The sequence below is a fragment of the Cajanus cajan genome, chromosome 1, assembly GCF_000230855.2.
Source record: "Cajanus cajan strain Asha chromosome 1, NIPB_CcT2T_4, whole genome shotgun sequence".
Classification (NCBI taxonomy): Eukaryota; Viridiplantae; Streptophyta; class Magnoliopsida; order Fabales; family Fabaceae; genus Cajanus; species Cajanus cajan.
In genome coordinates this window covers 85,201,252-85,273,340 of record NC_138517.1, presented here as the reverse complement: position 1 = coordinate 85,273,340, position 72,089 = coordinate 85,201,252, and the positions used below count along the sequence as shown (strand labels likewise).

General features: G+C 32.2%; 6 protein-coding genes across 8 annotated transcripts; 3 read left to right on the top strand and 3 right to left on the bottom strand.

Annotated features, from left to right (window-relative positions):
• The first annotated feature begins 808 nt into the window (after positions 1-808).
• On the top strand, positions 809-3,508 carry LOC145955926 (uncharacterized). The gene has a single exon (XM_083071438.1). The coding sequence runs from the start codon at positions 809-811 to the stop codon at positions 3,506-3,508; it is 2,700 nt and encodes an 899-aa protein (XP_082927564.1).
• A 6,563-nt stretch (positions 3,509-10,071) lies between these two features.
• Positions 10,072-10,398, top strand: LOC109804416 (protein S40-1). Its single transcript, XM_020366237.3, has one exon. The coding sequence runs from the start codon at positions 10,072-10,074 to the stop codon at positions 10,396-10,398; it is 327 nt and encodes a 108-aa protein (XP_020221826.1).
• Positions 10,399-33,728: 23,330 nt separating this feature from the next.
• Positions 33,729-38,147, top strand: LOC109803632 (DNA-binding bromodomain-containing protein). 2 transcript variants are annotated; one of them, XM_020365301.3, is made up of 11 exons: positions 33,729-33,886; positions 34,535-35,390; positions 35,591-35,651; positions 35,722-35,868; positions 35,947-36,011; positions 36,112-36,169; positions 36,257-36,337; positions 36,443-36,564; positions 36,674-36,740; positions 37,412-37,533; positions 37,619-38,147. In XM_020365301.3, exons 2-11 carry the CDS (start codon positions 34,668-34,670, stop codon positions 37,868-37,870), a joined length of 1,698 nt encoding a protein of 565 aa, XP_020220890.1. In that variant the 5' UTR covers positions 33,729-33,886; positions 34,535-34,667; the 3' UTR covers positions 37,871-38,147. The 2 variants fall into 2 exon arrangements, with proteins under 2 accessions (XP_020220890.1, XP_082921916.1); XM_083065790.1 differs by having other exon boundaries at positions 35,947-36,023.
• Positions 38,148-39,662: 1,515 nt separating this feature from the next.
• Positions 39,663-41,781, bottom strand: LOC109803542 (eukaryotic translation initiation factor 4E-1). The gene is made up of 5 exons (XM_020365159.2): positions 41,404-41,781; positions 41,101-41,266; positions 40,587-40,712; positions 39,999-40,064; positions 39,663-39,910 (listed from the first exon to the last, which is right to left on the bottom strand). Exons 1-5 carry the CDS (start codon positions 41,688-41,690, stop codon positions 39,860-39,862), a joined length of 696 nt encoding a protein of 231 aa, XP_020220748.1. The 5' UTR covers positions 41,691-41,781; the 3' UTR covers positions 39,663-39,859.
• A 1,032-nt stretch (positions 41,782-42,813) lies between these two features.
• Positions 42,814-49,177, bottom strand: SHM3 (serine hydroxymethyltransferase 3). Of its 2 annotated transcripts, none has more exons than XM_020365113.2 (12): positions 49,017-49,177; positions 46,466-46,691; positions 45,778-45,973; positions 45,038-45,212; positions 44,834-44,951; positions 44,631-44,743; positions 44,396-44,518; positions 44,110-44,214; positions 43,894-43,980; positions 43,707-43,814; positions 43,406-43,478; positions 42,814-43,301 (listed from the first exon to the last, which is right to left on the bottom strand). In XM_020365113.2, exons 2-12 carry the CDS (start codon positions 46,668-46,670, stop codon positions 43,027-43,029), a joined length of 1,578 nt encoding a protein of 525 aa, XP_020220702.1. In that variant the 5' UTR covers positions 46,671-46,691; positions 49,017-49,177; the 3' UTR covers positions 42,814-43,026. The 2 variants fall into 2 exon arrangements, with proteins under 2 accessions (XP_020220702.1, XP_020220703.1); XM_020365114.3 differs by lacking the exon at positions 49,017-49,177 and adding an exon at positions 46,827-47,004.
• A 6,788-nt stretch (positions 49,178-55,965) lies between these two features.
• LOC109793472 (PITH domain protein (DUF1000)) lies at positions 55,966-60,697 on the bottom strand. The gene is made up of 9 exons (XM_083065785.1): positions 60,483-60,697; positions 60,187-60,267; positions 60,049-60,098; positions 58,970-59,047; positions 58,021-58,078; positions 57,887-57,936; positions 57,533-57,641; positions 57,393-57,454; positions 55,966-56,339 (listed from the first exon to the last, which is right to left on the bottom strand). Exons 1-9 carry the CDS (start codon positions 60,564-60,566, stop codon positions 56,297-56,299), a joined length of 615 nt encoding a protein of 204 aa, XP_082921911.1. The 5' UTR covers positions 60,567-60,697; the 3' UTR covers positions 55,966-56,296.
• Positions 60,698-72,089: the final 11,392 nt, after the last annotated feature.

Here is a 72,089-nt window from a genome sequence, read left to right as displayed (position 1 = left end):
AGAGAGTCTGAGATGTTTCATGGACCGGTTCAACAGGATTGCCATGGAGATCGGTGATCTCAACCCAGCCGTGGCGCTGGACCGGTTGAGCACTGCCCTCAGGCCGGGACCGTTCGTCAATAGCTTATGCAAAAAGCCACCTGTGGACATGAATGATCTCCGACGCCGAGCTGAAAAATACATGCAAATGGAGTAGTTGGCCGAAACAAGAAATCAAGCTAGAGCCGAGGAGAGTTACAACCGGAAGGAACCTAGCCGGGAACCAACAAAAAAGATCAATGCCGACCCCTCAAATTCCCGCCCCCCGAGAGGACCACGATACACAACGTACACTCCCCTCAACGCTAGCAGGGCTAAGGTATTGGAGCAAGCCCTCTCGTCGGAAATCTTGATAATTCCAAAAAGAGCGAACACGCCCCCAAGAGCGGACAAGGCGAAAGCGTGCCGATTCCACCGAAACCGGGGGCACTCGACGGAAGAATGCTCGGCGCTAAAGGACAAGCTTGAGGACCTTATCAAGCAAGGTCACCTGAAGAACTTTGTCTCACCGCAAGACTACCGGCCAAGAGGGAGAGACGAAGAATACAGTCGACGAACGTCACCACCAAGGGATCGACGTCACAGGTCCCGTTCGGCCGAAAGGAAAGACCATTCACGAAATTCAAGAGAAGACAACACTCGGCCGAGAAAGATAATAAACACGATCGCCGGGGGTTTCGCCGGAGGAGGCTCCACCTCTTCGGCAAGAAAGCGGCACCTCCGGGCAGTCCGAGATGTAAATACCGTGAACCAACAGAAAGCACCGAGGATGCCGACCATCACATTCTCGGACCGAGGCTTTCGTGGTGTCGACCCCATCCAAGACGACCCTATGGTGATTTCAGTTGAGATGCACAACTGCATCGTGAAGAAAACCCTGGTCGACCAAGGGAGCTCCGCCGACATCTTGTACTGGAATACTTTTGTGCAGCTAGGGATTCCCGAGGAGAGCTTAGAGCCATATCACGAACCCCTGGTCGGTTTTTCTGGCGAAAGAGTGATGACGAGAGGGTGCATCGACCTGTATACCCGTTTCGGGTTCGACCAAAAGACTTCCCGAGAGATCAAGATCCGATACATCGTGGTCCACGCCAACACGTCGTACAATGTTCTACTAGGCCGACCCTCGATCAACACGTTGGGGGCCATTGTTTCGACCCCCCACCTGTGCATGAAATTTCCATCGAGGGATAAGCAGGAGGTGATCACCGTGCATGCCGACCAAAAAACTGCAAGGGAGTGTTACCTCTCTAGCCTGAAGGTGCAGCCTCTGGCCGACCCACCCGCGACAGCAAGAGGGGTAAACGTGGTTAGACAGGAGACAGCCGAGAGCATCGACCTCGATCCTCGTTTAGGGGAAGTGGAACGAATTGAGGCCGCCGAAGACCTCGTCCCTTTCCAGCTCGTCCGATCACCCGAACAGATCACCCAAATAGGATCCCAGTTGAGCGAAACTGATGCAAACCGAGTCAGACAAACTGCCCGAGACAACAAAGACTTGTTTGCTTGGACGGCGTCAGACATGCCTGGGATAGACCCTGGTTTCTTGTGTCACCGATTAGCAGTGTGCCGAGACGCCCGACCAATAGCCCAAAAGAAAAGGAAAATGAGAGACGAGAAACGAAGGGCTGCAAATGTTGAGGTGCAAAAACTATTGCAAGCAAAGTTCATCCGAGAAGTTACCTACACCACGTGGCTGGCAAATGTAGTTCTGGTCAAGAAGTCAAATGGCAAATGGAGAATGTGTACCGACTACACCGACCTCAATAAAGCCTGCCCGAAGGATGCATACCCGCTCCCTTGTATTGATCGGCTTGTAGACGGTGCGTCAGGGCACGCAATCTTCAGCTTCTTGGATGCATATTCAGGTTATAACCAAATAAAAATGCACCCGGCCGACGAGGAAAAAACGGCGTTCATTACCGAAAGCGCCAATTTTTGTTACAAGGTATTGCCGTTCGGGTTGAAGAACGCTGGGGCAACCTATCAGAGGTTGATGGACAAGGTATTCCGAGATCAAATCGGCCGCAACATCGAGATTTATGTGGACGATATGGTGGTGAAATCTAACTCCATGGAAGATCACGCGGCCGACCTCGCCGAAGCATTCGGAGCATTGCGTAAACATAACATGCGACTCAACCCCGAGAAGTGCACTTTCGGGGTTAAGGGAGGTAAATTTCTCGGCTTTATGCTATCATCGAGAGGCATAGAAGCTAATCGAGACAAATGTCAAGCTGTAATAGATATGCGGAGCCCGAGCAGCCTGAAGGAATTGCAGCGCCTCTCTAGAAGACTGGTTGCCCTGTCCCGATTCCTCCCTCGGCTAGGCGACAAAATCAGCCCGATGACGAAGCTCTTGAAAAAGGCGTCGACTTTCGCCTGGAACGAATCATGCGAAGAGGCCTTCGCGGCATTGAAAACAGCTTTGGCGACCCCTCCGACCCTGACGAGACCGGACCGTTCGAATCCGCTGCTGGTATACTTAGTCGTATCAGACGAAGCAATCAGCTCGGTTCTGGTACAAGAAAAGGGAGGCTCTCAGGTTCCCGTCTATTTCGTTAGCCGACTTCTTCAGGATTCCGAGACCCGATACCAACTTATTGAAAAAGTCGCTCTCGGATTGGTACATACCTCCCGACGTTTGAGACACTACTTTCAGAGCCACCGAATGGTCGTGCACACCGATTGCCCGGTCTCCAAAGTCCTAGGAAAACCCGAACTCGCTGGGAGAATGATGGCATGGGCTGTCGAACTCTCGCAATTTGACATTGCGTACTGGCCGAGAGGGCCGATCAAAGCGCAATGCCTGGCCGACTTCGTGAACGAGTTACACCCCCATGGCCACTTCGAAGAACAATGGTGGACCCTCCACGTGGACGGCTCCTCAAACAGCCAGGGGAGCGGAGCAGGTGTAATCTTAGAGGGGCCGAAGGGCATTACATTGGAGCAATCCCTGCGTTTTCGATTCAAAGCCTCCAACAATCAGGCCGAGTACGAAGCCCTGATAGCCGGGCTCAGACTAGCCGAAGACATGGGCGCGACGAGAATCAAATGTCTGACCGATTCTAAGGTTGTGGCCGAACAAGTAGGTGGTAATTTCCAGGTCAAGGACCACGTGATGATGAAATACTACCACACTTATCAAGGGCTGAAGTCAAACTTCCAGGAGGTGTCGGTCGAGCACATCCCACGAGAGAACAACACTCGAGCCGACCGGTTGGCTAGGCTAGCCACAACCAAAAAACCAGGTCACTTGAGAACCATCATCCAACAGGAGATCGACCACCCCAGTGTTGACACGGAATTGATAGCAAATGTCGATGCCGACCACACCGCACCAAAAGATCCCCCAGACTGGCGAGCCGAAATCAAAGCTTTCATCATTGACGGGGTCACACCAGACGATCCGGCCGAGGCCAAACGTTTGCGAACCCAAGCCAGTAGATATACTATCATTGCCGGGTAACTGTACAAACGTGGTTTCTCTACCCCGTTGCTAAAATGTCTCGACCTCCATGAAGCCGATTATGTGACGAGAGAGGTGCACGAGGGAATCTGCGGCCTGCACTCAGGAGCAAGGACAACTGTCTCCAAGCTCTTACGGGCCGGATACTACTGGCCGACCATGAGCACCGACTGTGCAACGTTTGTGAAGAAGTGTCTACCGTGTCAGAAGCATGGGAACCTAATCCACCAGCCGGCCGAGCAACTACATTGCATCCCCCCCGCATGGCCATTCGCTACCTGGGGAGCCGACATACTAGGACCATTTCCGATCGCCAAGGGGCAATGCAAGTTCCTCATCGTAGCCGTGGATTTGTTTACCAAGTGGATTGAGGCCGAACCCCTGGCATGCATCTCCGCCCTCCAGGTTCAAAAATTCCTATGGAAAAACATCATCACCCGCTTCGGCGTCCCTCACACACTAGTGACCGACAACAGCCTTCAATTCACCGATCGAAAACTCAACGAGTTCCTGGCTGGCCTAGGAGTACAACACAAGTTTAGCTCGGTGGAACACCCACAAACAAATGGGCAGGCCGAGTCGGCCAACAAGGTCATCCTGGCAGAATTAAAGAAACGGCTAGGGGAGGCAAAGGGAGCATGGGCCGAGCAACTACCCGAGGTGCTCTGGGCATACCGATGTACCCCCCAATCGACTACGCAGTAGACCCCTTTTCGCATGGCTTATGGGTCCGATGCGATGATCCAGTGGAAATCGGGGAACCGTCATTCCGCCGAACCCACTTTGATGAGGCAAACAACGAAGCCGAACTCCGGACAAACCTAGACGCGATAGAAGAGGTTCGAGACCGAGCGCTGGTTGTGGCCGAGGCCACCAAACAACGATACAAGAGAAGGTTCGACAGCAAGGTGAAGCCTCGAGCATTCCGATAAGGAGATCTCGTTTGGAGAGCCACGGGCGAAGCGAGGAGAGATCCGAAGCAAGGGAAGCTCGCCCCAAACTGGGATGGGCCCTTCCGAGTCCGACACAACCTGAATAACGGAGCATTCAAGCTGGAGCACCTGTCCGGAAAGCCTATCCCTAGAACTTGGAACTCAACTCACCTAAAGATGTATTACAATTGATGTACTAGTGCACTCTTTTCCTTGACCGACTCTTTTGTCCGTAAGGAGGGTTTTGGGTCGGCAAGGTTTTTAACGAGGCACTTAATTAATAAAAAACTTATTTCATTATCTTTCCTCATCCAATATTATGCATGTGTAGACCATAATGATGTAGAATTCGATCTCGATCGACACGTACCAACGCCGAGCAATCCTCGGCCGACCACTTCGACGTTCTACCGAGCCCGACAGGTTTCCCTGCCGAGTACCCTCCTCGGTTAAGGATGTACCTAGGCCGAACGTTACTCACGTATCAACGCCGAGCAATCCTCGGCCGACCACTTCGACGTTCTACCGAGCCCGACAGGTTTCCCTGCCGAGTACCCTCCTCGGTTAAGGATGCACCTAGGCCGAACGTTACTCACGTACCAACGCCGAGCAATCCTCGGTCTACCACTTCGACGTTCTACCGAGCCTGACAGGTTTCCCTGCCGAGTACCCTCCTCGGCTAAGGATGCACCTAGGTCGAACGTTACTCACGCACCAACGCCGAGCAACCCTCGGTCGACCACTTCGACGTTCCACCGAGCCCGACCAAGCAACCCTCGGCCGACCACCTCGGCGTTCTACTGAGCCCGACAGGTTTCCTTGCCGAGTACCCCCTCGGTTAAGAACGCATCTAGGCCGAGTAGCATACCACCAGCATTTAAACCCAACACAACGCCCCGACTCCCAATGGGTCGGGCCCATCACGCTTTGGCCAAGCTACCTCCTACTCGCGTAAGTAGAACAAGAACCCGCTACGTACCATACATGGCGGTGTCATCACTTATGGCCGATCTAACCGACCTCTCACAAAAGAAAACCCTCGGTTAACCCGAGGCCGATTCATTTTAACTTAGCATTCAAATGCAGTCTCATTATTAATAATGGCAGATTGAGCCGGTCGCTCGCACAGGTTTCGTTTCTATCGCATTGTGAAAAAACCCTCGGTTGAGGCGCGTTCGGTTCATCTTAATTTGAAATAAAAATTTCTATTTAATCAGTGCCGATCAAAATGGCTACTTACAAAAAATTAAATCAGCCTACACCCCCGACACCTAAGGCCGAGCTAACAAAAGGCGCTACCGGCCAAATTACAAGTAATCCCTAAACCTAGCAGGCTATACAAGCCGATCCTATTCAACTGCCGGCTCCACCGGGGTCCCGTCTCCGACAACATCAATTATTTGGTCATCCTCCCCAGTTGATTGCATCGGGGCCCGACTGGACATATTCTGGCGCGGGGCCTCGGCATCTGGCTCGGCTCCTTGGGGGAACTCGGCGTAGCTCATAAACTTGCCACCCAAGAAGTCCCGACTAACATCAAACTGAAAGTCAGCCGGGACGTCGCAAAAGTGATAAGCCTGCCGAACAGCATGATGGAAGCCGGCGTCACGTTGGGAGAGAATTTGCTCGGTGGCCTCGGCCTCGAACTGCGCAGCCGACTCCTTAAGCCGGGCGATCTCGTTTGCAGCAGCGGCGACGTCGACCTTCATCTTTTGCACGGTCAGCTTCAAGTCATCGGCCTCTCTGCGATACGCATCGGCGGCTTTCTTCAATTCCTCAGCCGATTTAGTGGCCTTGGCATTAGCACTCAAGGCATCTTTCACCGTCGCCTCAGCATCTTTCAAACGGCTTTGGAGCCTCTCGGCCGAGACAGCCGACCTCATCATCACATGCTTGGCCACGAGGGAAGTCCGAGCATCAAGCTCACAGAATAGCTTGTACTCGGCCTCCGTTGACATCCCCTCCAAGTATTGAAGTCCTCCCCCGGTAGTAACGTCGAGACTGACCAAGTTCTCGACCTACACGTCCGAAGCCAGGAAGTTGGACCCCGCAACAACAGCAGGAATGGCGAAGGCCCCACACCCTGTTTGATCCAGTGATAGCTGCTTCGGCCGCTTGGAGGAAGTGCTCGGTCGTTCCGTCTCAAGGTTGTGTTCGGCCGCCCGAACCCTAGACGACCCCCCTTTCTTTTTGGGATCGGACACCGGAATCAGGACGTGAGGAGGCTTGTCTCGTTGTGCCTTGAGGGCCGATCTTGCCGGCGGCACCTTTCCGCTCTCCTTTGCTTCCTTCGCCCTCTTGGCGAGCATCGCGACCACGTCAAGTTTGCCTCCGGCCATCAATCCTACAACAAAGCAAATTTTAACATCAATTAAAAACGGTGCTACATTACCGAAGCCTAAGGTACATACCTAGCAAGACCATCTCAAAATGAGACGTCTCGAAAATATCCAGGAGGCTTCGGACGGGTAGTTCCTTCGGCAGTTGGTCGAGGAGTTCTACAATCTCTATGTCCTCGGCAGGGAGTTTTGATTTTGATATAGCCTCGTAACGAGTCGGACGCCTCGTCCAGTAAAGGGGGAATAGGGGAGTGTTTTCGCGATCATAGAAACAATCTCTCATGTCCGACCCCCAACGAACCTTAAAAAACCCACTCTTAAACCCTTTGTAGGACGAGGTGAAGGCTTGAAGAAACCCACGCTTCGGCACCCGAGACAACGATACCCACTTCACCGGTTTACTCGGCCGACACGTATAAAAATATAGAAACGCCAACGGCCGAGGCGTGAGTCCTAAGCATAGATAGAGGTTTCGGAATGCCTGCATTGCCGCCCAGGCATTCGGATGTAATTGGGTCGGCGCAACATTTAGCACTCGGAGCACACCCATCTGGAAATCATCAAATGGCAATTGGACCCCGAGATCTTCGAACCAGCACATGTAGGCGTAGAAGTAGTCGGCCTCGTCGTCACTTGGTTCCAGAAAGACGAAATCAGTGTTCGGCCCATCGTCCTCGCACGCCTCGGCAAGCAAAGGAAATTCTCCGTCTCCACTGCCAAAACACTTCTCCAAAGAAACAAAGGTGTCTAGCATGGCTTGGTCAGACCACTTGGAGAAATATATGCCGACCTCTCCGTCTACCCATTCATACCCCGACATCTCCAGAGAGTCATAATCAATCCTCGCTCTCGGCTTAGGTCTCGAGGTGACCTTACGTTTACCTCGACCACCACCGATCACTTCCCTTACACCCCCCTGAATCTCCACGTCGGCAGGCTCTACCCCGACCAAACTCACCCCCCTCTTGTCAACTTCGACAGCTCGCGCCAGGGCTATACCTAGATTTGGCGGTGCCGAGATCTCAACCACCTCATCCCCACTATCTTCTGGCTCGGGGCGGTCGGAAGGAAACACTACCTCGCACTGCAGAGGCGGCAGCCTAGATATATCACTTGACCCCGACCCCCCTCTACTTGAATTAGTGTCCGAACTCTCCGAGGACGTCCAACTCCTTGCCAAGGAATATCCCCTATCCATTTATTGCTAAAAAATAACGAATACAAAATTTACCTTACTCGGTTAGCTCGGTCGAATCTGATTGCGAGAGAGCTCGGAGAATTTACAGCAAGTAAATTCTCACACCCCCCCTATTTATAGGTGAGGTAAACGGGGAAGGTGAAAAGCCTCAGCAAGACCGGGACCGTTCGATCTAGAACATCCAACGGTCCAGATTAAATAACCGTTGGGCCTGTAACCGCCAAGGCCCACGTGGCAAGTCACACTCGTTTCAACCTCGACATGACCTTCAACACACAATGAGGTCTCGGCACAACAAATAATTCCAACATTTGAGGCCCACTCATCTCGGCGGTCTCGGTATCGGCCCCCAACATCTAAAAAGACCTCGGCACAACAATTAATTCCAACATTTGAGGCCCACTCATCTCGGCGGTCTCGGTATCGGCCCCCAACATCTAAAAAGGCCACGACACTACCTCAAATTTGAGCATTTTCAGGTCACTTCTATCAGAAATCTCGGCATGATTTCCAGGCCACCTTGTCAACTCTAGGAACCCTCCACCGGAGTCCACACGTCGATTTCACAACGCGTAATCCAAGGAGGGTTCGGCTCATCGACACTGAGAGCTCGGTGCAGCGTTACTTCAGGAGATTAAACCCCCCCCCGAATTCAGGCCTCGCGAGAAATAAGGCTGAGCTACCCGAACGCCAGGCGTTCAATGGCTAAGTTTTCTTTATCGTCTTCGTCTTTTCTATTCTCGACGCTGAGGGGGTTGTATACCGTATGGTGCCGACTAGGCCGAGCAATCCGAACGCTTTGTGTACCCGAACACGCCGAGTACCCGACACCACCGACCCCACACGAACGTACGGAACTTATCGGTACGGTCGGCCAAGGTCAACGTCATTACCGGCTTAATTACGGATAAATTAATTAGCATAAACTTCGGATCAGTCCCCTAATTTCCCGGGGCCCAACCCATAATCACGGCCCAACACGAACACCTATAAATAGAACTCCTGAGAGGTACGTAACTACTTTTGACCTACCGCATTTATTACGCCGAGTACTTACTTGAGCGTTGGAGTGTCTTTGCAGGCACCCCCCCCTCTCGCTTCGGACCGCCCGGATTGAACGAGAAGACCGAGACCCAAGACCAGACCTACTACAACAAGGATAATTGGAGTGTGTATCCTAATACAGGAACAATATCAGCTTCGCAATAACTACAATTAAATGACTTTTCTTGTTTCAATCCAACCATCTAATCTATTTGGATCTGATAAAAAGCATTTCTTTAGAATATGATCCAAGTCATATTTAATGACTTATTAATAGGAATAAGAATAGATTATGAGAAATTAAAGTTTGAATATACATGTTAAATCTATTTTATAAAATTAAAATTATTATTTATTATAAAAATATCATCGGATATTTTTAAAAATTTGATAAGATTTATTATTAATCTATTTTGCATTAAAATATGTTAATAAATTTAATTTTTAAATAAGTCAATAATTATATTTTAAACATGTAAGTCTTTATTTTATTTTACATTAAAAAATAGTTTACATATTATGAGAATAATATATTTAACGAAAAATCTAATTTCAATACCCATCATGTAAAAAAAATCAATAACAAACTAATAGCATGAGTGTATAGTATTTATCAATGGACCAAAAATATTTATAGTAAAATAAAAACAACTTGATTAAGATAAGAGAATTTCTTAAAAATGATTAACAAAATCTTTTAACATGACATGTATTAGTTTTTTTATGAATAATATTAATGTCATGTATTAATTATTAAACAAAGTTGTGGAAAATTTGCGCCAATAACATATACTTAAAATCATATAAAAAGGCAAAAGTGGAGTCCTTAGGAGGTTATTTATTTTGGGAAAAAGAAAAGAAAGTAAAGAAAGGAAAAGAGGGAGTGCAGTAAATATTAAATGAAGAATGACGCCATCTGACAACACAAACCAATCCAAGTGTACTACCTACGCCTCGCGATCCCTTTCCTGTTCTTATAAAAACCCCCCAAACTTCCACTGTTTCGTTCCCAAACCCAAACAAACACAACAATATTCAAAACAAAACCAAATGGCCCAAGAGTTCACGGAGTCCGAGGTTGTCTTCCCTGACCAGCACCACGCTGTAGTCATTCGCCAGGCCGCACCACCTCGGAAGGAGAAGAGGGCGGCAAGTTCGCGGCCAGTTAGTATACCGGAGAAGGCGCAGCGGTGGAATTCCGGTGAGGAAGATGCGGAGGAAGAGGAGATGACGCCACCGCACGAGATCGTGCGGCGGCGCGTGGCTGGAAAAATGGCGTTCTCCGTGTGCACTGGAAATGGGCGGACATTGAAGGGGCGAGATTTGAGTCAGGTCAGGAATTCGATCCTCAGGTTGACTGGTTTTCTGGAAGCTTGACCACACTTTATTTCATTCTTTCCCGTTGAAGGGGATTGAAACCAAGAATTATTATTAATTAATTGATTAATTAGTTATAGTTAATTGTGATTACCTCATATTCTGAAAGAATTTGAGGACTTTTTTTGGAGACTCGGTGGTTGTAACAAGGAACATTTTAATTTGGAGATTAGAAATGAAATAAATTTATTTGATTTATTGATTTTCATACACGCTTTCTTGTGATTTAATTTTGGTTGTGGAAATTATCTATTAGAAGGCTTGTTCGCTTGGTTGATTTATTGATTTATTGCTTCTGCGTGCGATGTTATGTTTAATGGTGTGGGAACTGCACCTACTTTTTTTTTTTTTTTTTTTTTACTCGTGAAAAGATAAATTCAAGGAAAGTTTTCATTTTTCAAGTTCAAACTTCAATGGTCAAGGTCTGCATACGTTAAATGGTTGGTCATTTTAATGAAATCTTTGAACAATTTGAGAAGGCTGCTGAAAAAAGATTAAAAAAGATGAAGGAGATGTTTGTTTATAATAATTTCATCCTAATGAACTTCATGACTTGTTTTTGTTTTTATGGGTTCTGTCACTGAAATATGGTTAAAATTCACTTTCGTAACACGAATTTTAATTATGAGTAGGTCAGCATCAAAAATAAAAAAGGAGTGATGTTAATTTATAGTACAATGTGATAACATGAGTTTTAATTATGATTTGATAGGAAGGAAAAGGATCGACATAAATAATTAGTTGTCGCTTTTTCCTCTATGACAACAATATTAAAGTCTTGATAAAATAATAACGTGAGGACAAAAGAAAAAATTTGAGAACTGAATTTGGCTCTCCAAACACATCCTTAACAATTAATTATTTGTTTGCTATCTATGATGGGTCTTTTGTCATAATAAAAAATCTTTATTTTTTTATTAATAAAAAAATTATGACTATTATAATAAAAATTGAACAAAGTTTTTATCTTTTCAAACCACAAGGCCAATATTAATAATTATATAAACTCATAAAAAATCTTTTATCTTCTTAATTAATAGACTATTTTTTTTTCTTAAAAAAATATGTTATTATTTAATAATCTTATTATACACCAAAATATATAATTAAATGAAATTGTGATTTTTTTATAGAGGTATACTTTTTTTCATCGCTTAATCGTTATAAAAATAAAATAATATTTTTAGGACTCTTGGAAATTGTCCAAACAACTTTAGTTAAAATAACAAAAAATATATATATATATATATATGTACTCATTCCACTTGAAGACAATGAAGAGGAATAAACATTTCAAATTGAGTGGAGAACGTATTAATGTGCAAACCACGTCCAGATACAATGTCAACTTTATTGTTTCTTAACCATTTATAGTTCACTTTTAATTTTATTTTAGCTTTTACAAATATAGAATTAATACTCATATTATTAAAAGAATATAATTTTTGTTTTTTTTATTCGATAATAAGTTCATGTTATTATTATTATTACTATTTATTTATTTATTTATTTACAGATTAAAAAAATCATTTTATTTATATTATTAGTGCGTTCCACGAGTCTTATCTCTAGAAAAAGAATTCATTGTTATTTTAAAACATCATGATACTTAAAAATACATTTTATTCATAATAAACGTTGTAAATTATTTTATATAGATAATACAAAATTATAAAATTAAAATTTTAATAATACTTCTATTAAAAATAATATAATAAAATAATAATTTATAAAAATACTACTAGAACTATAAATAAAAATATTATATTTAAAAATTAAAATATACTAATTTTTAAAAATTATATAATACTTATTATAATATATAGGAGGAGTATATAAAGTATGTAGCTTCACTTATTATAATACAGTAGGACCGTAAGAGGAGTATATAAAGTATATAGATTCAGAAATTAAGGATAAAGGATTTTTGCCGGTTTGACTGAATGTCTAAAATTAAATTCGTTAAGACGTGTGATATTACTTGTTTTTTCATTTCATTTTATTTGGTGTTTTATTAAAAGAAAAACCTCTCATTTAATCTTAATTATTTTTAAATAATAATAAAACTAAATATATCCTTATTATATCATTAAATATTATGTGTTTGTGTGTATGCATGTGTGTATATACGTGTATGCGTATATGAGAGACAAATAATTTGATTAATATAAAAGATAAATAATATTTAATATCATAATTATTATAAACTTATAATATTAATTATAATTTTTGAACCAAAATTTTAAATTTCAAATAAGATTAGAAGAAAAGAGAGACTAATTATTTAATTATTGATAGTACTTTTTCCATCTCAAAAGGTTTGTGATTTATATATATATATATATATATAAAATAAAAATAATAATAAATATATTTCTTTTGAATATAATTTTATAAAAATAACTCAATTATTTCAATAAATACTTTATTTTTAATTATGTTAGTTGAAAAATATATCAAAAATATCTTTAAAAGTATTAATATTATATTAAAAGTAAAAACATGACTAATTTAAAATATTTATCAAGTGTGGATTGCACCTAACAACTGAATTTTTATTACTTAATTAATTTGTATTAACCATTATTACGACTACTAAACCAGTTGTTTTCTGATTGCAAAGCACATACTTTTGTAGATTCGTATCACATTATGTTGAACTTTATTGGAGTTTCATCATTCAATGTATGATTATGTATGAATGATACTGATGGACTCGATTGCCATGACAAACGGTTGCAGTTATTAATACAAGATTACAAAATAATGTAAACTACTGATTCGGTTGATTGCATAAAAATGGTAGGAAAACAAAGAATGGAGAATAAACAGACAAGAAAAGAAAATTTGTTTAGTAGGTGAGAAATAATGAAAGAGATAAACGAGAAAAATGTAAATTTTACCAAAAAAAAATTGTGGAAGTTGTGGTAGTAATAATTAAAAGAATTATATTTATTAAAAAATAAAATGATACACAAAAATATTCGCCAAAGTTTAAAATATATTTACACACATATTTAAGTTAATTTACTTCACATAACAAAACAAAATTTTGAAGGTTACTGGAAAATCATATATAAAAAGGCATCGTATCACAACAGTATTAGATCCAATAAAAAAAAATATAGAACACACACCATGCTCATAATAACATAATTAAGGTTTCATTACATATACACCGTAGTTTATTATCTTCATTCTCATTCAAAATAATGTCATTTAAATGATTATTATCATTAATTATGATTGTCCTTAATTTCATTTGTTTTATCAATTGAACATTTGAACTCAATTATCCTGCACATTAAAATATGCGGTTAACTATAGTAATGATACATAAAAATAATTTTTTTTAAAGAAAATAATATTTAATTTTTAAAAAATGAAAATCCCGTTGTTTTTTATATATATAAAAAAGTAAGTATGATTTTTATTTATTTATTTATTTTTATGGTTTTGGATATACCACAAGTTAACATAACCTATCATAAATGAATGCATTGAGGTAGGGGCTTGGTCGGTTGGAGTAAAAAAAAAATCAAACCTATGAGCACGAGGTCAATCCTCTGTAACTCAAAGACAGACTTTAAAATCACTTATTATTTAATTCAATTTTAATTTATCATTTATTTTTGAATTAAAATTTAATATGTAAAAATAAGTTATTAATAATTAAAAATATTTTTTTTAATATAAATTATATATCTTAAATGAAATATATATGATATATAATTGTAAAAAAGAATGAGTAGTCCATTCATAAATATAATATATATGGATATTAATTGGCATATGTTGTAAAACCGCGGTTATTCATTCATTTTTTTTTATTTATCTCTAAAGTATTCACAATCGATAATGATGACTAATCTCTTTGCTACGTTGAAGATACTTCAAAAAACAGAATAGTTGACCAATTTAACGCGACTACATACACAATACTTTTATACATTTCTTTGTCATTGAAATAAATGTGCCTCAGACTTTTTCTCCCATTTATATTTTCTTTTGCTAAAAACATGATAGACATATAAATCCAGAGATTGACACGAAGACGAAGATGTGGGTCACGTTCAAGCAATATTTAGCCACATAATAATTAGGTAGCCAATATTAAAACCAAGACAATGTTGTTCCCGTAGCAGTTTTCAGCTGTTTTATTTAAGTGTTGATGATTATTAAGTTGATACAACAAAAGTATGTTTGATTGATAAAGTATTTGTTGGATAAAAAAATTGGTTGAATGGGGGCAAGAGAGAGTATTGTATTGAAAGCTCATATGTTGGAACTCTTTAGCTAGCTCATCATTTGGAATAAAATAAATGTAAATGCTTTCTGTACGTGGAAAATAGAAATTGCACTTTTTTTTCTCCTCTGGATTGATTAAGAATATGCTATCATATCATTATCCGTCCGTTAAAAGACAAGTTAAATATTTTCCACAGTTTACAATAATTTTTTGAATCTCTGATAAAGAAAGTCCAGAAGAGATCCATCAACAAACGTGTAAAAAGCATAGGAATAATTCGGTGGCATTATCCATTTCGACAATTCCTTCTCTCTTCACACGATAGCAGCAAACTAAAACACGTATAGATAGATATTAGAGAGGAAGTTTCGTGTGGGGAAAAGTGTACTAATGGCTTGGGCTACTTGGTATTATTTGGAAAGTTAGGGAAATGATTATGACACGTATAAGGTCATTAGAGTATAAACAAGAGAGGTTTCGCTTTCGGTCCTTTTACATTGGGATTTCATGGTCCGTGATTCTCCACCTAGTTCTTTCATTTTGTCATACTTGGAGCCTTTCTATTTGTCTCGTGTAGGGTTAGGGGCGACTCTAGTTATTTCTTACATTGCATATTAGACACGTTAGTTTTTTTTTTATTTTTATTTTTTATTTTTTTTTTTTTATTTATGTTGAGCTCAAGCATTTGCATATGTAAAGGATATGTATACATTATGTATTTTTTGATATTGTAATACATTAAAATTCACTATCTTATAACTAGATCATTAGAAAATATAACTACAAACTTGGGATTAATTTTGCCTCAGAAAAAAAGTTACTCTAAATAAATATTGGTAAATGGTACTTAATTAACTTGACCCAACCTTTAGCTCATCATTTTTAGTTATAATGATATTCATAACAAATCATGTCTAATGTTGTATGTACTATTTGTTATAGTCCTAAGTTAGTCTTAGTTAAAGGATTGAATGCAAATTTACCAGCTTCTCCGAGAAAAAAAAAATCTCAAACAAAAGAATAAATCACTTATTAAGAAGTCTTGTCTTCCTGAACTTGTTGGAAATTAAAGACAATAAAAAGTGAAGTTTACGCAATTAGGTCTTGTTAGAATAATTTCTTTTTTATATAAATAGTTATAGAAGAAGAAAATTTAAAAATAAATTTTATTATGATTTTTTATTAAGTTAAAATTATTTTTTTTTAAATTAAATTAAAAGGGATTTACAAAAGTTTAGTCCTCGGTAAGTCAATTTTAGTTTATATAAGGATAAAATATACTTTTTATTTTTAAAAATATTTTAAATGTTAGTTTTAGTCCTAAAAAAATTAATACATTTTTATTCATTACATTTATTCCTAAACACATTTTAGTCTCTAATGAAGGATCGAAACTACACCACTTTTAATAAATGTAAGAACTAAAAATATATTAAATTTTTATAGGAACTAAAATAACAAAAAAAAAATATTGAGGGTTCAATAACATACTTTACCCTTTATATAAAAATTTAATTTATTTTACTTTATTATTTTTCTATTCTTTAATATTTATAGAGAAATTTATTTAAACAAAATTTTGTCTCTTACATCTATAGAAATTTGTGTAGAACTAATATTTTATTTTGTGTAATGCACATCATAAATTCATATTGTATATAACAAAAAGTTATATTAAATAAATACTTTTATATATGATAGTAATATTATACACTACAAAAAAAATAAGATTTAATGGGGGTTAATTTTGAATTTAACCGGGGTTATAACCCCCGCTAAACACATTTTCAGGGGTTGCACAAACTCCCGGTAAATCATCCGTAGGGAATGTCTTAACGGCGGTTTTTAGAAACCCCTGGAAATTGCAAATTTCTTGGCGGTTTTAAACCCCAACTAATTAGTTGAGGTTTTTAACCCCTAGGAACATCTTAACGGCGGTTTTTAGAAACCCCTGGAAATTGCAAATTTCCTGGCGGTTTTAAACCCCAACTAATTAGTTGAGGTTTTTAACCCCCAGTAATTAACAAAGGTTTGTAGCCCTGACTATGTAGTTGCGGTTTCGAAACCCCAAGAAGTAACAAGGGTTTGTAACTCCAACTATATAATTGCGATTTTTAACCCTTAGTAATTAACCAGGATTACGAACCTCTGTTAAGTAATCACTACTACAAAAATACTATTTTACGTCGCTATATTTACATCGATTGTCCAAGAAACGATGTAAAAGATATATGCGGTGGCAAAGTTGTAATTAAGTAAAAAATATAAGCAAATTTACATCGGTTCTTGCTAAAACCGATGTAAAAATGAAGTATTCTACATCGGTTTTAGCAAGAACCGATGTAAATATGCTTATATTTAGGGTTTTAAGCGAAGTAGGAATGGTCTAGGCTCCCCCTCGCATGCCCCCTTCTCCCTCCAAACCCCCTGGCCCCAATCCATGCCGCAGGATCCCCAGAGTGGCGCTTGGGAGTACTTCTTCCCCTCCATCGAGAACATCGCTGGCCCCACCCTCAATGTCGCCGAAGAAGATGCCCTCTCCAAGGTTCAGGCCAAGGTCTTCCATGAAAAGCCCGCCAGGGTTGTTCACGAGGACCAGGTTATCACGCCTCAGAAGGATCTTCGTGTTCCTGAGCCTGAGCCTGAGCCTGAGCCCAAGCCCGAGCCTGAGCCCGAGCCTGTTCCTGTGCTTGAGGAAATGATGGAGACCCCTCCGCCCAAGGGCACCAAGATCAAGCAACAGATGCCGAGTTCTATGAAGCATTCCGTCAATCTGCAGCAGATATTTGCTAATCTCAATGATCATTTTCTCAAGGCTTCCGAGAGTGCTCATGTTGTTTCCAAGTTGCTTGAGGCTACGCGCTTGCACTATCACTCCAATTTTGCGGATAATAGAGGTACTCTCCATACCTTTGTTGCTATATTAATCTGTTGCAGAGCAACTAAGTCTTTTTGTTCTACCATTATAAATCTTTCAATATGTAGTTATATTCTGAGAAAGCAAATGATTAGTTAGTTGGAGTGCTTCTTAAATAAGCTTCTCTAGATCGAGAAGGTGAACCTCTATGATTTATCTTTCATAGAGAAATTATATTTCATTAAATTATTTCTATATTAAAGAAAAGAGAATTGTGTGATAAGCGATAATAACTGATGGAATAGGGGAAAAATATGTTGTAACTCTTTTATGTATGATACTCCTCTTGAAAGTGACATTTGGATTTGGAATATCAAACGGCTAGCGCTTAACTATGAAGGCAGGGGAATTTAACTCTATTTGTTTTCATTTTCTACAATATAGTATTCAAATGCCTTTTCCTAAACTATTACTTATCAAACTTTCTGTGGGTGCCTATCATAATGCGCAATGAGAGTGAACAAGCAAGGGAATGGAGTCAAGTTTTTAGTGAAGATACAAAAAAGCAATCGATTCCAGTCATAGTAGCTTGGCAATTGAATGAAAGAATGTAGTAATCTGTTTCCTACTTTCATCGTTTGTTATTACTGCTTTACAACCTTGTGTACAGCATATAATCTATAAGCTATACTTGTAATGATTTCAGGTACGGGGAACTACAGGGTCTCAATAAGCAAGAAACAACAGACAAATATGGGAAAGAACAAGTACATGAGTGGCGTAGAAGTTATGACACACCTCCCCCAAATGGTGAAAGTTTGGAAATGTGTGCTGAAAGAGCAGTTGCCTATTTTAGAGACCAAGTAGGTGGTTTAGTCTTTTGTATCAAGGTTCCTTTTTATGAAAATTTAGAAAGACCATATAAGTTCTATCATCAAAAAAATTAATCAGTGTTATGTGTGTTAAAATTTGTCATTATTGCATTTATACGGGAACTGATTCCATTGACATTATACTGCAGATTGAACCTCAACTTTTATCCGGAAAGAATATTATGATTGCAGCCCATGGAAATTCCCTGAGATCCATTATTATGTATCTTGACAAACTAACTTCCCAAGAGGTGATTTAAGTATTCATAATTATGGCAACTTCTATGTTCACATGACATAATAGTCATGATTCTTTTTGTGTCATCTTTTGACAGGTGATTAGTTTAGAATTGTCAACTGGAATTCCAATGCTTTATATTTTCAAAGAAGGAAGATTCATTAGAAGGGGGAGTCCAATAGGACCAACTGAAGCTGGAGTTTATGCCTACACTAGGGTATGCATCCATATCCCCTTTTATATTTCATTCCATTTTGATAAGATGCTGATTCTTTTAGCATTGTAGAAGTTTTGATATAAGAATTGATGTTTGTTGCTTTGGAAAGATGAAATGGCACTTGCAGCCATAAGAAACAGATAGAAAGAATACACTTCAAAATGTATTCATTATTCACAGCTATTATTTAAATTTACTAACAATGTTATTACCCGGCCACAGCGTTTGGCTCTTTACAGGCAGAGGTTGGATGATATGTTCTAATAATTTGAAGGTTAGTTAATAGATTTACACTCACTTTCTTCGCTTTATGCTTCTCTCTTGGACAGTGTACATTCTTTTTTCTTTTCTTTTTTTCATTTTATCACCTTTATTTCATTTTCAGGTAAATCACGTGTTGTTCCACGGTACAGTTAAGTTACATAAGGGCAAAAACAAGATGTTACCAGTTTTATAGTTAACAGCAATAATTGCTTATCTCAAAGGTAATAATACTATTAAATAACCTAAGGTATAATTTGTTTTTAAGCCTTGAGAATTTGACTAAACTTGATCTTAATTGGTTTCTATACTTTAAAAGCAATAAATTTTTTTCTCACATCTCTAACATAATGTGTGAAACTAATTCCTAATGCTAAATGCTATGTGATGATTAGTTGTTTGTCACATCTTAACGTGGCAGACATGTGACAGACAAGTAAATAAAGTTAATAGAGTTAGGATGAAAGACTAATTTCACCAATTATCATAAATGTGAGGACCAAATTCATCAAGTTAGTAGAACATACATCCTCTTGCACCTTGCTCTAAATTTAAGGATTATGTATTGTATAGATTTCAGATCAAATCAGTCTGAAATTTGGACTGTTTCACTAAAATTTGTTCAACTTTTATTTCATTTTGATTCTCATTACCTATATAATTAGAATTTATTGATAAAAAAAAACCCGATGTTTGTCATTTGTCCATGTACAACAAGTATACATTTTTTCAGTAAATGTTTCTTCCTCCTTGCAGTGAATAATGGTTGTATTATGCTCAGATGCTGATATATAAATAAATCATTGGGAAGGCTGAATATAATTCTTTTAAGAGTAAATTGCATTTCATTACCCAATGATTTGTTGAAATGACAGCGAAGCCCAAAGATGACCAAAAACTACTCCACATCCCATTTTTATGCATTTAATTAGCTACAAACTTATAAGGGCTAAATATTTTCACAGCATATTGCTCATTGTTAGATTTTCTATATATATATATATATATATATATATATATATATATATATATATTTTTTTTTTTTTTTTTTTTCAGATCATAATCATATTTTTTTTAGATAAGTTTTGTAGCGTAAAATTAAAAATATATAACTTAAAAACATTTTAAACAAAATATAATTCTTATAAAAACCATGTATTATTTTAATCCTATAAATAAGATATGCTAATATTAAAAAATATGTTTTATCTTTTTGTTTCCTTTGTTGATTCATCTATTTCAACAAATAAAGGCTACGAGAATATTGTATTTTTCTCTTGTTCATAGAAAATGTAATTTTCTCTTTTATACGACCAAATGACAGACTCTTATTTTTATTTTTATTTTTTTTATAGTATAGTTGTCTACTTTAATATTATTAATTCATGCTTGCCCTTTTATTATGAATCATTGTTACTTTTGTTAGATCTGTTAACTTTTATTAGGGAAAAAATTCCAGTAACCTCCCCATATGACACTCCCATACTTTTTAGTTTCATATTGCAATAGCTACCCATTCAAGTTAGTCAGATCTAGATTTGGTTATAGCAGAATAAGTAGAAACCAGTTGTAAGCTAATCAACTAGTTTTGCTTAAAACTTTTCTGTTCAACTTAGATTCAAGTCTCTTTGTCTCTCTGCAGGGCTCTAAGCGGCCTCGAACTGGAGTGACAAAATTGTTAAGTACAACTACAAACATTCCAGTGCAAGATGCTTACATGTCTGATTTTGGTTTCATGGAGGTGAACAATTCACAGGAGTAGGAAACGAACCAATTGGGTCTTACTGGGACTGGGATGATGATGATAGGGGCATGGGAATGGATATTCAAGCCCTTCTATCAAAGTTTGGTGATTTTGGTGATTTCTTCTATCTGAATAGTTATACTATGATTTTAAAGAGGATTCCTTATTTTTGATTTCCACTTTTTCTCATCTATAATCCTGAGTTTAGTGAGAACCATTGAGTTGTGACATCCATTTCTAAACAGGTGCGCACCATAATTATTATCTTAAATGGTAAATTACACCAAATAATTGTCTTACTTTCAACTCTTCAATATCTATTATCACCTATTTTTCCTTGAGCATAACAAATGTTTAGAAGCCAACTTTTAAATTTGTTCAATTTACTTTTGGGAAAAAAGATTGTGGAGATGTCAACAGCAGTCCAGGTGGTGTGATAGATGTTGTTTCAGATCCTCCTCTTTATTATTCCAACATTTTTGTTCTCTCTCTGTTTCGTGGTCTTTTATGTACTGGTCTCTTATTGTGTAATCATTTTTTTGACAAAGCCCCCAGGAACTGCGGAATCTCAGGCACTAAAGAGATCTGATAAAATTGAAAAGCTTGCATGAGAAAAAGTTCTGCACCTTATGTTTTGTATTTTGTAGATGGTAGCATGGAAAATTTTCTTTATTGTAATTATTTAATTTAGTTATGTTTGCTTAGATCTCATCTAGCTGAAGATTGATGTTTATAAAAGTTATTATTATGTTTGTTGTGGTGTGGTAAATTGCATAAATAAGCATAATTTTTTTGTGTGGCTCTGTTGTGGCTCTATTGGTGCAAAAATAAGCATAATTTTTTTTTAAAAAAAAAATGCAATCTACATCGGTTCTCAAGAAAACCGATGTAGATTTAAGAATAAATCTACATCGGTTCTCCAGAGAACCGATGTAGATTTATGCTTAAATCTACATCGGTTTTTCAGAACCGATGTAAAAATGTGTATATTTTTTACGTCGCTCTATTCTACATCGGTTTTAGAACCGATGTAAATGCCTTTAGAGAACCGATGTAAAATATGTATCTTGTAGTAGTGAATGTGTGTTTATAACCCTCATTAAATAACATGTGTAACCCCTGTAAGTTAGCAGGGGTTATAACCCCAGGAATGTGTTGGGAGTTATACAACCCCTATTAATACAATTTAAATTTTTCCTAGCTTATACTTTTCGATAATACATATTTTTAAAAGAATATTTTCTTATACTTGCACATATAATATTATACAAGATAAGTATTACATAATAACCTTTTTTTTATATAATTATATAAAATAAATCAAGTAATAAAGATGCAAAATATAAAATATAAAAGTAACACAAATTTATATTAGTTCACTACAAAACACAAATTGCCAAATTTAATCTCCTAATCGTTCTTTTCATTTAAACACGATCATGCTAATGTAGTGAATTGAAGAGATTGATGTAAAATGATTGCTTGGTTAAAATTATGCAGCAATTATTTGAAACAATCTCTTGGGGTGGAATGTTTGCATAGCATAATTAAGAGTTTATCATATTTGCTTATAGGGTGTTTGGACTAGTGTTTTTAACCTATGCACACTCAATTTTTCTGGTCAAATCAAATAAAAACACTGAAGTAACAGAATAGCTTTTGGTATGACATAAATCAAATGTTTCAACATGTCGAACTAAACACACTAACAGTCTATTCGGATACTAATTTAAAAGAGTTTTTAATAGTTTCTATAATGGAAAAACCTCTTTATTTTTAATAAAGACACTCTAAAAAGCTCTTTTAAGTTTCTATGCTCATCATAATGATAGTTACTAATACCTTGCGATAGAGATCTCCATGCTCATCATAATGCCAACACTATTAATCATCCCATAACAAAGCAAGAATTCAGTGTTCAAACAAAGAACAGGGGAATCATTACCTAACCCCACAAAACCCCCTATTTTCCCTTCCGCACAAATCTCTCAGTTGCACGACCAAATAAAATTTCCCTAAGATGGAATATACATGATGATAATTGCTATATATAAAAATCTTATAAGAATAAAAAAATGAGAGGATCTTACACAAATAGTAGAACGTTCTTGGAACAGCAAAAGGTTGTGCAAGCAGTTGTCCTGAACAGTAGAGCGTCGTGCAGCCTGAACAATGGGCTTGGGAGAACAGCGGCGTCGAGCGCGTTCTCGACGTAGATGAAGAGACGCTCCTTATGGACAGCGACGGTTGAAATACTTGCGAGCGACCTGGAGGACGACGGGGTCGAGCTCCCAGACGTGGAGGACGGCGATGGGGTGGAGATTGAGGAGGAGGCGGGCGGCGGTGCCGGTGCCGAAGCTGAGGAGAGGGAAGGAGAAGAGAACGAAAGTGGAGAAGAGAACGAAAGGGAGAAAGGGAAAAATAGGGTTACGCGCGATTTGAAGGGGCTAGGAAAAATGATTGAATTGATAATAAAAAAGGGGGGAAATGAAAAATAATTAAAAACAAAAAGGTGGGAATCATAATTTTTAATGAATAAATTAAATTAAATAAAAAATATCTAAATGTTACGGGGGTTCATAATAAATCCATCTATTTACTTGGGATTTTAGTATAAACCACTGAAACTTAACTAAGGTTAATAAAACCCTTGATAATTTCATACATTTCTAGAGGTTATGATAACCCCAGCTAAATAACCCTCGTTAAATCCTAATTTTTTTGTAGTGATAGTTGAATTTTTAATAAATAAATTTCTTTGACCATATAAGTTACATTTTAATTTACAAAACGGTGTTGAGACAATTGTGTGTGAATTAGGCATGTAGATTCATCAATAATGGAAGATATGTACTCGTGAGTATGTGAAAGTTTAGGGCTCATAAGGTAGTCAAAATATGATATGATTGGATTGGATTGTTATTGTAACATATGACTTAGAGGGGAGAGAAACTTTGAGGACCTAAACACTTCTCTTTCTTCTTCTAAGATTTTTAAGGGAAGAATCATGTTCGAAGACTCTGTTTTCTTTTTCTTTGGGACTTTGTAATTGGTGGTGATTTAAAGCAATTTGGAGTTGAGAATCCTATGCAGTAGGTGTGAAACTCTAGTTGTTGGAGCTTAGAGCCCATTTCCTTTTTCCTTCTACCTTGGAGTAGCTCGAAGTTCTTCCCTAATTTTACCTCGATCAGAGGTAAGAAAAGTTAGAATCTTGGGTTTTAGTTGAAATGTTGGGTTGTTGAATGAATTAAGAACATAATGTTGATAGAATTTATGAAATTCGTAGTTGTGGAGATGGATTCAAAGTAGGTTGCATGTTAAAATTGAGATTTTGATGTTCTTGATGAAAAGTTAAAAAGTTAATGATTTCCTTAAGTTATGGTTGATGCATATTGCTTTTCCTTTGATTTATGAGATATATGTTGCGAAAATTGGAATGTTTGAGGTTGCAGGTATGGGTTATTACATAAGTTGAGAGAAATTGGAGATTTAGGATGCTCTTCATTGATGCTGAAGAATTTGAGTTCTGGGATTGACCGTGAGTTTCACATTGAACGTGAGAATTAGGAAGTGTCTCTGGAAAGTTGAGGCTTAGCATGAGAGATTTTATGCTGAGTGTGATGGAGGTTAAGAGCGTGAGTTTCACACTAAGTGTGAAAGTTGAGATGTACCTCTAAAAGGCTGAGACTTAGCATGAGATTTTGTGTTGAATGTAGGAACTTAGTCAAATAAATTTCTTTTCTAATTGATTTGGTTGTTTGCTTGATGAATGACTTGTATGTTAAAAGCTTGTTGTTTGAGTTGTTTTATGGTTAAATGATGATAAATAAGTTGTACGGATGTTGTTGTATGGTAAGGAGATTTACATGTTGAATATTGATAAGTTGTATGTTGGTGATTATATTTTGAGTTGCTAGTTGAAATTTGAGTTGAATAGTATGTTGTAGTTTTGTAGTTATGTTGAGATTTATATGCATAATGTTGATGTGTTGTTGAGGTGTATGATGACTAAGAAGTTGAATATGAGTAGTGATGATTGAGTTCTAAGATATAGAGTTGTATGTTGATTTCGTTGTTGTGTTATGTAAAAAGTTGTTGTATTATTGAGCTATGATGACCACTTAGGACTAGAGGAGAGATTTTCGAAAGTTACATACCTCATCGTGTGGATATTGTGTTGTGCTCTAAGAATCTAATTTGTTAAAAAACCATTATTGGAAACTTAACCATTGAAGCATATAGCTGTGTTGAGTCTCCTTTAAGACTTTGTTGATATTATTTGTGGGCAAGGTCGAGACACGTGTGTATAAAGCGACCAATTGAGTAAAGTACAAAGTTGGAAACTCAGTTCCTAATTGAGTATCGAAAGGGCATAATACTTGGAGGATAATTTGTGGACTAATTTCATAGGTGATTTGGTTAAGCTAGCTAATGTCATGATAGGCCCAAAACCCAATTGTTTTACCTTGACAATTCTACTAGGCTTTCTTGTTTAAGTGGCGACATATGAAAAATTGAGTTGTTGTTTAAATCTAATTTGTTGTTGATCTAGCAATCCCAAAAAGATCATCTTGTGTTGTTAGTTCGATAGGGTCAAGCCACTTAAATTATTTATCCTGTGATGCAAAATATCTCCTAGTTAAAATGTGTGATGACGCATATAATTGTTGTATTGAGCATATGATATGTTGAGTTGATTGTGTTGTTCATGTGTTGTGTTAATCTGTGTTAAAATTTGTTATTGTGTTGAACTTAAGTTGTTGCGTTGATTTGTATTGTATATTGTGATGTCTTGTTGTTGTGGTGTTAAAGATGAGATGATGATGTGGTGTTCTTCTGTTGTGTATGTATGTATATGTATGTGTGTGTTGTTTCTTTTTACTCTAGTTTACCCTTACGTGTTTTCATACGGTGTGGATTGCGATGATCATACATGGTATGGGAACATGGTAGGGATAGGACTGCAGTGTTGTTGTAGAGGCCAACCAGTGGCACACGAGCTGGAGGGTATTTTGTTGACTATCAATTGATGGTAAACTTGTGTAGATAATAGTGGTTGCTTAACTAACAATTTATGATGTATAATTTACATTTATCGGATTACTGTATTTATAGTGCACATATTTAGGGAGTTGTTTACCTTTATATGCATGCAACATAATACATGTTCTCGTATTTGTATATTCATAGTCTTAAATTAGACATTTTCCACTCCTAGTAGCTGTGTTGTACAATGTATGAACTAAGTCAGGTCATTACAATTATTAGGATTATAACTGGGTATGAGTAATTTGCAAATTCAAACTAACATAAAAATCGATTCAATGAGTTCACATTGGATCTGTTAAGTGCTTGCATCAGACCCAATCATAATCTGACATTGTATGAGTTAAGTCGCAAATTTTTTATTTTTGACTTGTGACCCGACTTGTCATATTTAATAATAATAATTTAGTGTTTGGATTACCACTTACTCAAGATAATACTTTTTGTTACTTTCGCTCAATAATGAATTTGTGTTTTTGAACTGATAACATTATAACAATATAACATATTTACTTAAATTTATTTTATATTAATGTTGCTTATTTGAGTTAATAATAATATAACAAATCAACAAATTTATTTTAAAATTTAGTTTGTAATATTATTTGCTTTATGGATTTGATAATATTGTATTTGCAATTAGATATTAAATGATTATGAAATATTTAAATTTTTATAAAAATAAAGAAATTTAATAATCATGTTGATCCGATTAGTCCAATTTAATTAAACTCATTCTTGATTAGGTTGAATTGATTACTCAATTTGATCAAGATTTAATAAATTAGATTAAAATAGATTTGTGTAATATTTTTTTTAAAATCCAACCTTAGCAACTCGACTGGCTTACACTCTTATCGTGTCTTCCTATAATTCAGTTGTAGGTTTCAAAACTAAAGAGGGTCGATTGATATCTAATACAAATGGTGGCGTTATGATCATCGGACAAGGGACAAAAATAGGGTGATGGGCAAATACTCATAGAAGTTGAAACCCAAAACTAGAGCTGTCAAAGTGGGTTGGGGCCCGTGGGCCAACCCGGTCCACCTTGAAAATGGGCCGGGCCGGGCCAAAAAAATTAAAATTTTATAGTAGGTGGGTATATCTCAACGCGGCCTACTTTGACCCGGCTCACTCGAGTTGAACCCGTGGTGGGCCGGGTAGCCCACCAACCCACCAATTTTTTTTGTAATAAAAATTTAAGTATAATTTGTAGTTAATTTTGTATGATGGGATATTGAAAATTTTTATTTTGGACTTTTATCATGATTTATATTTAATTTTGTATGATGAATTATGACTTATGACTATTAATGATGCTAATTTTATGACTATTATGTTAATTTATAATTAATTTAAAATTTTGAATTTTGTTGATAATTTTTTTAAAAAAATTTTGGTGGGCTGGTGGGGTGGCCCGTATAACCCACCAACCCATGGTGGGCCGGGCCGGACCAATTTTTTTTTAGAAAATCAAAAGTAAGCCAAGTTAGGTTGGCTCATTTTTAAAGTGGGTCAAGGTAAGCCAGCCACATGAGCCAGACTGGCCCATTTTGACAGCTCTACCCAAAATCTTGTATGAAAAAATGAACCAAATACTTGAATATCATGATAAATTTGTATATAATATATACGTATTATTAAGTTTTTTTGACTTATAACATGTGTACCCACAATCTAATAATCTTATCTTAACTAAAAGATAAAATATGTTTTTCTGAACTAAAACATAAAGATAAATTATTTTTATATATATAAATTATATAAAAAGTTCAACCGCTAAACTAATCTTATCTTATCAAATAAAGAGAGTAAAAGATAAATTATTTTTTGGTGCATTATTCTTTTTATGGGTTTATAACTGATCTTACCTTATGTAACTACAGATTTACAGTCAACTACTTAATATTATGATTAAATTTTTTAAATATTATTAAAATGATAAAATATTGTATGAAATATTTGTTGTATATTGAAATTACATATCGTTTAAATAAGATTAAATGTTTTTTTTTTATTTTTCTATTTTTGTATAGTCAATAATACATAATGTTTTGTTTCATACTTTCATTACAATACAATAGAGTTTTAATAGTATTTAATATTTTTTTAGTGATAATAAAATAGCCGCAGAATTACTGACATTTTATATATATTTTATTATTATTATTACTAAAGGTTTAAGAAATAAATTTTAGTTTATATTCTCTTTAATTATTTGTAAGGTGAAGATTGTTCTCTACTTATATTGAGTTCATGAATAAAATGATGGATGATTATACCATCTTAGAATAATGAGGTATAAGATTAACTCAATTCTACAAAACTAATTTATAAAGTGAGAATTATCCTTTATTTATATACACTTTAATTATCTTATCTTTAGTTGATGTGAGACTTAAATTTTTTCTAATAAAATGAATTAAAAATTACTCTTATTTTTTATCAGTTATTTTTAATAATCACTGTTAAAAACTATTATTTATTAGCCATTAGTACTTTTATTAGATAATAAAATAGAGGTAATTATTTATTGTTATTAAATAATAATCATTATAGTAAATTTTGGTGTAATGTTTAAAGTTTTTAAATATTTTTAAAATGATTAAAGATTCTAAATACCTAATGTATAAAAAAATTTCATACCATTTAAATAGGATTAAATATCTAATTATGTATGAAAAAAAAGAGTTGATGATTAATTAAACTTTTTTACAAAAATTAATTATCAATAAAGTTGTTTGATATTTTATATTAAAAAATCCAATTAATATCTTTACATGATTCATCCCCTAACGTCTCCAATTTCGTAATATATATATATATATATAACATGACCATAAATGAAAAAATGGCCCATATCTTAAGGAGTTGCTAATTTGCCATGCTGGGTACAAAGAATTTGAAAAGGGCCGAAGAAGCCCAAATCTGAAAGCACGACTGCAAGACATTGTCCACTGTTTAAATAAATAGTTGATGATATATACAACTTTTTTTTTTTAATGAGTACACTTCGTTTGTTTTTTTTTAATAAATATTTTTTAATTTCACTCCTTTAACGTTTAATTTGGTATTTTTTTAAAAAAAAAATTTCACACATTTCCTTTCCTTTTCTTTCAATTTTTACATGTACTTTCTCTTCTTTTCTCTATTTAGTAGTTTTAATTCTTTTGATTTTTACATTATTCTCTTATTCCTTCTTTTTTAGTTTTCAACCCTATTCCTTCCTTCTTTTAATTTTCACACGCATATGAGATGTAGAACTAGTATCCTACAATATTATAAGCATGTGGCTTTGTCAACAATTCAAAAGTGTTAAGCCAAATATCTGTTTTTTTTTCAAGCACTTTCCCTTTTTTACACATCTAAAAAGTACAACATTTCAATATTTTAAATAATTTTAGCATTCAAGAAAATACTTTTTGGAATAATAAAATTAGTGTTTTGAAAAATATTTTTGTAAATTGTGTTTTTAACATACTTTTAGAAAGTATTTTCCAAAATACTTTTTACAAGTATTATTAAACTGTATAAACAAAATAGAATTTAATAACATTATTAAAATTGACAATGTCAATAATTAATAATATACAAGAAAAAAAGAGAAATAAAGGTATGAGAGGGAGAGAAAGGGAGAGGGGGAGTGAGAGTGAGAGAGACAAAGAGAGAATTTGAATAAGAGTGAGAAAAAGGGAGAGAAGAAAAGTGAGAGTGAGAGAGAGATTTTCTCTTTTTAAAAAAGATATTGTTATCTTTTTATATGTATTAAAATTTTTCCTTAGCTAAGTTGGATTCTCAATTTCATAAGATTTTGTTTTTAAAAATGGGATAAAAATGGTTATAAAAAATTATATTATTGATTTTTTTTAAATCTATACTAATATATAAAGGGGATACCCTTTTTGGTAACTATCTTAGTCTCTACTTTTTTTTAACCATTATACCCTTTTATTTTAAAAAATTAGAAAAAAATATTATTTAATCAAATTTAAGAACTTGAAACTAATGAATCTATACTAATATATAAAGGGAATACCACTTTTAATAACTACTTTTGATTTTTATTTTTACATGAACCATGTTATCCTTTATTTATTTTTCAATAATTACTTTTTTTATGAGTAATTTTTTATTTTTTATTTTTTTATTTTTTTCTTTTAATACAATGGAGGCACGGAGTGTATTTTTTCTGCTAGTAGCTACTAAAGAAATAGATATTTTTGATGTAAGGTTTTCAAAGAAAGTAAAAACATTTTGCATACCAAACACTCACTAAAAGAAAATCACACGGTGTATAATATTGATTGACATAAATACCAGATTTGTATCTCATAACTAATTTATTCATGTTTCAAAATTTTAGTATTGGGTATAAAATTATTGAAATAGATCGACTATGTTGTAGTGAGTATGCTTCCAACCCCTCGTCACACGCACTATTTTTCCAGCCCTCTCATGCAATTCAGGTATTCTCCTCCAAACCCTAATTCTATTTTAATGCTGAACTCGATCCGTTTAATTTCGCGTTTTCTTCTTTTCCTTTTATTTCCTTTTCAGCCGAGTTTTGGTTCTCTCTCTGTGCCTGAAAACATGTTTCGTTAATAATTGTTTGGTGTGAATGGTGTGAGACGTTAAAATTCCTTTCTTAATTTTTTTTTTCTTTTCAAATTACGTGCATGTTTGGATTGAATTCACTTACGCAGCCTTGCATATTATCAACGCCTTTGCTGAAATTGGCGTGAAAATAAGGACATGCACATCACGCTAGACATTAATCTGGATGCAATTCTTACAAAATTGTTGTCGATATCTTACAGTGCAATGTCTATTTGTAATTCGAAATTTATCAATTTTTGCAAAACACTTTATTTCCATTGGTAGTGAATTTTTGTCTTGTATATGCGTACAGTGGTTTCATTCTTCTTCTTCTTCTTCTTTTATTTTTATTTTTTCCTATGGTTGTGAAATACGTATATGTTATCTGTGTATAGTGGGCACAATTAAATCTAAATTGGAGAACAATGTTTATTCTGACATTGAGAAGTTTTCAGCTGATGTGAGAGGGACCTTCTCAAATGCCATGACATATAATCATCCTAAGCATGATGTTTATTTGATGGCTGATATATATACTCAGAAAATATCTGAAAGAAAATGGGAAGACTTTGGTAAGATTTATGTTGATATTTTTTTTTAAAAAGGAATGGAAGTTTTAAGATTTTTTAATAAAGCGAATGTCAAGTTTAAATTTGATTTTGATACATAATTCTTAGACTGAACTAAACTTTCAATTTTTGTGAGCCTTTGAAATTGAGATATGATATGATATAAAAAATGCCAAGTTTTAAAAGTTGAGACATTAAATGTATCTTATCATAGTTTAAGAATTTTGGTGTATATTTTTGTTTGTGACAATGATTTTTGAAAAGAACAATGTTAAAAGATTTGAAAGACTTGATAATAGTATCTATAACTTGTAATTTTTAGTTAGTATTATGAGGCAAAACTTTTGTCGACTTTTTGAAATGTAAGTTCTCCAATTTAACTTTTGAAAGCATTTATCATTTATAACATGAAATATTGAACTAAGTAAAAATTTTCTTTTTTATTTGACTATAGTGTTAATGTGAAATTCTTCGTATTATAAATTTTTACATATCATGAAATGTTATAGAGATACCATAAATTAATGGTATTCAACACGACGAATTTTCCATTGTATTGGAAATATAATGATGATTAATTAAATTATTGATCAAAATGAGACAGAATTCAATAGTAGTTATGTCACTAAAGTTAGTTGTAATGTAATTATTTTGAGATCAACCAAATAAATAATTATTGAGTCAAAGTTTATTATTCATGAGATGGTTGATTATGAGTTTGAGTGGTTGAAAAATCTTAGTAAATATTCTATTGAGAATATAACATTGAAAATAACGTGTTAAAACAATTGCTTAATTAGAAAGATTAAAATCTATTAATCATGTGAAGTCAATAATGAATTTGATCGATCATTTGACTTAAACTCTCAAGGAATATATTGTTATATTAAAAATCAAGGCGAACAATAATTTATTAGGTTACTTGAAAACAAACAAGTGGTGGTTACCTAACTTTTGTGATTAAAAATATTATGAATAAGGTTCATATGAGTAAGAACAAATTACTTGTTAGTTCTACTAACACTAAATTGATTTTAATCAATTTTAATATTTTTAGTCTCTTCATGTGATGTGAAAAAAGTGTTAGAACTCCATTAATGCGAGGATAAAAAGTTTATAATAAAGCTTTATAAGGTTATGAGAAAGCTTGACAACTTATAAAACTTTTAATAGTTTAACATCCCTTATAAATGACGTATGATTTGCGACATACACTTCATAAAATCATTTATATGAATGTCGGGTGGGGTTACTTACATGAGATTTTGACAATATCTCTATGGCACGTATGAATATTGAGCACGCACATAACTTATCAAACACACAATAATGATTATGAGGGTGTAGTGTGATTGATAGACCTCTAACATATGTCAAGTGTCTTTGGTTCATATAACTTACTATATCAATTGCATTGTGTTAATTCTTATTGGTTTAGATTTGGTTCATATAGTTTGTTACATTAGGTTCAATGTATTATAGGGGTGTTCATGGATCGGTTTTTTGAAAAAACCGATCCAAACCGAACCGAACCGTTTTATAAAAGTGGATCGGTTAACTGATCCATTTTTTATAAAGTGGATCGGTTTGGTTTTTCTAAAATATGGATCGGTTTTTTTTAAATTGGATCGGTTCGGTGCGGTGCAGTTATCCACTTTTTTACTCACATATGGATCGGTTTTTTTTAGAAAACCAAACCGAACCGAACCGATCCACTTTGTAAAAATGGATCGGATAACTGAACCGGTTTTATAAAGTGGTTCGGTTCGGATTTTTTTTCAAAATGGATCAGATTTTTCAATATGGATCGGTTCGGTTATGGATCGGTTCGGATCAATTTGGATTTTTTGCACACCCCTAATGTATTACATCTAAGAGGATGAAAAACGAGAAAATTCTTTAGATTTCTCAAAACTTTTTCTTTAATCTTTTTGAAATATGTGGAATATTATTGTATATTTGAGTGAATTTCAAAAATATTAATGTTTTTTATTTGATTGTAATTTAAAAAAATATTTTAGTGGCTTATTAAAATTATTTTGAATTAAATTTTTTCTTGTTAACTTGGTATTTTAGACCAAATATTATCTTATCTTTTTAACTTAGTCATTTAAAAGTTGTTACTTATCTTCTTGATTTGTTACTTGACCTTAAATAATATTGAGAAATAATTTTTTTTTTCATAAATTCTGAGGTTTTAGAGAGAGATCTGTATATATATTTTTCATTATTAGTAACTTATTCTTCTGTTATCCTACTCACTTTTAGAAAGAACTAAATATTTTGATATATATTTACTATGGCTTAAACAAGATTAAATATTTGGTGTAGAAAGAAATAAAATATTGGTTAAATATCCAATCGGTGTCTTTACGCTATTAATTCCATAACCGGTATACAATAACATTGAGTTTCCAGGCTGGCGAGGAAGCCCAAATCTGAAAGCGTTCATGTCATTATCAAAGGTTTGCCTTTGTATCGTCTCCTCTCTAGATATTTCCATGCTCTCAATTCTCAAATCAAATCGGAACAAATACAATTGCAATATTTTGCTTCCTTTTTTATTGGCACCCAAATAGATAATAGATATTAAATTGAATACAGTAAATTATAAAAGAAAAAAAAAAGGTGGAGTAAAGGGCAAGAAATAAAACAAAAAAGGCGAATCCAAAAATAATAAAAGGAAAAGGAAAAGGAAAAGTCAAGGCGTAGATAAGTAAAAACCCTAGAAACCACACTGATACGCACACACTGTGTCTTTTGCAGCGCCACTCTTTCTTCTTCTTCCTTCGCGTCGATCTGCGAGAGGGGCTTCCCAGCCCTCTCTCATGCAATTCAGGTATTCTCCTTTCCATAATTCTAATTCGCTTTCTTCCTCTTTTCTTTTTTATTTCCTTATTCACCTCAGTTTTGCTTCTCTTTGTTGATTTGACGAGCTTCATGATATGTTTCGTGTATCACTGTTCGGTGTTAATTGTGTGGGCTGTTATTATTCCTTCTCCAATTGCTTTCCTGAATTTTTCTTTTCTTTTTGGTGAATTACTTTCATGTTTGGATTGAATTCGCTGACGCAATTATTCACGTCATATTAGAAGCTGCCTTGTATAGCTTCCACGTCTTTACTGAAATTGGTGGGGCGGGGAAAATAGAGACGTATGCACGTCCTTTAATCGAATCCAATTACTCTTAGTCTGTATTAAATTCTTTCAAAAAATTCAGGTTTGGGGGAAAATTATTAATTGCTGTGGAAGATTTCCCCCTTTCATATCTAGCAGTACATGATCTATTTGTAATTCGTAATTTATCAATTTTTGGAAAAATCCACTTTATTTCCATTGGTAGTGGATTTTTGTCTTGTATTTGTGCATGGTGGTTAGCTTTTATTTATTTTTTCCTCTCTCCTTATGGTAGTGAAATACGCAAGTTATTCGTGTGATTGTTAGCAACCTCCTTTATTTTTTTAATGTGACTATTTGGGGGTGGGCAGGTGATTATTCTTCAGATGGAAGCATTGCTTGCTTGACTGATTCCTTTGTCCCAAAGGAGTTGGAATTTTGTGGTTTTGTCCGGGCTTGGAGATTTGGAGGGTGTCCCTGCACCGCCTGTATTTTTTCATCACAATGATTGCCACAGAAACTATAGTACCGAGTACAAAATTGAAGATCAAGTTCTCAACTAAAAGGATAGAGGTTGATTCTGGGGCAAAATGTGAGTATGGGCAGGAAGTGTCTCACATTGATGATAACAGGTGCTTCAATTCAAATGGAAAGTCCTCTGTGTCGAATTCCAACAAGAGGAGACCACCACCAAGTATTGATGGCCAAAAGGTGAAAAGGCAGAGGATTGATCGAAAAGGGTCAATGCAGTGTGTTACATTAGTGAAGAGTTTAATATCTCATTCGTACGGTTGGGTGTTTAGTAAACCTGTTGATCCTGTAGCGTTGAATATTCCAGATTATTTTACAATCATATCACATCCAATGGATTTGGGCACAATTAAATCTAAGCTGGAGAAAAATCTTTATTCTGACATTGAGGAGGTTGCAGCTGATGTGAGACTGACCTTCTCAAATGCCATGACATATAATCCTCCTGGCAATGATGTTTATTTGATGGCGAATGAACTCAGAAAAATATTTGACAGAAAATGGAAAGACTTTGGTAAGAAATGGAAGTGTGAAGATGAAGACGGTAAAAGTTTGACTGGAACAACTAAGGAAACTGGGAGACAAAGTCTAGATGGGGTGCATCTCCAGCATAAAGAATTGTTGCCCAGAAAGACACAAGTATCTGAACACAAAGGGATTCATAAGATTAGGTCATTGGGTGCGAAAGATGCTAGAGTAAGTATTGTTTTCTGTGAGGGGGAAGAGCCTTACTGTAATATGCAAGGATACAATATATTTACTGGAATTGTAGAAATAAAATTGATATCTGCCAACTTTGTTCTTTATGGTTTCCTTTGTATGGCTGCATATTTCTTTTGTTTATGTGGTTTAATTGTTTTAAAAATGTCAATATATTGGCGTTGTTTCGTTTGTAGGTGGAGGCAGCAAAATTGTCACAGATTCCTTGCAAGTTGATTGAGAAAGACTTGTGCAAAGGTATGATGCATTAAGAGTAGTGTGCAGGTTTTTGGCTCTGTAAAGGAGCTAATAGCTGTGTATTCTATAGGCAGCAAAGGTAACCATGATGGGGAACAGCCTCCTGGCACACGAAAGGCCTGTTCTTCATTGCGTCTTGTCACATGCAAGTGTAGCATTTGTGGCGATACCACATGCCATTGTGTGATTCCTAGCAATTCAACTCGAGTGCAATCAGGTAGTTTGAAAATCTTCTGGTTGCTTCTCTGATGTGTCATTTGTTGCATAATTGACTTGTATTTGTGCACTGATTTAGATATATCATCCGAAGGATATGAAGGAAGGGACCTAATTGCAAGTGGCGCCGATTCTCTGAGACAAGTATTAATGATAGTATTATCAATATCACTAGCCAAATTAGTTGTAGCTTTTAGAAATTTATTTTGCTTGCAAATCTAAGAAAAATCTTGTCCATGTCCAGGACTGCCTGACTAAATGTACATCTCCTATGGAGAAGAAATCAGATCCTGATTCTGATGGTGAGAAGAATTTAAAACTTGGGAAGTTATCTTCTACCTTTCTCTTTCATGCTGATTTGGTGTATTTCATGTTGATATTATGCGAAGGGACTGCAAGTTCTTTGGACAGCGAACATGTTTGTCCAAGTTCTCAGGGTGTAACTACTACTGACGCCACTTCAGGGGAAGGTGAGCTTCCCTGTCTAATATGTTTTAGTCAGTTAAGTGCTGTTAGCAACCTGTTGTATGTGAGTTGGTATAATGCTAATGACCATGTTTTTTTTTTGGTTTTAGTATGGAGCACTCCTATTTTGCCTCTACAGCTGTCTCCTAAAAAGGCTCTTCGTGCTGCTATGCTTAAAAGTCGCTTTGCAGATACCATTTTGAAAGCACAACAAAAGACCCTTCTTCAGCAAGTAAGGCTTATGTGAAGGATGTCTTGATTGCAGTACTTTGTCGTATTTCTTCTGTAAAGCGTTTTTGAATACTGTATGGTTTCTTAATTGTCATTGCACTTTTAATTAGGGTGATAAAGGTAATCATCAAAAAATGAAGCTGGAAAAGGAGAGATTGGAAAGGATTCAGCGTGAAGGTGAATATTGTATCCATTACTTGAGACTCTAGAAACTTTTTTGTTAGAAACATATCCTGTATACTTGTTTTGAATTTTGAATGCTTGTCAGTAACATCATTTGCCTCTGTTATGTTTTTCCATTGTACTTAATATTTCTATACAGGAAGGCGCTTCATGTAGTTCATATCTGTTATGCGGTTTAAAAGTTACAATTGTAATATGCATATAGAATAGGCTTTTTAAGAATACAAGATTAAATTAATAATTAATATGGGGATATAAATATATTTCAGGTATTACGTTTCTGGGTTGGTTGTCAATAAGATAACGTGAACTGATGATTATATTAACTGGGGGACTATCTACTGTCAATTAATGAAGAAATTGGTGTTTAATTTAATATTACGATCAAGACAATAAAGTCATCAAGATTCAGTTTTTCCTTTTAGCTTGTATAAATATATGGTCAAACTGTGATGTCATAATTTTTCAGTGGTACCAACTACTGGCATTTCCCTTTGCATGTTGTACCGTTAAATAATTAGTGTATATTGCAATCGCATTTATGGATTACCATACTTTAATTATGAGGAGATTATTTGAAGTGACATTTCTTGCTGGGTCAATGAGAACAATAGTTGAATTTATTGATTAGCCCTTATTCATGATATATTCTGTCTGCTAAACAGAAAGAGCTAGGATCGAAGCTCAAATTAAAACTGCTGAAGCTGCCGCAAGAATGAAGGCTGAGGAAGAGTTGAGGCAACGCATAGAAAAGGAAAGAGAGGCTGCACGAGCTGCAATAGAAAAGGTTTTATTCATGATTTATGCGTTTTCTGCAACTTGAATTTTTTATAGTTTTCAAAAGGAGTATTTAATTTTGATCTCCTTTGCAGATGAAAAGAACTGTTGATATTGAACATAATATGGAGATTATTAGAGAACTTGAAAGGTTGAGTGGATGCACGCTGTCTTATAAGGCTGTGGGAGGAAGAAATGGCTACAAAGTTGCGTTGGATACATTGGATAAACCCAAATTTGAGAGCCCATTGGAGCGGCTTGGTTTATTTATCAAGGAAGAGTATACCGCAGATGAAGATGAGGAGTTATTGAACGGAGGCTGGGAAGAAGGGGAAATTTTTAACTGATACACCTTCATGTATTTCGGCCACCTCTAGGTGTTTATATACGTCCCTTTAGAAAGGGTAACAGAATCATTATAAGTGCACATACTGTTGGATTATATCTGCTTTTATGTCCACTTTGGGAATTAGGTAACTACACGCTTGCAATTTTGTTTGACAATCTTGATGCGTTCCTATATAGTATTAGACGTGGTGTCTTTGATGTAAATAGGTCAAGATAAAGATGGCCACAAAAAAGGGAATTTTTTTAATTATTTGCAAAAAATATTTTTATACGCCTCGTTTTAGTGTCACTTGAATAAGTTGATGCGACTGCTTCTGGTATTGTGAATGGTGTGGTTGGTGCCGTGTACTATAGTTGTATTTCTTTATCTACTGTGCATTGTTTATTACTTCACATATGTAATAAATTTTAGGCTAAAATATATATTTAATCTTAATCTTATTAAAGTTGTTTTAGTTTATTTTTTAAAATATTTATTTTAGTCCTTTATCTTTAATATTTGGGCCTTTTTAAGTAGTAATTATTTTATAGTTTAAGATGTGGTTTTTAATCTTCGAAACTTGACATAGTAGACTTGTTTACATGGATATACTAAGACTCAATTGACATTTAAACATGAAAGAAATCGTGCAATATTCGAGTCTGATGTTGGAATTTCTGATGTTTTGATTGTTCGTGAGGCTGATTGTTTGTGAGGCTCACTTTGAACGATATAGGGTGTGTTTAGTTATCTGTTTCAAAACATTGAAATATGTATTTTTATTTCTCAATGCATCAAATTTAAAAATAACAAAATTATTGTTTTGAAGTAAAAGTAAGTTGAGTTAAACTCAATTTTTATTTAAACACACTTATACTGTGTTTATAACTCTTGGATTGATCATTAGTTGAGTTTTATTGTAATTGTGTAATTTTAATAGTTGAGTTTAATTTTTATTGTGTAGTTTTAAAAGGACAAATTTTATATCATGAATTGATGAATTAATTAAAAAAAAAAGATTATACATGCATCCCAAAGTAAAAAATGATTTTTTTTAAAGTGCAGTATTAGTTAGTTTTACAATCCATAGTGGGTTCGAACAAAATGACCTAAAATGAAGGGTACTTCCACTTGACAGACATGTTTGTATGTTGAATAAAAAATAAAATTGGAAATGAAATGTTAATTTATAAACTATAGGGATAAATATTTGAATCATAAAAGTTTGACATATAATTATGATTATGTAAATATTATCCAACGAAATTAAATTTTACATACTAGTAATATTTAAATGAGGTTAAGTACTACATCAAAGACACATTGGATAAAATGTATTAAAGGTGTTGTTATTCCCATCATGGTGGACAGTTCGTTCTTAGTTTTGTAAGGAGTGAGATGTTAGAGTTTCCCAATTATTAGCTACTGATTTTGTTACGATTATAACTATGTTATAGCTACTGATTTGTCAGCTAACTTTGCTCAGACACCGGTTAAGCTTAGGCATGTATCCTTTAGATTGTGCCTCGTTGCTAGTTCATTCTTTTGTAGTTCCGTCCGTGCTTTCGCCCTCCTTTTCATACACAAAAACATAACGATGGGCGATTATACAAGGGGAAAAATTTAAAAATCTAATTTTAAAATTGTTTCATCATTTGGATTACGTTAAGTACGAAAGGACGGGGGGGGGGGGGGGGGGGGGGGGGGGGAATCCGAGTATACATGCTGGTTGCGTTCTGCATGGTGCTTACATTCACTTCCAGTCATTGCTGGATTTAATGGTGAAAAGGATATTGTAGAAATCTCAATCATTTGGTAGCGGTCAATAAGCTAAATCACTATTATTGATGAAACACCTTTTTAGTATGAAATATTCTCCGTACACAACAAATACGAAAGTACTACAAATATGAGAGACCAAAAGGCTTAGAATTCAGCCCAGCTGCATGTAGGAGGAAAAACTAGGCATCTAAATGCCACTTCATGCGACGCATCCTTCATTTACACTTCATATGACGTATTTACTTTTAGCAGCTCTGTCAAGCTTCTTTGCATCCTCCTGAAGATATCAAAAAGGAAACAAAGTTAGCCCAACTGGAGATGAAGTATCACACAAAAAGCATAAACACACAGATGGTTCTACTCACATGAAATATAAAGCCAATTGAATCATTGTAATCAAGAAACTCCTTCCACTGTTTTCCAATGCTCACCTGCCAGAAGAATAATTTAGACATCCATCAATTTGCTAGAAGAATTTGAGAGACATGATTTAGGGGACTTTTGGAAAGCTTACAAGCTCTTTTTAAAAAGCTTTCATGGAAAAACTTATCAAAATATTTTATTTTCAGAAAGTTTCACATTCAAACTTGTTAACAAGTTTTCATTTGATAAGAGCTTGTCTAATAAATAATTAAGTTCATCTCCCAAACATGTCTTCAGGGCAAAAGTACACCAAAGATACAGTCTCAGGCACCAAAGACCCTTTGTATAACATATCACGGAGTTTTGTATTATTTTCATCATTCAGTGCAACTACAGAAAGTTCGGAAAATTCCAGAGCAAATTAGATGAGGTATGGCTAGTACACATTCCTCAATATTCATGACAGAACATAGAGTCTGAGTTGGATACAAGTTAGAAGTGCTTTTAAAAGTTTCTCTATTGAAAATAAAGACCTTTTTCTAATAGAGAAACTGCAAAAAACTACATAAATAAATGAAAAAGAATGTAACCTGAGCAGCTTCATTGGAAGCATTCTTAGTCCAAAGAGCAATTTTATCCTGCCTATTTCTGACATTCACAACGGCTCCGCAAATTTCATCTCCGTGATCAAACTGTTCTCCAATCATCGCCAACAACTTGAAGCAACAAAAACAAAAACATCACCACCATTACTTGTCTGATAATGAATAAAGAATCTAACTCATGCACACCTAGTGTAAAATTTTCTTTCACAGAAACATCCGTGACAGAGTTTGACCATTTTCTCACATCATTCATGTTCAGCAATAGATTTTAACTATCATGCAACGTCAGAAACTCGTAAACATTTTTACAATATCAAGCAATCAGAAATCCTTCTATATCATCCCACTCAGACATTTAAAGTACTTGTTACAAAAAGTAACAAACTAATCATACATGACAATTAGTGACAATTTCATTGCATTCTAACAAAATTCATAAATTAAACCCCAAAAAGAAATGACAAGTATTGCATCATGAGAAGCTAATTTAAAACGATACCGTATACAACCAACTGGTGTCAGATTTCCCCCTTTGGAAGGTCATAGTCCATTTGCCACCATTAGCACAAATAGGGTCCTCCCACTTTGGCTCAATCTTATGCTTGAAGCAATGGAAGTCCGCACCCCCACCCAACTTACTAGGGTGGTGAATGTTATTATAAATGCTGAAAATTTGAAAACAAAAACAACGGCAAATTCAGTGAAGAGTTTCCAAGAACCGAGAAAGAAGCAATTAGGGTGGGACCCAGAAAGGGGAAAATTGGGGGAAAAGTCAAGGGAAGAGGAAAGATCGAAGCTTGACCTCCAAAACTCCTCGACGGATGCGAAAGTGTAGATGGGTCGCATGGAGCTTCCCCATGCGGCTTGTTTGGACTTGGCGGAAGGGTTGTCGAACCAGAAGGTCCACGAATTCTCCAGAGGGTGGGGGTTGCGGAGGAGGGCGGACGGAGGCTTCGAATTGGCGGCGGCGCCGTCGTCGTCACCGTCGAGGATCTCTCCCTCCTCGAGATCGTCGTCGTCGTCGTTGGCCACCCTGCTAGGGTTTTGCTCCTCTGTTTGGGTTGGTTTTTGGGTTTCTTCGACGACCATTTTTATCTCTCTCTTCCGCACACTTTTTCTCTTTCTTTCGTTCGTTCTCCGTTCTGTGAGATGCGTTGGGGGATTTACTCATTTTCACTGATTTCGAGTTTTTAATCGCAAAGAAGAAGAGTCGGGTCAGGCACTCATGGGCTGGGCTGGAACAAGTCTTGGGTTTCAGGGCCCATCTATGTCGGTTATCAATTGGGTGACACCTTAGTAAATCTAGTGTGTTATGGAGGCAACATATTCATATCTACACGTGATTTTTAAAAGTGTCTATTTTTTAAGTTTGCATACATGAAAGAACATTTGTTAGAAAAAATTAATTTTTTTAAATAGATCTTATTTTTTGAAAGATTAATCATTGACTCTCATTCAAAAGATATATCATATACAGACACTGAAGAAATAAATTGTGAGACACCTTATTAACTAATTATAATATGATTCTTTTAAGACTGAACCATCTCTCAACTATTATTTTTTATCCTAAATAATTTTTTAAATAATGAAATTATATAAATAATCTTTAAAATACTGAAAATTCATCAATTAACCAATTTTAAGTAGTCTAGAGTGAAGAATTTTTCTATACTCTAAAAGGACTATAACACGATTTCTAATACTTTAGGGCTACTTATATAATTTCATTACTTAAAGTTGGAATCGATGGTTTAATCGTTTTAGTCATTTGAAAGTTATTTTACAGGGATAATCATGCTTCATTTTGCATCTACTTTCAAGATAAACATAAGCAAAACAGACTTCATGGTTATACTACAACCAATCAGAAACAATCATCACATTTGGCTAAAAATAATTCTGCAATCACAGTGACATCAACACATGAAATAAGTGTTGAAGCTTTCAAGAGATTTTACTTACTAGTTATTATCGGTACAATATAGGTCAAGCTTTACAATAAAAAATAAAAATTGAATTGTTTGTTAATATTAGTTGATTATACAATGATAGGCTTTCCAAACCTTTTTTCTCTGCTAGATCCATCCCCTGCCTGTGTTATTTTTTTGGAAGTACAGTTACTTTATCAGTTTGTAATTTTCAAATTTTCTGGGGTGGGTATAATAACCTGACCCAGCCTCAACTGACCTGAAAAGTCAAAGTTTCCATCTGTAAAAAGTTTAAAACTTCCACACCTTAAAATGACGCTTGGTTTACATCCGATTATAAATGGATAACCATAAAGCTGCTGCTGCAGCAGGAGGCACATTTTGCCAGAAAATGTAACATACAGCAAATATTATTAGTAAAATGCATCCAAAGATGATTATTATACAAAATTTTTCAACTGCGTCTTAGTTTTAAGAGCTTGATTAAAGTACACTTAGACTCCGGGTATTGGATACTGAGTAGTAAGAGCTTCAACTTTCCTACGCAACTCTGAAACCTTTTCTCCCAAAGGAAATTCAGGAGATGCTACAAACTTCAAAAAATCTTGGAGCTTCGTTCCCGAGACCAAACTTTTGGCTTCAAGACTTATTTGCACCCCCTCATGAATTAAGTCTGCAATTAATGTAAAATCTTTTTCACCAAGTCCTCTGGTTGTCATTGCAGGTGCTCCAATGCGAATGCCTCCAGGAACTAGGGCACTCTTGTCACCTTTTATAATAAGCACATGTGAGTAATAATAGGACATAAATATGACGGAGAATATGCATAAATGTCAAACTGATACAAGCACCAAAGCAATACGAGAGTCTCACCAGGCACTGAATTTTTGTTGAGTGTAATGGAAGCCATGTCAAGAATTTTCTCCACCCGAGCACCATCAATACCCTAAAGAATGTGATGATAATTAATATCAAACAAAGCCAAGGTACTAAAAAAGGATCATACATCAACATGCAAAATCATGCCTTTTCACATTGAATAACATTGCAATGAAAGATTATGAGAAATACACTATTTCTACAATAGACAGGGGAGGGGAAAAAAAGACGGAAGGGAACTGAGTATTTTAATGTGACAAGCATACTCGAGAAAAAAATAGAGCAAGAAGCTTACAGATGGCCTTAGATCAACAAGAACAAGATGATTGTCACTACCACCAGAAACCAGTTTATGTCCATGCTCAATTAACCGCTTAGCAAGAGCTCTGCAGTTAGCAACTACCTACAGGATGGTAGTTTTAAGTGTTAGTAAGTGCATTATGCCCAACTCTAACCAATGATGAAAAGGGATATTTGCGTACCTGATTTTGGTAATTTTTAAATTCTGGAGACTGGGCATACTTCAAGCAAACTGCTAGTCCTCCAATTGTGTGGTTATGAGGACCCCCCTGAATAATTCTAACACTATCAAAATCGCAAACAAGGAATGTAAAGAAGACAAATGCATATCAACTGCACACATACACCTCAATTTGAACAGTTACAGGAGAATTAATAAGAGGACATTCCTAATTTACCTGTAGACCGGGAAAAACAGCATTGTTAATGGCAGACTCCAAATCAACCCCATGCACAGAATCTTTCTTGAAGAATATCATGCCACCTCTTGGACCTCTTAAAGACTGGAAGAAAATATCTAACAATTAAGTCACAGGTGTGTCAAGTATAACAAAGAAGTATTTACTTCAGAGTTTCAACTTTCAAGTAAACATAGCACTAAGTACAAAAATAAATGCCAATTCTTTTCTCTTTCATTTCAAATGCAGAAGTACAAAGTGTGGCGGAATAAATATAAAGTCAAACCTTGTGGGTAGTGGTTGTCACAATATCACAATACTCAAAGGGATTAGCGAGTACAGATGCAGCAACAAGCCCACTTATATGAGCCATATCCATCATAAGAAAAGCACCTACTTCATCTGCAATCTTCCCGTGCATATAAGATGTAATTAGGTTTTTGCAAAGAAGAAAATCATATAATGTAGAGGCAATCATGAGCAATATATATGTCCAGAAAACACACGAGTGAAAAACATACTTTTCTCATGCGAGGGTAGTCAATGTCCCGAGGATAAGCACTAGCACCAGCAATAATGAGTTTTGGTCGGAAGAGATTAGCAGTTCTCTCCAGCATATCATAATCAATAAGACCTGTTGTGATTCCAACGTGGGTTAAAAAATAAGTAATCCAATAAAGGAGCCAACATAATTGCAACAATTTTAATGAGAAAACAAAAGCACCTGTTGATTCATCAAGCCGATAAGGCATAGATTCAAAATAAATTGACGTGGCTGATACACGTCTTTTAGGTGTCATGAAGCCATGAGACAAATGTCCTCCATGAGGCAAGTCCAAACCCTGGTAGCATACCATTACACATTACAACAATTGCTAATATGCTGCCAACTAGAATAGTCAAAATCAACTGTCGGAAAATAGTTTACCATTATTCGATCATGTGGTTTAAGAATTGCTGTGTATACTGCAAAATTAGCCGGGGAACCAGATAATGGTTGAACATTAACGCCCCACTTATTTGCATCTACATGAAATGCAGCCAGTGCCCTTTGTTGACATAGGGTTTCAAGCTCATCAATGAACTCATTGCCACCATAGTACCTTGCAGAGGTGGAAAGGAAAGATGCATTCAGTAAAATTCTCATTTACTTTTATGTAAAAAAAGAGAAAATTTTAGATGCTGTTTATTTTCTTCATACCTTTTTTTCTAATATTATGCTTTGTAGCTTGTGAAGGGCTTTACTTTTGAAACCCAGTGTAATTTACAAGTTATAGTTAGCAATACCATGATCATTATTGTATAGTGCCCGTTCCAGGTTTCCCTTAACAGCATTAAACATTGATAATATTTAAGAAAGTACGGATTCCTACATGATATGGATATGACAAAAAAATTACTAAAAAAATAATTATTAGTTTTCACTAATAAAAACTTTAAATATATTCTTAGTATTCAATATTCATTTTAAACTTCATATAAACTGTTTTATGAAATTTTAATTCTTTGAAAATGAATAAATCAAACACATTTTCAATATTCTCATTTTCCAAAAACAAAATTAAAATATCAGAACAAAGATTTTCTAAATCTTGAAAATATGAAAATGAAAACAATCTCTTGAAAATGGAAATAGAAAACATTTTCTTAACCCAAATAGGCCCATACCTTTTACCCGGTAATCCTTCAGAATACTTGTTTGTGAGGCATGAACCAACAGCTTCCATCACTGCTCTAGATGTAAAATTCTCAGAAGCAATAAGCTCAAGACTTTTAAACTGTCGGTCTTTTTCCTTGTCAACAATTGAACGAACCTCAGGATCAGCTTCACTCAAGCCATAGTCCAGGAAGCTACTCCCATCACCTAGTATTTGCAATTGCATGTGATTCCACGTACAGAAAAGATCATCCTTAGTCATAAACTCAAATAACTATATACTGAAACTGAGTAAGGATACTGACAACCAAAATGGAGAAAATAATATAGAAACAAACATTCCAAACTCCAAAGCTACTTTACTATTGGAAAAGAGATTTGCTAAACTATACATAAGTCAAATACATACACAGTTGTTGGCATAAGCATTGTCATGCATATATTACTTGATGTTTTTCACATCAAACTGCGTATCATTTTTAAAACACTGTCACATATCCACAATAAACACAGAAGCAATAACAGAAAATATAGAAATTCAAACACTCAAAGATAAAAATAAAAATAAAAAACAAACAAACAAACAAACAAACAAAAGGGATCTATCCAGTAGGGTAGCACCCTTAATCTTTCGAAAGGGGGAAAAACACTAGCGTTTAGCACAAGACAAATTTCAAACAGATGGTAGATTACAGTTACCTCCAATTTTAGGCACAGAGAAAGACAGAGATGATGGCTTCCCAGTGACCAAACTTCCTTCAACATGAGATGCTTTGCATGACTTCATGTTACAGAACTTCACTTGAGGTAAAAACCCGTTATTTCCACACCCTTTTGGAGGGAAATCCATCCCTTTGGTCCAAACAGATTGTTGCAAAGAACCCATCATTGTGTAAGTTTGCATCTTTCTCTTCCGAACTTATCTCTTTCATATAAAAATAAAAGTGACAGCTTGTTAGATGCTATAAAAGTTACAGTGAAAAAGTAATTGAGATAACACATCAAAACATGGATAGAGATGTTTTGTTGAAAGTGGATTGAACAGAAATTGGCACGGTACCAAATAAAGCTGAAATCAAAACCAATCAGGTAGAGTGAGAGGCGGAACTACTACACGGTGGCTGAGGGCAATTAGGGTTTTAAGAAATTCAAAGCTTTTAATTTTAGGAACAAGAATTTCAAACAACAGAAGATTAAGAATTGAGACACGAGAAAGAAAGACAGTTTTTACGGATGAGATGGAATCTTTTTTATAACCTATTGCTAGAGGGACAAGGATAGGCTAGGTTAATGTTTATTTTATAAAATTAAAATTTGAATTATTATCAATTCTAAATTTTTTTAATATGAATTTGATCCGACTTTTTGAATCCAGTCTATTAAACCTATTTTACGAAGTGCCTCTATTAAAAATAAAATAAAAATTAAATAATAAAAATATATTGATCTAATTGGTATTATGATTAACCTATTAGTTTTAAGTTCTTAAATTTGATTAAAAAATAATTTTAAAATAAAAGAGTATAATGAGAAGAAAAAATGGAGACCAGGTGATTACTGAAAAAGGTATCCTTTTTATATAAAAAAAAAAGGTATCCTCTTTATATAAAAAAAAATAGTATCAATAAATTAGTATAGATTATAAATTATTTATCATAAATTTCAAATATATTTTATATGTTAAAAATATTTATTTATATAAATTTTAAATATAATTTATTCAAATTTTATATATATACTTTTTAAATATAATTTTTGCTCATTTATTAAACATTTAACCTACTTTATAGTCACTAGAAGGGTAGAGGCACTTCGTGTCTCTAATAGTTATTCTCTAATGAAAATTTAGAAAGTTGTGTATAATTATTTAAAGAAAATTTAAGATTTTTTTTATATCTGGGATATAATGGTCCATTAAAAAATAGAGGCCAAAAAGCGGTTACATTTCCTATATCCCCTTTATAATAGTTATTATATATTATATATAGAAGATTATAGATTATAGATTATAGATTATAGATTTGAATAATCTTTTCTTATTTAAAGGTGAATTTTACACTTCTTAAGTACAACTGTTTGTTTATATTCTTTTTATGTTAAACAAGAAACTGCAAAGTGAAATTTACAAATAAAAATAAAACCAATTACAAACATGAACATCTAAACAAGATTCCTAACAATCCTATAAGAGTGCCAACTCTTTTTCGCAATTGAGATCCATAATGAGTTATTTCTTCTATGCTGTCTTAATCTTGGTGTTACAATATAAATAATTTAAATGAACAACTAATCTCACTTGTTTTTAAGTTTTTATAAGTGCACTTAATCTGTTGATCAATTTTACAACTTCAAATGCGGGAAAAAAAAAAGTGCCAATATAGGAGAACTGTGCAGTTGAATTTAAATGAATATAAATTGAAAAACTAAAAGGACCCTGGCTCACATGCACAGGATTTGGTTCACACAAGCAAGGATCAATTTAATTTCCTAAAATCCCATCAATCTCAAATCCTCAAAACAAATTGTTCTTTGTAAATTCCAACTGTCATAAAAATGTTCAGAAGAAAATCCCAAAAAGTGCAAGTCTCTCCCTTCACCCAAACAAGAAAAAATTCCTCAAAGGAAAAAATTAATTATATAATTGAAAAATTCAAACTTTTTTCTCCCCTTGTTTTCACAAATAACAATTGAAATCTTACATTCACAAATAACAATTCTCCCCTACCCCTTCCCTCTTCTACTTTTTCCTACCCCACCCCCCAAACAGAATTCCTCAAAGAAAAAAGTCATTATTATATAATAATTGACAAATTCAACCCACCCTCCCCCTGTTTTCACAAATCAAAATGGAAACACTAAATTTACAAATCACAATTCCCCCCGGTCCCTCTTCTACTTTTCCCTTTACCCAGACAAGAGAAAAGTTCCTCAGAGCCAAAAATAATTAAATATATAACTGAAAAATTCAAACTTTTTCCCTCCCCGTTTTCTTTCCCCGGACTAGAACTCAGAACAGTGTGAGAAAAACACTGATGGAATTGGAAAGTAGCCACACACACAAGTGTTAGTAAAGAAACATTTTTTTACGAAAACCCATAAAAAAATTGTTACGAATGTTAGTGGGACAGTCAAGAAACTTCAAAATCACAAAAGAGTTGGAATGGAATGAGCGAGAATCCAAAAGGGGATTGTAGAAGCAGTGAAAAAGAAGGGCAAAATGGCAATAAGCATCATAATCCAGAGAGAGAACCTGGGAGGGTGTTGAAGAAGAACAGAGTGAGCGATTGGAAACAAATAATGGACGTGACGGTGTGAACGCGTGTATATAATCAACTCAGATAAACTGTCGGGTGCGATCGGTGTTTGATTCTCAGTTGAAGCTTTTCAAACTTCAAACTTCAAACTAGGGTTCTTTCTTATTTCTTATTGTTTATATTTAATATTTAATATTTTATATTTTATATTTTATATACAATTTAATGTCAATTATAATGATTGTTAAATAAATTAGAATATCATTAAATAAATAAACCAACCCATATATAAATCACAAACTTGCTCATGAGTGTTTTTAAACTTTTTTACGTGAGAATTTTTAAAAAAAACTAATTTTACATTTAATTTATTTTTTATTTATCATACTTATTTATACTAATAAGATTGAAGTACTTTATATCTCTATTAAAAATAAAATAAAAATAAAAATTAATTAATAAATATATGTTGATCTAATGTTATAATTAATTAATTAATTTTAAAGTTTTAATTTTGATAAAAATATTATTTTTTCTAATTTTTTAAAATAAAAGGGTATAATAGTCAACAAAATATAAAGATCTTAGTGGTTTACTAAAAAGAATATCTTTATATATTAGTATAGTATAGATAATATTAATTAAGTTAATAAATTTAATTTTAATAAATTAATAAATTTATTTTTAAATATATTATGAAATATTTTTTAATTTATATGATACAATATAGTTTATTTGATATTATTAAAAATAAATTTTTAAATATATATAATGTAATATTTTAAAAAGAGAAAAAAATCATTTATGTGTAATCACGTATATTAGTGTAGTCATATAAAAAAAATATTTTAAATATTTTCTATATTTAATTTAGTATATTCTAAATAATCGGCCCATATCTTAATAAACAAAAATAGTTATGATAATAATTTATAAACTAAAAAAATACATATTGTATATGAGGTGATCTATATATATATATTAATGGTTAAATGTCTAATTTGGTCCCTCATATAATAATTAAAAAATTTAATTTGGTCTCACTTTATTTTTTGTTTCAATTTGATCCCCAATAATTTAAATTATTGCAATGTCAGACTTCCGTCCAAATTTTTTTAACATTGTTTTGGCATTTTTCACATGGAAAAGAAATAAAAATGATAATTTTCCACTTGGCAAGGTTTTCTTCTTTTTCTTTAATGGTCTCATACGTATGTTATGTGTTAATTTTACATCTGGAATGACCCGTTCTCAAACTAAAACAGTCCGTTCTACTTGCACTTGTTGTGTGTTAATTGTGCATCTAGAACGGAGCGTTCCAGATGGTTTAAGAACGGATTGTTCCAGATGCAAAATTAACACACGACGAGTGCAAACAGAACGGGCCGTTTCAAATGCATTAAAGAAGGAGGAGGAAACATTGCCATCTATGCATCTACGTGACATCCACGTCATCCACATTTAACACCGTTTGTGAAATTTGGACGGAAGTCTGACATTGTAGTAATTTAAATTATTAGTGATCAAATTGAAACCAAAAAAAGTGAGATTAAATTGAAACTTTAAAATATTATAAGGGGTCAAATTATGTTTTTAGCCTATATTAATAGACCGAAAAATTTCTTAATTAATTAACACATGTATTGAAGTCTATTCTCAGAATTAAGTTTTTTTTTTCATTCCACTTGAATTTAAAATATTATTTAAGATAATTGAGTCTAAATATTTAATACTATCATGTGATACTATATAGACATATTAAATTAAAAAAATATATTATTGCGTAGAACTCTTTCATGAAGGTTAATATATTAGATAACAAATCACTATTAATTAATTGATAGAATTGATTTATTAGGTTAACCTATCATTCATGCAAACGGTACAATTCCAATTCGCAAGAATATATTTTTCATTTGAATACTACATGTTATCTCATAATAAATATTAATTGACGTTCGTGGCCCTTCTGAACTGTTAAATAGGTGAACTTTTATTTTATTTTTTTATAGACATCTATTTATCGTAAAAATCATTATAAGAATAGTTATTTAACCAATATTTATATTATTAATAACGAAAAGTATCTTACTTAGTGTACATAATTTTTTTTTGACAATTTTATTTCTATAATTCCTTCTCAATCTATTTTTTCTCTCTCCACTATTTTTCAAAAACTATCCATATAATTACATTTATTCAAAAACTTATTATTAATTATTTATTTATTTTAATACACAGAGGAAGAAAAAGTCTTTTTTATGCTAGTATATCGATAATTTATATTCATACTTTAGTTATATAGTATTTTAATTAATAAAATTTTAATCATATTTAGAGTCACTATTTCGCTTCTTTTTTTTTCTTATTTGATGAGGTATAACTCATTTCCAAATGTATGGATATGTCATATGTATGAGCAAGTATATTAAATAAAAACATGAAAATAATAAGTTTTTTTTTATTCATACTATGGTCACAAATAATTAAAATAGTTTCACTTGAATTAAACATGGCAAATCACATAATATAACAAAGTCAAGATTAACTCTTATTGCGTTTTTGCTTGTATATCCAATGGAACTGATGAAAAAGGATTTGTCTTGAACTAACTGGTTTCATATACTAATAACAAGTATATTTTATATTTTGTTAACAAAATAAATTAATCTTAAAGATATCTTAATCTTAGATAACATCATCTGACTTGGTCCTAAAAGCAACTTTCACTACCTTCTTTTGTTTGTCTAACCAATGGAACCGATGAAGGACAAATTGGTTTCATTTATTAATAAAAATTAAAGGAATATAGGTTACAACAATTATCTTTCCACGTCGCGGTTTCAATTCTTCTAAACAAAGCTGATGTGACGTTAAGTTTGTTTTGTTCGTAGTGTTTTTGTGGATAAATATTGTTATGTAGATTAAGCTTACACATATTAGCCAACTGTGTAAATTACAATTAAATAAAACTTATCTGTTGTCTCTAATATACAATAAGAGTCTTTTACCCAAAAAAAAATACAATAAGATTTATATAAAATTGGTTAAAACCCTATTTTGGTCTCTTATAATCTTTTTTTGTTTCAATTTAGTCCCTTATTAATTTTTTGTCTCAATTTGGTCTCAAATTAATTAATTGGTTTCAATTTAGTCCTAAATTAATTAATTGGTTTCAATGTGGGACTTTCCGTCCAAATTGCTTTAACGGTGTTAACTTTTGGCCACGTGGACGCCACGTAGATGCATACGTGGCATCCACGTGGATGAGAATTTTTTTTAAAACACCTGGACCCAGAACGGCCCGTTTTGAAACTGGAACGAGCCGTTCTGGTTGCAAAATTAAAACACCACCAGTGAAGCAGAACGGGACGTTCTGAAATCAGAACGGGCCGTTCTGCTTTCAAAACGGGCCGTCCGTTCTGATTTCAGAACGGCCTGTTCCAGAACTGTGAATAAAATATTCTTTACTTAATTATGTTTTTGATATTATAATTATGCAATTTTGATCTCTAAGGTTTTAATTGAGTAATTTCAGTCCTTAAAAGATTATAATTGTGTAATTTTAGTCTCACAATTTTTAATTGAACGATTTTAATCTCTCAAATATCATAATTGTGGAATTTTAGTCTTTCTCATTAAAAATTTAATAATTTTAAAATTTTAATATATATATATATATATATATATAATGTTTTAAAACTATATAATTGTTTGTTTATTTAAATTAACATATATTTTTTTTAATGTATCAAATGATATATATTTACTATTACTAAATAAATAAAATTTATATATTATTAGTATTTTAATATTACTGATAAATTAATATCAATAATATTTTTACCCTTTTTATAAATAAACTAATAATATGATAAATATAACTTAATATATATTAATATACTTTTACAAAAATATAAATATATCAGATCAGATATATATTTCTAATTAATATACTTATATTTTTGTAAAAGTATATTAATATATAACAAGTTATATTTATCAAATTATTAGTTTATCTATAAATATATTAATAATATTATTGATATAATATCAAAAATTATAATATACGTTAATTTGAATAGATAAATAATTATTTAATTTTAAGACATTATATATATATATATATATTAAAATTATTAATTTTTAATGGGAGAAACAAAAATCATACTATTATGATATTTGAGGGACTAAAATTGTTCAATTAAAAATTGAAGGACCAAAATCGCGCAATTGCAATTCTTTAAGAACTAAAATTATGCAATTAAAATCTTAGAGATCACAAAACTGCACAATTGTAATACTCGAGGGATAAAAAATGCAATTAAACCAATATTCTTAATTAATTTTATTAAAAAATATAATAATTAATAAGATAAAAGGAATATCACTTTATAATTTTTGCAACTTATTTAAGATTAAAGGAATAAAATAATAAAAATTAATAAGATAAACATAATAAAATAAAATATAAAAAAATATTAATATATTTATTTTATTGGATATAATAACATAATTAAAATATAATTAATAATATATATTTTATAAAATTATTAATATTTTATATATAAAAATATAAAATAAAACCGGAACGACCCGTTCTGAAACTGGAACAGGCCGTTCTGGTGCATTTTGAGTGTGTTAATTTTGCACTTGGAACGGGCCGTTCCGGATGCAAAATTAACACACCAAAAGTGCACCCAGAACGGCCCGTTCCGGTTTTAGAACGGGAAGTTCTGGGTCCAGGTATTTTCAAAAAAATTCTCATCCACGTGGATGCCACGTATGCATCTACGTGGCGTCCACGTGGCCAAAAGTTAACACCGTTAAAGCAATTTGGACGGAAAGTCCCACATTGAAACCAATTAATTAATTTAGGACTAAATTGAAACCAATTAATTAATTTGGGACCAAATTGAGACCAAAAATTAATGAGAGACTAAATTGAAACAAAAAAGATTATAAGGGACCAAAATAGGGTTTTAACCTATAAAATTTATTAATGCAATAATTAAATTAATTAGAGGATAAAACGTGTCTTCTTGTAAATATCTCAAACTTTTAATCTTTTAATATTCTTTTATTTTCTTTTATTCATACAAAGTTTTTTTTTTTAATGATCTCTATCACTGTTAATATACATATCATATACCATTATAAATATAAATCAACTTGAATTAATATAATAAAATATCAAATAATTTTTAAATTTTATAAAAAATTACAAACTTAATTTATTTAATAAATATTTTTAATTTAACGATTAAATCATTAAAATTTAATAAAAGTGAGTTATTAAATGAAATAACTTTATAAAAAATTATTTTTGAAGTTATATATATATATAATGTTATTATTTAATTAAAATCGATTTTTTTACTCTAATGATCTATATTGATATAATTGTAGAAGTTATCAAAAATAAAATTATAATTTGAATTGAAAAACAATATCAACATACTTATAATATTATACCTAAATTTTGTCTTATATACAATAAAATTAGGGTGAAAATATATGTTAGATCACGCATGAGTGAGTTTTTGGTTCGCTCACTGTATATTTTCCTCGACCCAAATTTATTTACTAATTACTAAATAAACCAATTTAAGCTTTTAAATAAAGTTTAAAAAGTTAAGTTTTAAGCTTTTTAAAAATATTTTTATTTTTATCTATACTTGGTGATCCATATAGTAAAAAGCTAAATTTCTCTAAAAACAAATTATTGAATTTTAGTTTCATAAATAAAATAATAATTAGTGCTATATATTCATGTCATTAAATGATTCCATCCGATTCAATATACAATTTCACCCTTGGAAGTGATAAGTTGTTAACCTTTGGCTTTTACAATTTAAGTTCTCAAAATTTTGAATTTACTCACTTTTTATTCTATCTGATGGACTAAAAATGAGTATCATTAAATTATTGGAAGACTAAATTGTATAAAACAAACATTGAAACAACTTGTCACTTATTAATCATTATATATTAAATACAAAAGACTATTAATTAAGAGTATTTTTTTAAAAATAAAATTTTGATGAAATATTTTTTTAAAAAAATTAATTTATTATTTAATTCAAATTTTATTTATCATAATTATTTATCAATTAATTTTTAATATTTTTAAAATAAATTATAAATAAATATAAATAATCATATGCTACGACATAAAATATCTATCATAAATCTAAAATATAATTTATATATATATATAATATCTATTTATATAAATTTTAAATATAATTCATATATTTAAACATAACATTATAAATTTTAATTATATAATAAACATTTAATCTACGCATTACATATACTAATATACTTACATACTAGTTCTAAATTATGAATCAATTCATTATTATTTATTCATGCAATTAACATAAGTTCACATTGATATTAAAGCTTTATTTTAGTAACTATTGTGAAGATTAACATTAAAAGTCGTATTAGTTATTAAAGTGAAATTTTAATTTAAATTAGAAGTCAGGATTAAAAGCAGACAAATGTATTATACTTAGCATTTTTTTTCCCCCAATTATCACAACACTGTTTCATGATAAATAGCTATATAAATATTTATATAAACAACCATTTTCTATTCAAATAACAGTGTATTACTATTAATTATCGTTCTTTTGAACTTACAAGTTTAAAAATATTAAAAACACGTCATCATCCGTCCTATATTCCTTGATCCGGAATATCCACGAGGTAACTTGCATGAGACATAGCTTTCGTTGGAACTCTGTTTAGAAAAACAAATCACTAACTGGATGCCTTGGACAAACATGGTTTATCTCGATTGAGAATAATTCTACAAGTTTTTCCTTGCAGCAATCCTCAGCTAGAAGTAGAACCGTATTAGATTCGCTTCTTTAACAAAAGTCATTGAATCTCAACCATTAGCAATCTGCATCAATATCATACCACTAAAAAACGTAGCCGAAAAGGATACTGATTGCTTTTTGCCAAAAGGATATATTCTTCCAATGACAGAGAAAAACAGTTGATACTGATTAGTCTTTTATGTGTTCTAATTCTATAAAGTAATTAAGATTGTCATATTCATCATCCAGATAAACAGTATGTAGCCACGGAATTACATACGTAATTTACATAGACTCCAGGACTAAATATTTCATTGCACGGGATTGTATTATCCAAATATCCAGGTTCAGCACCACCTTTTCGCCTTAAGTGGGTAAAGCAAGGGGAAGAAGGTTGGGTTGTGAGGGTTAACAAGTAACAAAATAACATCAGTACTTGTACTTCATTCGATATGAGAAAGACCCCCGCCACTTTCAGCACGTGTCCTACAATATAATTAGTGTTAGGAATTATGAAAAAAACACAATTATAGCTAAGTGAACCTCATGAATCCTAGGCTTTCAACCATTGCAATGTACAAAGTATGCAATTTATGGATACTGCAGGCATGCACACGCGCGTGCACACACACACACACAAAAGTAAAGGGGGATGGGTGAGAGTTGACCTGGGACTCACATGCATGGGCAACTATGCTTCACAAGGGCATCAAGACGATTATGTAAGCAAACAACATGCATCATTACAACCAACAAATGTTGTTGGGAATGTGCCTTCATATGTTGTCAAAGTAGTTTTGATTTTTAGTTTGAATTACAACCAAGAAATGTTGGGAATGTGTCTTTAGATGCTGTCAAAGTAGTTTTGATTTTTAGTTTGAATAAATCAAATAGCTAGTTGATAAAAATATGTTATTGTATTGTTAGTAGATCAGTTAATTTCAGATTTTATTCTTTAGTCATTATTAAAAACTCTTAAAATCATGGAATATGATTTTTATTCAGTTATTTCAATATATTTAAATATAAGTCATATTCAACAAAATAAGGTACGTTTTGCATTGAAAAACAAAGTTACATTGTTTCCTTGCACTATTGCTTATCTTTATCCTAAGACTAAAACCAACAAATGCATATAAATCTTGATTTGGTGCCTAAGTGCCTTTCTAAACTTACATGGTGAGCTGTAAATCTTTAACGGGTTCTAGCAGTTGGACACATTCAGAGGATTAAAAGCAACTAAATTGCAGAAGCTATATACAAACTAAGATTATGAACTTTGCAGAAGAAAATTTCTAGAGAGCAGTGATTAGCTAATAGGACAAGATATGTTGCAGTTAAGCAAATATTGGGATAAAATAAAAATGCCTAATAACTAATTTGGAGAATCCAATATCATTGTTGTGTCCCCAGTCCCCACCAACTTTCAATGAAATGAAATTAGACTTGCTAGTTGCTAACCTCCTCAATGTAAACAAAATGGAAAGATATATAAAAAATAAATTAACAATATAATAATACCAAGAGTTCAATACTTACTTGTGGTCAGAAGGATTTGGCATAAGCTCATAGACAATAGTGGCAACAACATCCCTTTTTAACTGCACATTAAACAAAAAAGTTAATAAGCTGACTAGACTATAAACAATCAGTAACCATGAATTTAGCAGTTAAAGTACCTGAGTGGCTTGGCCTTTAAAGCCAATATAGTGTATTTTAGTTGTGTCACCTCCAAAATTCTCAGGAAAGTGCAACGTAATATTTGCCACACTTTGAAATTTAGAATATCTAGTCAAAAGGATCAATACATTAAAAAACCATGATGCCAGAAGAAAATTCCAATTCCACAAAGCATTACTGCTCCTAATTAGTTATAGTATGGGGATATACTACATTAATACCATTAATACAACATAGGAAATGCATTGCATACATGTATTATTGCCTTATTGAATTTTCACAATGTTTTCTGGCATTAGTGTTTGCAGAAAAGGCCTAAGTGATGGAATTACTAAAATAAGTATGTAAATTACCTTGTCTGGTATTCCAATACTCCTTGCATATTCTCAACCAAATCCCATTCCTTTAAAGAGGAAAAAAAATGTTTCATAAGGTTGTGTGTGTATTCGTCAAATAATCCCTTGCAAACCTTAAAAAAAAACTATACCTGAAGGGCTTGCATGCTTTGTGCATCTGAAAAGTCAATGCCTTCTCGATTGATGAACCTAATTAAAGTTGAAGTGTTCAGTCATTTTGTGTACGAGAGTATTTACAACAAGAAAATATTATTGTAATTGAATATTATTGTTTATATTCCAAAGTACAAAATGTCATATAGTGGTGGTACGGAGTCTGTTGACTGTAAAGGAGATACTTGGAAGACAGATTTTAAAAGCCCTGTGGATCCAAATACTATGCAAAAGTAAGTAAAAGTAAAGAGGCCAGCAAATATATACTGCCAGTTTCATCTTTCGTCTTACAACTTTTCCTCCTGAGATTAAATTGAACAAAAAAAGGTTTGCTCATGATAAAATGCACGAGAAAGTTCATTCAGTATGAGCATTTACTAAGATATTCATACTGGTTGCCCTGATATCCAACTGAGAATATAAACAATTCAACCATACAAGTAGTAACTGAGGATACCACTATGCAGGCAAACAAAAAGACACAAAAATCAAACAGCGTAGAAGATGGGGGAAAGGATAAAGAGAAGATGGTATCTAAAATAGATACAAGACAAGGGAAAGGATAACAGAGAAGATGGAATCTTAAATAGACGTTGCCACATAAATAATGAATGATACAAATACATTTAACAGGCTGGACAGCCTTGACTTGACGAAAAAGATAGTATGACAATCGTGAAACAATCAAAGATAATAAATGACACGGAAGGAATATTAAATGGTAAAGCAACAATATTAATTTTAAGCTCAGTTGTTGTGAAAGCCAAAGACAAACCAAAAGCTACAGTTGCAGGGGCTGGTACATTTTTCTTATCCTAAAATAGAACTATTTTCAGGAATCATTACCAAAAACTACACATGAAAAAAGTTAATCAAATACAAATTATACAATGTAGCTGCTTCAAAAATCAAAACCATAAAACTTACACTCTCATCTTTGAAGGACTTGTTCCATCAGCTCCACCAACTATGGATATGCTCTTAATCTTGACATCTGAAGTAAATCTGTCTTGCACAGAAGCATAATGGAAGATGTTACAGCTAAGTTGTTGCGATTACTGTTTTTAGCAGACAGTTGATCATATAAAGGAAAAGCTTTTCAATGAAAGGAAGCACGATTCAAGACATATTTAAACACAAAAACACGTATATGTTTCTTCTTATTTAAAAATTGCATAATATTAACAGAAAACTTTATACAGTTAATGTCAAATGGTCTCTCGGATTCATGGAACATGTGTGTATGGGGGGAGGGGTTGGGATCATAAAACAGAGCATACTGTTATCAAGAAAGTATTTTCTTCTTTTCCTTTTTAACATCAAAAGCATATGTTGCTAGAAGCGTATTATGTAATTCAGTCCAATTTTAAAGAATACTTTATTTATTCACAAAATGGGTGGGGCAACATCAATATTCCATCTGACTATTTTTAACCAATAAACCAGAAATAAACTGTTTTAAATAACTTTGCCCTCCTATGTGCCTATCTACTGAATATTTCAATATCTTAGAGGCAGGTAGGATACAGGCATTGAACTGTCTCATACGAAATTTAATTTATACACATTAAAGATAGACTGACTCTTACACTGCACGCATCAAGGATAAACAACTACATTATACTCACATTTCAAAAGTAAAACATTTCAATGATTTCATTATATAACAAGATTTTCTTTAATCTACCTATGTTTTTGAAAAAAAGATACAAAGCTTTTCTCCTAAATAAGTCAAACATACGGGTTGCCAATTCCGGGGTTGAAAAATTTCTTGGCATTCTAGGGCATTAAAATGGAAGTATGAAAGTATCTGAAAAATGAAAATTAAAGACATAACAAACACAAAATGGACAATTTACTCGCTGTATTTTACATGTCAAGAATCAGCACACATACTAACACAGCAACAAAGGAAAATATCCGATTAAAAATAGATAACAAACACATTCAATATATCCGATTAAAACTAGAGGGGGAAAAAAATTGAGTAAGACATAGCAACTTACGGAATGAAGACAAGTAACTCGGGATCACCCTCATTGCTTTCCAAGTGTTCCTGTTGAAGCCATTATTACAGATTAAAGAGCAGAGTGCAGAAACAGTGAATTTTAAAACTGAAGCTGGTAATTGCCGAATGCCATTACCCCGGAAGAATTGAGACGCTCTTCCCAAGCTTTGAAAACTGACTTAACACTGCCTGGATTTGCCTCATTCAAAGCAGATACCTAACCAAATTATCCAATTATGATCTCATTATTATTTTTTAACAAAAATTATATAGAATAGAGAAACTGTATTTGACGATCAATCTCGGAGAGGCATGTTAAAATTCAATCACAAAGCAATGGAAATAAAGCTACAGAAGCATATCGAAACACAGTGCGATTTGCATCTGCATGTGCATATATGAAATGATGTGAAATGAGGAGAGAGAGAGAACCTTGGAGAGGTCGATGTGCTTGTAGAGAGACCAGTCAGAGGAACAGTCATGGTCTTCACAACTGTGGTCATGCAAGCACGCCATCTTCACTTCTTCACTCGCAACGCAAAATCAAAATCGTCGATTCTTTTCTCTGCGATTTGGTTTAACGCACTAACACGCAACTGTAAAACGACACACTGTTTCCTGATCTAAACGACACACTGTTACCCGGTGCGTTAGCCATTTTATCTGTTGACAAGTGTATTTTCTTTTTCCTGCAAAATTAAAAACATCTTCTAATCTATAGTGATTCATTTCTTTTTGGGCATATAGATTACCAATAAATTCAGCTATTTACTGATGTTGAACTTTTTTTTTTCTTTCTTTAAGCAGAGATCGGGAACCTTATTAATCACGTTATATTTGTAATATATTTTTATTTAATTAAAATTAATAAAAATTATAAATTAAATTCATTAAATCAACACTTATATCTTAAATATGAACTCCTATTTTTTTTTATAAAAAAAATACAAACTCTTATCTTATTCGATAGTGTTTTTTTAATTTTTTTTAACAAAGTTGATTTTAGAAATTCTTTTAAACATTTTATTTAAATTATTTTTCATTTGTTAAAAAATTAATTTTTAATACTTTCAAAATAAATTTGACATAAATTTGTTTTAGAAAATTTTTAAAATTTTTATTTAGTATAATTTTTTTTATTTATCATAATTATTTATAAATTAAATTTTATTAATTTTAAATTAAATTATTAATAATTAAAAATAATTTTGTGTTATAATATTAATTTTTTATTATAAAATTAAAGTATAGTTTATATATTTAAAAGTATCTATTTTTATAAAATTTAAATATAATTTATATATTTAAATTTATTATTTATTTATATATAATTTATTATAAATTTTTGTTATATATAATAAATATCTGTCCACTATACATACTAAAATAGTAACAATATGCAAAACACTTAAATTTGTCACTTTTAATAAAATTTAATATCTATATCTATATATATATATATTGTTATACTTATGATAACGTGTTTATTTTATTATTATAACTTATTGATATTTAGCAGCTCATAGTAGTACTACTACAAGTCTACAACTATTATTAGATTGTTCTGATGACAAAAAAATTGATTACACTTTATATGATGTTTTAAGTTCTATATCTTTATTATAAAGTGAAAATAAAATTTGATGCATCGATTCTGAAACATATAGCCGAAACATGTGTGGATTGGAGAAGCTATTTTTTTAATTTCTTCTTCTAATAAATACTTAAGCAAATTAATAATAAAAATATCAATAAAATGTGTACTTAGTTTTTGTCACCCATTAGTAGTAATGTACCTAAACACATTAGTAGTTGATAAATAATAATAATAATAATAATAATAATAAATTAAAAAAAAACTTAACCCACACATAGCCATGGTGGGCAGGGAATGAATAGACATCTTCTTTATAATTAAAATAGATATTTAGGTAAATAAATAGATAAACAAAATTAGTTACTTGGTGGATTAAATGATTAATACATACATGGTGAGATAGTAACTTTTTTTTTTAGAGGTGGTGAGATAGTAACTTAAGTAGTTCATCTTTTTCAATATTTCAAGAGCTTCGGTCGACCACTACATTCCCATTTCAAGAAAATTTTCTCCTCATACTTAATTAGCCATTTGGAAAGAAAAAATTTCCAAACCTTTTACTCCACTAAAATTTTATCTTATCTTAATTTTTTTTCCGTATATTTCTTTTTTAATCCGAGGACTATATTCATCAACATAAAAAAAAAAACAATAATTTTAATCATATTCGAGAAAAAGATATAAGAATTAAAAAAACTTTTTCTTCTGCTAATAAAGTATAATCAATCACTGTATTATACATTACAAGTCAATGAAGCTATCTTGCAGTTCTTATCATCTACAGTTTATAATATTTGAGGACAATCATAATCCAATTCGGTCATGTTGCTGTTGGGGGACAGCAAATCTGGATTTTCCCATTAGGCCAGGCCCAGTCCCTGCCCCGTTAACAGAAGAGCCCATATATCTTTTAGTAAAATTTTGGAAAGAATCGACTATTGTGATTGGAACTTGGAAGGATTCTAAGGTATTTCGAACACCTTCTCTAATATTTTTTTCTATTATTAATTTAAAATTTGTTATATCCATAAATATCAGCTTATAATAAAGAGTATTATAGTTATGCTAATGACGCTCTCTTTTTCTAAGTTACGTGGATAACAGAATTTGTTGTTGATCCATTTCTTGAGAAGAAATTTAGTTCATAAATGAGCTCTAATATGAAGAATTGATATAATGATAATAATCACGACTAATGGTGCAATTTTGGATTTCATGATATGAGAAAACTTGTTTCATAAATTTGTTTTGCGATAAGTATTTATTTATTTATTTTATGAAAATTTAATTAGAATGAGATATTATTCTATACAAGGTTAGAATTAATCACTAATTTTTTTTTAAGATTTTCAGTGAAATTATGGATCATTTGTTTCATTTTTATCAATTTTTTTATTAAATTATATTTTTAGTCTTTATTTAATTCTTAATATGTAATTTTAATCTCTTTTTTTATTATACAATTTTACTCTCTTAAATTTAAAATTTTTACAATTTTAATTCAATCATCAAATCTACACATGCTTAGAGGACTGATATAATTTTCAATGTAATAGTAGTTATAAAACATGCATGCAATACTATAACATAAAATGCTGCTGAATTTTCACTTTCAATGTGAACAACTTTTTGGAGTCAAAATAGCTAATATATACAAAATTTGATGGTTAAACCAAAATTATAGTTTATTTTTAATTGATATAATTAAAAATATGATGATCAAAACTTCCTGGTTAAAAATTAAATGAGACTAAAATTGAAGAAATTAAAATTAAAGAATAAATAATAATAATTAAAAAAAACTCATTACACTTACCGAGAGCATTATGTTTATGTTTGACTAGGATTAACTATCTCAAAACTTCGATAATATCACATAATCAAAATTAATATCTTTAAAATTATAAAAAAAATGTGATTTTAAAATGATTAACTATATTTAACTAATAAATTTGCATCACTTCAACAAATTTAAAATAAATTTTCATTTTTACAATAAATACATTGAAAATTTATTAATTATAAACACATAAAAATATATAAATAAACACTCAAATTTAAATAATTATATATATATATATATATATTCATATTTATTATATTTACATTCATTTTAGATTTATATATTTCATACAGATAGAACATCTCTGTTATCACTTGGAGAAAAAAAAGAGCGTATCATATTAAATTTTAAGAAACAAATATATTTTAAAACAAATATGACCAATAAAAAATATAACTAATTATCTTTCATAATTTTAATATAAATATATTTTATATAATATTATATATTATAAAAATAATATTTTTATTTATGTACATATATTTTAATATAATACTAAACATCTACCAATAGGGGTTGATCCACGCTTAAGTAAGGTCAGGGAGTCGAATCATGCCTTGTGTATGCAGCCGCGTTAAATCTTGGGGCCAACTATCCCACCCTTTGAGGTACCTCCAACGTAACGAAGAGATTAATCACTACTATCGACGGTGGATACTCTAGGGACGAACCAAAAAAAACATCTGCCAATAGATTATATCAAACTTAAAAAAAAGTCACATTAAATCTTTTTTTTAATAAATAAAATAATATAATTAATTTAAAAAAAATTAAACAAATTATAAGTCTTATTCAAAACAAAAACTTTTCTAATCCAAAGAATTAGACCACTATGTATCATTAATTCTTGAGTCAAACATTTAATAAAGAAAATATTATTTTTATGTTAGTTAAATTTGATATTCTATGCTAATTGTACACTCTTTATAGATATAGTTGTTATAAATTTTTTAAAAAATTATGTTATTTGTAATGATCTGTCATGATTTTTATACTTGACGGTTTAATGATTAACATAGTAGAAGATGATTAATAACTTAGAATTATATGTTTACTAATATTTGAATATGTATTATATCATTCATATGAAAGTGAAACAATTGTACAAACATAATGATATAAATACAATAATCTAATAAAAGTAAACTATACAACCTAAGTTATCTATCAAACAACTCATATTGTTAACTAGCTACTCCAAGGTAGTTCAAAATAACAACACTGTCAATCTCAACGTGACCTCCAAAATAGTTCCCATAGAAAAGCTATCATTATTCTACTTCCATATCAAATATGATTATCACAGTCCATTTACATGGAAACATGTAAGGGTAAGCTAGAGTCTAAATAAACAACATATATACAACACAAAGTATCCACAACATTAAAATATCATCACATCTTCACTGCATCTTCAACACTATCAACATACAACATTACAACACAACCAATATATATATATGCATGAACAACTCAATCTACTATAACACAATATCAAGTTGAACATCACTACATCAACAACTTAAATTATTCATCACAATAACACAATATATACAACACAACAATTACATGCGTTGTCATGTATTTCAACTATGAGATATCCTACAACACAAGATGAGTAATTTAAGTGACTTGACCCTATTGAACTAACAACACATGATGACCTTTTGGGGCTTATTAGATCAACAACATATTGAATATTAATCCACAACACAACAACTTGATTTCTTGAATATCACCACTTAAACAAAGAAGTCTAGTACCACTATTAGGATAAAACAATTGGGTATAAGTCTACCATGACATTAACTACCTTAACTAAGCCATATATGAGATTAGTCTACTAATTACCCTCCAAATATTACACCCTTTAAATACTCAGTTAGAAATTAAGTTATCAACTTTGTACTTTACTTAGTTTGTCACTTGTAATCAGTATAAATAAACCTTGCTCTTATATTGCGGTTGCTTTATACATATGTGTCTTGACCTTGTCCATACACGATACCAACTAAGGTTTTAGAAGAGACTTGATTGTCTTATTTTCAACAAATTGAGCTCTTAATTAGAGTACCACAAAATAATATTCACATAATGGGATATGTAACTTTAAAACAATATCTTCTTTTGTCCTAAGTTGGTCATCACAACTTAACAACATCAATGCCTAAAACATTATCAATATTTATCATTTTAACAACACAACAATGTCATGCATATAATAGATTCAACACAACTACACAATCACATGACCTACAACTCAACTCAACTTTCAGCTAACAACTCACAACATAATCATCAACATACGACATATCATCTTTCAACATATAGATTTCATTATCATACAACATCATCCATACAACTCATTTATCATCATTTGGCTATAAAACAACTCAAACAACAAATGTTCATCATACAACTCATTCATTATGTAAGCAACCAACTCAATTAGAGAAGAAAATTATTTGACTAAATTCTCACACCGAGTGTGGGATTTCATGTTAAGCCTCAGGCTTCCAGAGAGTCATGTAAGAAATTTGCAATTTTCCATGTTGAACATGAAATTCACACTTAGCTTAAACCTTCTAAAGGCAAATCCAAGTTCTCATGCTAAGTATGAAACTCATGCTTAGCCTCACAAACCCAGAGACTCTTACCCAGTTGAAGAACAATCCAACATCTATGAACATCACTTAATCTCCAAAAAAATCTGCTCAACTTATGCAATAATACATGCATGCAACCTTAGAATCTTCCAATTATAACAACATGCAACTCAAAAATTGAAGAAAAAGAGACATGCAACAATAACACACCAAGTAGATTGTCAAATTCTTAATTTTTCATCAAGAACAAAAAAAACCCCAACTCCCATTTGTAACCCACTCCGATTTGATCAACATAGCCTTGAATCTCTAAGGAACTCATACCTTATACTACGCTACACAACTTAACTACTGAATCAAAACCAAAGATCTAGCTTCCCTCACCTCAGAATCGAGAAAGAGAAGAGAATTATGAGCAAACCACAAAAATGTTTTTCAAACCACCTTTACACTCTTGATTTACAACTTTTCTAACCTGAATCAACAACAATACAACACATATGAGATTAAAGTAAGAATTGGATAAGATTTAGAAAGAAAGGAAGCTCACAAACTATAGTCATTCTCTATAAAATTTCTATTTTTAAGTTTCTAAAGATTAGAACTTATGAAGCTCAATTATGAAGAAAGACTTTAAATACCTTTCTCTTACAAGTCCAACTTGACCTTTGCTCAAGGATACTCCTAAACAACTAGAAACTCACAAGGAATCTCATAATTCAAGAGTTTCTCAATACCTAACAAGTTAACTCAACACATATAATAAATATAATGATTTGTTCAAGGATATCAAATTAATACATATAAACAATCTAAACTATACAAATTAACTTAATCACACACATCAATACATAGAGGCAAAGTCAGGTAAAAAATAAAAAATTAAGAAAAAACCATTAAAATGTGAATTGTGATATTTCATCACACATCTAACATGCATATTAGAAAAATCAACAAATTATACCTAAACTCCAAATAGCTAAATCAACAAATGAGTAGCCAAATAAAATAACTTAAACATAAACAACCATCCAAAGAGCTCATCGATGGTGTACCTAAAGCATATGTGCACAAAGTCTTAAGAAAATGATTTGATGTCTAACTCAATCTTATAAAATTGTAAATCTTAAACCTTATAAAACTAGTTTGTAAGTCGGAGGTTGCCTCCCACTTATATATATTAGTATGCTTAAATCTCTAGTTAATGAGAGATTTTCAACACACACTTCTCACACCTATCACCAAACATTTCATGTGTGAAGTTTGCAAAACGAGATATTTATAAGTGATCCGATAGTGATTCAATAGTAGGTGGTCTGATAAGTCCAATAAGAATAAATAATCATTTAGATAAACTTTTATACATTTTAAGAAATTAAAGTGGTTTAGAGTCAAACTCAGTCTTATAAATTTAACTTGTAAGGTGAGGGTTAATTCCCACTTACATACACTATTATGATCATATCTTTAATTGATGTGAGATCTTTAACACAAAGAACTCGTAAACGAAAAATTTGAGGTGGATGTTATAAAACACTAATAGTTGTTTTAACTAATATAAAAAGATCTTTCTATGTCAATTAAGAGGGATGTATTGGTTTAGGATTTCGTAGGATTTTAAAAGACTTTTTTTGAGTAAAAAAGTCCATTGGTATTCAATTAGGATTTTATGTCACTTAAAAACAATCCAGTGGTATTCAATCTGGATTTTCAAGATTTTTTAAAGAGTCCATTAAAATCCACTGGTATTCATTTGAGATTTTTTACAACTTAAAAACAATCCATTGGTATTAAAAAATATAAGGATTTTAAAGGATTGTTGTGTGAGAGGGATTTTGAAGGACTTTCTAGTGTTATCTATAAATACCAGATTCATAAAACAATCCCATCCAAACCCATCGGATTTTGAAGGATTGTTTGAAGTGATTTTTCAAGTGTTTCAAGAATTTTCAAGTGAGTTTTTCATCTTTTTTTTTTCTATGCTCGTGTCTTCTCCATTTTTTCTCTACTAATAATACTACACTATTGTTCATTGCTCATATATAATATTGTAGTACTCTTTTCATCCCATTCCCCTATTTTGTGAAACTCTAATATGTAAATGATAGTGTCATTGACTTGTTCTATTTTTCTGTTCGTTCTCTTTAATTGACTTGCTTTATTTTATTCTATGAAGTTGAATTTGTTCCTTTATATAACACAAAAAAATGCTTGAAATTTCAATTTTTAAGTGGAAATTTTTTTTATAACACACGTCAAGAAAAGAAAAAGGTGAAAGATGAAATTGATATGATAATCTCTACAGTGTATATATATATATATATATATATATAAAAGATGAATTTGTTAGGATTTTTGTGAGTAGAATGAGATAAAAATGGATCTTAATTGAGAGAAGAACTCTCTCAGCATAAAAATTGCGAACTCTCTCCTTTCCTTTAATTTGTTACTCTTATCCCTCCTCCTTTTATGACTCAACAATTATTTTATTTTATTTACTATGAATTTTTCTTTTTTATTTTTATATTGTGAAATTAAGATTTTTTATATTTAAAAAAAAGAAAATTAACATAAGACATTGCAGTATCTAATTTTTTAGGATTTAGGATTTATGCCTTCATTAGCTTATTTTTTTTAAAAAGAAAATATTGTTAAAATATTTGTTATAATAATTTACATTTATAAATATCGTTAAAAATTATCATATAATATATAACTAAAATAGTATACATATATATATACATATATATATATATATATATATATATATATATATATTCTCTATATCTAAATACTTTCGTTTATATAAAAAAAATTATATATCTAAATATTTTTTTAGTATCGAATATACTGATTTTTTTATATAAAAATTATCTTATATTTCTATATTTTCGTTTTAACATTTTTTTTATAATGACTGAGGTATTTGATCCATTTGGATAGCCAAGATATATTCGATCTTGTATGATTGATGTGCTTCTAAAAATAATAATATAATTTTATTGATTTTGTCTCTTATCCATAATTATTTATATAACTATTTTTCAACATATATTATTTTAGTAATTCAAATGGGAGATTCAGAAGGAAATAATAAAGAAAAAGGAAAAGAGAAAGAAAACTATGAAACTTGGACCAAGGAGGATTCTGATGAATTGTTACAATTGATAGTGGATATTATAAAAAGAGGATAGGATATTATGGAGAATTATTATTATTATTTATCTAGACATTATTGTTTTTTTTATATTATTTTTGTCTTTGACTCTTTTTAAATTTGAATGTATGATTTTTTTTTATAAATCTTATCAAATGTCAAAACTTCACAAAATCCCACAGAATCCATTAAAATTCTGATTTAAAAGTCTTGCAGAATCCATTAAAATCCTGATTTTAAGTCTTGTAAAATCTTGCAAAATCTTAAAAGTCATAAAAATCCTGCAAAGTCTTTTAAAATCCGCAGGATTTTTTTTAACTAAAAAAGTCCTTTAAAATCCTAATCCAATACAACCCCCTAAGACTCAAACTGACGTAGAATTGTTACTTCTTTTACAAATGTGTCATTGTATTTTTCTTCATGCTCTCTCAATCTTTATTATAAGACAATTTACAAAATGAAGGTGACCCTTTTTATAAGATACTTTACAATTTTTATAAAACATTAATTCTATTTTTCATCTTGTCCCCTTTTTAAATTTTTTTGAGAATATGTGTTTATTATGTTGGATAATGAGAAAATAATTTAAACCTAGTGGTTGGAGGGATGAAATTAAGATAGCTAAAAGCGAGAGGATATATGTTTAATCTTCGTCGCACTTTTATTATATTTTTCATAGATAAAAAAATGAGAAAAGAATTTGAGAAATAAATATTTTTCTTTACCTTTTAAACTCTCTAATTGTTATTTATCAATTTTATTGATATTGTTGCATAAGTTTTGAAATAAAATAATATCTTCACCTCTCCTCTAAAAATTTAATGATAATTAAGAAGGATAAAATTAATATATTATAATTTAATTCTATAAGTTTAATAAAATCAATCACCGTAACGAATTAATTAAGTATTTTAAAATAAGAACATAAAGAAACAGTTTGCGACTTATATAATCTTATTATAAAATTGTATATGTTTTTGCACTTGTATTTTACGTCGGACAATCCAAACGTGTTGTTGTCAAGAAATTTTAAGATTGTTGAAATGAACACCTTTGTCAAATTTAAATATTTAAAGTAATGTTTTTCTTCGGTTCTGACATAACTGTATTGATTAGTATTTAATAGTCAATAAGCACGTTTTGCACGAGAAAAATACATTTCATCCTTAGCACACATGTCGGCAGAGAAAAATGCACTTCATTGATCCTTAGAACATACTGTAGCAAGCAAGTTGGAAAATTAAATATACATGTGTCATATTTATTATGTCAAACAATTGATACCAACTACACATGAAAACGTATGTCGATCGTGGGTAGGACCAAAATAATAATTTTACGAAAACACAGATACTATACTAGCAAGTATCTTTAAACAATCTGAATAAGAAAATATTTGTTTTCATAAAACTATTTTGTAGTAAAATATAAATTTTATTTAATATATAAAACTATTTTAATGCATATTTTTAATATAATTGAAAATAATAGAGTGCATCAAAATCTTTTTCACTATTACTCTTGAACTTGTTAATACTCTTGTGAAAATAAAGCATGAAGTTAATTTTGACATTACTTTTTCAAGCACATATTTCAAATTATTTGCTACTTTGAGCGTTTCCTTTTATTTTGTTATTTTAGAAAACAAAGATAATATTATTTTTTTTTAACAATACCCTATTTATCTATAAAAAAGTATTAATTATTGATATAATACACAATACACTCTAACTCTTTATAATATGGATATTTAATTATAATAAATAGTCATTTTCTTTAAATATATTATAAATATATTCTTTCAATTTCAAGTTATAAGTTAGTTTTAGAAGTTTTAATTTAGTTTTCTCTACAATATTTATCTTCTTTTTTTTTACCGAAAAATTTGTCATCTTAAAAATAAAGAGGAATACATGCTATTGCATTATTAAATTAATGTTAACTACGGTTATATACTAATTTTAAATTCAAATATATATTTTAAATAACGTGTTAATTAACACCTAATCTGTAATCTAAATCATCTATCTCTTTAGTTACCCACTTACCCCCCAAAAAAAATCATATATCTCTTTCGTGTTTTTATATATTTTTCGTTTCTCAATAGAAAAATGAGATATCAATAAAGAAAATTAACAAATAGGAGAGAGAATATTAATTTTCAATTACATGCCATTCATCAGACAGACAGAGAAATGAGTTGGAAATGTTAACAAATAATTTCAAACTTTTAGACTCCTAATTTGATGTCATGCGATACTTGAATTGACAGGTAACGAAATGATAAATGGTTAGTGGATCGATCTTCAAACGATATATAATTAAGAAAATGCTGTATTCTGAAAGCGAAATCTGAAATATCCTCCGAATTATTAAAAAATTATTATTTTATAATAAATTTATTAAAAAATAATAATTTTTTAATAATTCAGATGATATTTCAGATTTCGTTCGGAAATGGAATCTATAAAATGTTCTATAATTAATTAAAGTCGAATCGAGACAAATCATTATAAATAGTATTTTTTTCTTTTAAAAATGTTTAGTCGTTAACCCTATTTAATTTGATGTTATGTTATATATATTTTCTCCAAATTTACAAAAATAAGTGCACATGGTATACATGAGGATAAACACGTGGATGAAGATAATAATTAAGGAAAAAGTACATAGGCCAACATCGTCCGTCACACTAGATATAAGCCACACAAAGCAACGCTACAACGGTTACGTATCGGGGTACTCTTTCTGTCAAGATATTATTCAAAATTATTAAAGAAAAATAAACGTTGTTGTTGAATGTACGCTTTCTGATCGTACAAGAGTTGTAACAAAG

Excerpts from the sequence above, each read along its gene's own strand:
- LOC109803632 (XM_083065790.1), top strand. The coding sequence starts at position 34,668 with ATGATTGCCACAGAAACTATAGTACCGAGTACAAAATTGAAGATCAAG. Across the intron at positions 36,170-36,256 it reads ATCAGATCCTGATTCTGATG|GGACTGCAAGTTCTTTGGAC; the intron begins GTGAGAAGAATT and ends TATTATGCGAAG. Across the intron at positions 36,741-37,411 it reads GGAAAGGATTCAGCGTGAAG|AAAGAGCTAGGATCGAAGCT; the intron begins GTGAATATTGTA and ends TCTGCTAAACAG.
- SHM3 (XM_020365113.2), bottom strand. The coding sequence starts at position 46,670 with ATGCAAACTTACACAATGATGGGTTCTTTGCAACAATCTGTTTGGACC. Across the intron at positions 45,974-46,465 it reads CTCTGTGCCTAAAATTGGAG|GTGATGGGAGTAGCTTCCTG; the intron begins GTAACTGTAATC and ends TGCAAATACTAG. Across the intron at positions 45,213-45,777 it reads GAAGGATTACCGGGTAAAAG|GTACTATGGTGGCAATGAGT; the intron begins GTATGGGCCTAT and ends CACCTCTGCAAG.
- LOC145955926 (XM_083071438.1), top strand. The coding sequence starts at position 809 with ATGCCGACCATCACATTCTCGGACCGAGGCTTTCGTGGTGTCGACCCC.
- LOC109803542 (XM_020365159.2), bottom strand. The coding sequence starts at position 41,690 with ATGGTCGTCGAAGAAACCCAAAAACCAACCCAAACAGAGGAGCAAAAC. Across the intron at positions 40,713-41,100 it reads ACACCAGTTGGTTGTATACG|TTGTTGGCGATGATTGGAGA; the intron begins GTATCGTTTTAA and ends TGTTGCTTCAAG. Across the intron at positions 39,911-39,998 it reads CAATTGGCTTTATATTTCAT|GAGGATGCAAAGAAGCTTGA; the intron begins GTGAGTAGAACC and ends TGATATCTTCAG.
- LOC109804416 (XM_020366237.3), top strand. The coding sequence starts at position 10,072 with ATGGCCCAAGAGTTCACGGAGTCCGAGGTTGTCTTCCCTGACCAGCAC.
- LOC109793472 (XM_083065785.1), bottom strand. The coding sequence starts at position 60,566 with ATGGCGTGCTTGCATGACCACAGTTGTGAAGACCATGACTGTTCCTCT. Across the intron at positions 58,079-58,969 it reads AGTCCTTCAAAGATGAGAGT|GTTCATCAATCGAGAAGGCA; the intron begins GTAAGTTTTATG and ends AACTTTAATTAG. Across the intron at positions 57,455-57,532 it reads TTAAAGGCCAAGCCACTCAG|TTAAAAAGGGATGTTGTTGC; the intron begins GTACTTTAACTG and ends TTTAATGTGCAG.